At 37.7% G+C, this 72,089-nt stretch overlaps 2 protein-coding genes across 6 annotated transcripts in view; both read left to right on the top strand.

Moving 5' to 3' along the window:
- The first annotated feature begins 7,377 nt into the window (after positions 1-7,377).
- adcy2b (adenylate cyclase 2b (brain)) lies at positions 7,378-59,463 on the top strand. 3 transcript variants are annotated; one of them, XM_088405133.1, is made up of 26 exons: positions 7,378-7,565; positions 7,620-7,922; positions 17,664-17,861; positions 23,380-23,541; positions 24,568-24,717; positions 27,893-28,041; positions 29,060-29,171; positions 30,955-31,082; positions 31,674-31,832; positions 32,178-32,310; positions 34,172-34,348; positions 34,428-34,468; positions 35,377-35,457; positions 35,612-35,681; positions 38,140-38,237; positions 40,245-40,329; positions 42,784-42,924; positions 45,625-45,777; positions 46,223-46,407; positions 47,156-47,240; positions 50,152-50,310; positions 51,766-51,912; positions 52,054-52,161; positions 52,260-52,374; positions 52,441-52,565; positions 56,904-59,463. In XM_088405133.1, the coding sequence occupies exons 2-26, from the start codon at positions 7,653-7,655 to the stop codon at positions 57,054-57,056; spliced, it is 3,384 nt and encodes a 1,127-aa protein (XP_088261259.1). In that variant the 5' UTR covers positions 7,378-7,565; positions 7,620-7,652; the 3' UTR covers positions 57,057-59,463. The 3 variants fall into 3 exon arrangements, 2 of the variants coding, with proteins under 2 accessions (XP_088261259.1, XP_088261258.1); XM_088405132.1 differs by having other exon boundaries at positions 7,643-7,922; XR_015864010.1 differs by lacking the exons at positions 52,441-52,565; positions 56,904-59,463 and having other exon boundaries at positions 7,378-7,922; positions 50,169-50,310; positions 52,260-52,298.
- A 4,888-nt stretch (positions 59,464-64,351) lies between these two features.
- LOC148406636 (triple functional domain protein) overlaps positions 64,352-72,089 on the top strand; it is a 70,713-nt gene continuing 62,975 nt past the window's right edge. For 2 of the 3 annotated variants that reach the window (XM_088404259.1, XM_088404261.1), the window contains exon 1: positions 64,352-64,809. In XM_088404259.1, the coding sequence (XP_088260385.1) occupies positions 64,746-64,809 (64 nt within the window). In that variant the 5' untranslated portion in view covers positions 64,352-64,745. The remainder of the gene's footprint in view (positions 64,810-72,089) is intronic. The other variant, XM_088404260.1, reaches the window with a different exon arrangement.

Consider the following 72,089-nt stretch of genomic DNA (forward strand, 5'->3'; position numbering starts at 1 on the left):
ACAAACATATATATATATATATATATAGGTTGGACCCCTGTGTTACAGCGCCCCTGGCTTAGGTTTTTTTTCATGTTGCGATGTGGACTAAATATTTTTTTTCGTCCCCCCCCTTTGCGGTATTTTCCCAGCATGACAACTTTCATGACCCTAGGGGGTTGGCTGTATTTGTGTTCTTTTGTTGCCATCTGCAGGCGTTTTTAGGTAATTGCACTTATTTTCTGTTGCCGTCACATGACGGAGATGCTGGGCAGCTAATGGTCAGCCTCACTCGTTTCAAAATGGCAGAATGTTAAAGCTTTGTTGTTAAAGCTTGCTATCGCGAGGGGTTACAAAACTGTATTTCTAGTGCATTTTATTGCTTAATTCAAACTTGATAGGGTTAGCCATGGGTCCTAAGATTGCTAGTGATATTAGAGTAAGAAGATGATTTATACGGAAACGAAGCTGGAGATAGTCAAGAAATACGAAGCTAGCCTAGCCTAGGCAACCCTTACTAGGGAATCATGGGAATAAAAAGTGCCACTCAAAGGAAAATAAATCCTTTCTATCATTTTTATTTATAATGTTTTCTGATTATATACCTGTATATCAGTGGTCCCCAAACTTTTGATCACCATGAACCGGTCAATGCCTTAGATTTATGATGCAGAGCATTATGATGGTGGGGGGGGGTGTTGCTGGCTGCTCTAAAAACCACATCATCCTTCTCACTATGTATGTGATATCAACGTCGCAATCAAGTGGCCGAGACCGTGCTAAATATTGTGCTGACAATGCTGCGCTATTGTTAGCTTAGCACAGTAACTACGGTTTAGCAGCTGTTAAATGAACCAAACGCTGCACATGCCAGTTGTCCCAAGTTCTTGCTTCCGCCTTTCTACAAGCCAGGTGAGTGCTCTTGCTTGGCTCTGTTTCGTATTGAAAGCTCAGCTGGCATCGCTCCCGGCCGCAAAGCGGCCGCCATGATTCATTCCTGCCCCCTGCGTGAGCCGTTGAATGTTCCCGAAGTTGATTGGCTGTCGCGAAATGAGAAAAAAGTTACATGAACTTTTCACTTCACGCAAAAGGCGAAATTTCGCTTCTCGTGACTGCGCACGGCCATTCGCGTCGCTCCATTCGCGTTGCCCGACGCGCATTCGCGCGAGCTCCATTGACTACAATACAAAACTCTCCGCTTTTTTGCCTAGTGTGCGTTCGGTGTGCATGTAGCATTAAACTAAATCATCTCTAAAACATTATTTCGGGTGCAGCTCACGCGGCCCGGTACCAGTTGATCCGCGGACCTGCTGTATAATATATACAGTATACATATCACTTACTATACTATTTTTGCACCAATTTTTAATATGTATGATCAATTTTGATGTTTTTACCTGGGGTTCTAAACACATTAGCTATTTAACCTAGGGTTGGATTGCCTGCCATATGGTGAATCAGCCTTACGAGCCCAACCGCGGAACGGATTAATCTTGTAACAAGGGGGGCCACTCGGTGTCCATATATATATATATATATATATATATATATATATTGCAGACCAGCATTTTAGTGACAAAAGCAGTGATCTGTTTATAGACATATAAAAGCACATTGACCACCATGTTGTCGCGCACACTGATTGCCATGTTGGATGTGTCGTAAGGCAAAAGAAATGGTGTAAAAAGGCGACAAAATAATGCCGCGGGCCACGTAATGTGCAAAAATTAAAATAAAACGTAAGGCTGGGATATCGTAAACCGGGGGTCCACTGTATATACAGTATGTGTATATTGTATAAACATATACATTCATATAAACGTACTTCATGTGTGTGTATATAAAAGTTCCAACACCACTTGAAGGCCTCCTCCTTTCCTCCTCCCGCTAAACATGCGCTTGGCCGCCTTGTCCTTTATTCTGACACTGTGACTTTGTGTGGGAGGGTGTTTGATTCAGGATTAGTATGTTCAGGCCACTCTTCCTCCACGTGATCCCATTCTGTCACTGCTTTTATGTGTGTGTGTGTGTGTGTGTGTGTGTGTGTGTGTGTGTGTGTGTGTGTGTGTGTGTGCGTGTGTGTGTGCGTGTGTGTGTGTGTGTGTGTATGTGTGTTGCATAGGTGCGTGTGTGTTTTTATTTTTTATTTTTTGCTGCATTTGGTTGAAGTTATGGTAAGGGTTAGGATTAGGCATTCTATGACTATCATATGGTTAAGGTTAGGGTTAGAGGCTAGGAAATGCATTATGTCAATGGGATGTCCCCACTATGATGGAAAAAAATCCCATGTGCGTGTGTGCGTTGTGGTGGGGAAGGCGGGAGGAAATAAGGGTCAGCACCAGCACCGCAGCACCTGTTTGTGACATGGTTTACAAAGCTTATATAGTGTTCCCAGTTCTATTTATAGCAACATAACACTCGTTCAGTACGTAGGCGGAATGTGGTTTCAAAGCACATCGTTCATTGTTACCTCAACCAAGGAGGCCATGGGGAGGGGACAATTGCATTTAGGTCTGGCTCATTTAAGACAATGTGCTTGCAATGATTGTACTGGAAATGAGGTAGGTAATTCAGTGGCAAAAATTCCTGTATTTGCAGGAGGGCATTGGTTTGACTTCTTTTGCCTTGGTGGAGGTCTGTGCTCCGAGTTTGTTAGTCATGTATTCTGGAGACCATTTATCAGCTTTTAAAGGGGAAGTTACATAATAAAAAAATTGTGTTTGTGGAATATGAGAAGAACCACAGTTTGCATCCATATTTGGGGGTGGCCATTTTGCCATTTGCTGTCGCCTGAAAATGACATCACAGTCACTCAAAGCTCAGGTAAACACCAATAATAACTCGGCTTGCAAATGTCACATGATCTAACTCCGAAAACGGGTGCGCCGTGATTGGGCATTACCTGAGGCCAAGCAACTGTGATGTAAATTTTCAGCTGACAGCATGTGACACCAGAGATAGCTAAAAATGAATGGATTTTGCTGCTTAGTTCATATTCCACTAATGTCATTTTTAAACTAACGGAGCTGCATTAAATTATAATATATTATTGTAAAGCAAATTTTTGGCCGTGAGTCGAGATGTGTGCTTGTGTATGTGTTACTCTATATAACCGTAGATACGTGTTAAACTGTACAAATGTATGTGTGGGGGAATGTATGTATGTATGTGTTAAAATGTTTGTATATGTCTCATGAACATGTACGTGTGTGTGTATGTGCCCATGTGAGTCTATTCATTTCAGTAAAATGGCCCATGAAAAGCCCTTAACACAGCGAGACAAGGACACGTTGAATAAAGCAACATGAGTCACAGTTCAAACTGTCTCACACTTGCCGACACACTCACCCGTGAACGGGTGTTGTGTGTGTGTGCGTGTGTGTCAGCCAGTTCATTAACATGGTCTTTGCTGCATTAAGGCGGACCCAATTAGCTCAAACTGACATACGCTCATTCAAGAAAAGGCAGCAGGCAGTGGAAGATACACAATGTATGCAGATCGACCCATCCCATTGTTCTTGACGGAAGAACATGGGAGTAATAGCTACAGTCTAATAGATCACAGTTAAATACCATCAATGTGTCACAATTCCAGTGCAGACTGTCAAGAGAAGTTCCATTATGACTGTGCTTGACTCCATCCTTCTCCAGTGTGCTGCTCTATAATAAATACTAGCTAGCTTTATAGGGACAAAAGCAGAGTTGTACTCCGCCTTACAGAATAACCAAAAAGAATCAGAATTTTATTTATGAATTTTCAAAGTGTGATTGAGAGCGGTGTGATTCCGTCGCTCCACCACTGGGATTTAGGACAGCATCTGGCTCATCAGTCAAATCGGCGCTAATAGATTAGGGCTCGTTACAGTCATTACGGTGACCAGCTGGATGCTGAGTGTCCAGAAAACTTTTAGCTACAGATTGACTGATTTCCAGGAAGAGCATATCAAGCTCCTTATGAAATTGTGATTATTTATTGAGGATTATCAGCATTTGTTGTTTAACTGCTTTGGGAGTGGAGTTGAACTAAGGTGAAACATGAGTGCCCTAACCCTAACCCCATGATCCTGCAGACTTCTGTTAGCATCTGCTAGCCTTTGACATTTTGACCTTTGTTTTCAAGTTTTTCAACAAATGTTGAATGGGATTACCTTGGAATTGACTTCACGTATCCTCGTGTTTTCGAATACACACTTATGGATGGCTTCACTTTACATGTTACTAGTTTGGTGAAACGCTAATTGAAATCTATTAGCTGTACTAATAAACTTTGTATGAAGAATTATTGGAAAAGGAAAACTCTAGAGCAGTGGTTCTTAACCTGGGCTCGATCGAATCCCAGGGGTTTGCGGAGCCTCCGCTGCGGTAGTAATCAACGTGGTACTGTCGTGATAGTACGTCGTGTGATTTCTTTAATATTTTAATCCATATTCTAACTATGTTGAGCAAAAAAAAAACGAATACATACGAAATGGATTCACATGTATCACAGAATGTGATGGGAGTCAGTGTCCTATCTGTATGACTTGGAATGCTGAGTTGAGCAATTCTAGCCTTGCACTGGCAAAACTAAAAGAACACTGCTTGAAGCTACATGGAGATGGGGAATACAAGCACACAACGCTTGCTGAATTCAAGGTGAAGAGCCAGATTTGATTAAAATGCCACTCTGCCTGCTCTTGGACTCGTACCCATGAACAAACCGTTCCTCACAGCATCGTACAAAGTTGCTTAATGATCACAAAGCAGGGCAGGCCACACAAACATTGGTGAAACCATATGCATTAAAGACGGTGAATCGGATACTCGAAACAGCACCGGTAAAAAACTTCAATTTGAAAAAAAATCATATTTTTCACTAAAAAAGGGTTCGGTTAATACGCATATGAAAATAGTGGGGTTCGGTACTTCAAAAAAGGTTAAGAAGCACTGCTCAATATAAAGAATATACATCACCATATAAGACTGGGAATAGCAGGAAAAAAAATCAGACACTGTTTTTCTAAGTCATTCTACTAGTGTGCCGAATTGTTTGCCTGAGTAGAAAAAACAGCATATTAGTAGATAAACACTAAGATGGCTGTGAAATATATTGAAAAGAAAAAAATTGTACATTTTTCTTAAATCCATTTGAAGAATGTACTGCAAATAGTAAAGCAATAGTGAGATGCGAAAGGACGGTGTTATATAGGGGACTATATAATGAAAAGCAAGGGATTCTGAACACAGCTACTACTTCATTTATTTTTTTCTTTTTGTTAAAATTTGTTCGTCCCTGCCTCGGGTCTGCACTCTGAGGAATGCTATTCCAATTTTCGTCTGACACCGGCTATCATCACGCTTCAACTTTTTCCTCATTAGCAACATTTTCCCACCTTTTGAAGCGCTGCTCTTCTTCCTCCACCACACTCTCTCTCTCGCTCTTCCTGATGAGGATTTTTTTTTAACCTTCCTGACTTTGTTTCCCTTTCCTCTTCCTCTCCATTCTTTTTAGCCCCCTTTTCATCTTATAAGGTTGGCAGTTTGTCCCCCTTTTTCCCTGCCTTGTCACGCTATTCTTGATCCTGCAGTGGAAGTAAATCACAATGAATACGAGATGTCTGATGACTGTACTTAAAGGGACATTGTGTAAGATTCGACAGCTTTTCATGACAGCCAGCAGGAGGTGCTGCATTTACCATTGTTCGTAGTTATAACAAACATGGCAGCCTCCAGAGAAGTGCAGTATAAAAGTAATATATTATATATAATATATTATAATAGTAATATAATGTAATGATAACTCAACCTACAATTATATTTAAAACATACCTTTGGTCATTAAGAACACATTTATTTGCAAGTTTTTGAAATTTATAATCATCTAATTTTTTCCTTTTTAATGAAAAACGGTCTAAATCTTACACAATTTTCTGATAATGTTTGTGACCTCATTTAATGTCATTGAACTAAAAAAACAGAACTAAAAAAACAATCTACTGAATATCACAGTTGATGATTATGGATTTGCCCTATCGTCTTAATATTAGGTGTTTTGCCACCTTCTTGTGGCTTCTATATGCCAATACAATAGTATACAATCCATACAATGATGGCTATTTTGAGACGCCACACCTTCCCCTTACACTACCGAATGGAAAGAAAATAACAAAATAAGACGTCAAAATACATTCTTGGCATTGAATGAGTCACGGTGACCTTAAAAAAAAATGAAGCGTTTTTCAGTTCTTTGTGGCTGATTTGGCCTTTTTTTTTCAATTGAGTTCACAATGTGAGCTAAGCAATGGGTTGTAGTGTTTTGATAGATAAAAGCCTAAGGTAATACAAGCTAGCTTTTAGGTTTAGCGTAAAAGTCTTTGCTCACACTCTGCACTTGGGCAATCCAACTTGAAACATATCAAGCACAGCTGTTGATTGGTTTAGAACACAAGCTGCATTCGGAAATTAACTACATTTTGCAAACATCAAAGTGAATTTCCAAACGCGGAGTTCAGCTAACAAAAGTTTGCTTTTGAGTTGATCAAAACTGGTACTCTGTATACTTGACTACTTACCTGACTACATTTCATACGGTGTGTTTATTTTTCTCTTAAGCAAAGGAGTCAAAGCTGGATTTTTCAGCCATATAAGTGTACTTCTAACTTAACTCATTCCATCCCAAAGACATTTTGTTTAAAGAGTCCAGACAATCAATCCCAGGTATTTATTCATACTTTTTTTTTTCCTGGTGTTTGTCTAAAGAAAGGTCTAAAAACTAAATTATTTTAACAATAATGTGTTACTTTCGGCACTTTAGGTAGTCAGTTACTAAAGTAACTGGTCACTTCTGGCAATAAAGCACTAAAGTACTTTAGTACGATTGCTTTAGTACCTTAGTATCCAAAGTATTTAATTACTTGTCATACTCTAGTAATTAACTACTAACCTTAAAGTAATTTAATACTTTTGTAAAGTGTTAACTTGAGTACTTATTTACTCAAAGTAATCAATCACTCTTGTACTTAATTATCTTATGATTTCTTTCGTACATCATTTTTTAGTACCAGCTACGTTTAGAGGCTGCTTTGACAAAATACAAGAAAAACGGTAAAAATATAAATAAAGTACCTGGGATGGAATGTTTAGACACTTAAAAGAAAATTGTAAAAATATGTCTTTGCTATTAAATGAGTGGAGTACAGACTGTGAGTACTTTTCCCACCTTTGTACTTGAACACAGCTGGTACAACCAGCCTCACCCACTCATTGTCAAAGGGTTTTTTTTCCATAAATACACACACACACACACACACACTGTAATCTTCGTCCAGTTTCACACCATCGTCTATTCCTCCCCCTTCCTTACGTCTTTCAGGACTCCACTCGCACGTTCACAATCTCTCCCCCACCACATCCCCTCTCTCCCTTTCACACTCTTTATTTGTTCCCCTCCCTTGCAGCTCCACACAGTCGCTCCCTCCCAGTCCTCATCTGCACCTCGACCGAGTAGCACGCCTCAAGCCAGAGACGACGCCGAGCAGCGAGGGGCCAGGAGCCCACAAGAGGCTCGCTAATGCTGTCCTGAGAGGATGTGAGGGAATCCCCGGGGGGTGAGGAAGCGCCTGCGTCTCCATCCGCTCATCTGCACGCCAGTCCCATCCAAGCCAAACTTCTTTGCCCCCCGGAGGCGTGCACCCATGTGGGAAGAGGCTCTGTGGACCCGAGGACGCTACCTGCTGGAGAAGAGTGATGGGGCCGAGGGCGGCGAGGGGCCTGAAGCCCCGGGGGCCGAGGGCTGCCCGGGCTTCCAGGGAGGTGAGGCTTGCGCCCAGGGTGAGAAGCGGCAGGACTGGCTCTACGAGTCCTACTACAGGATGAGCCAGCAGCATCCGCTCATCGTCTTCCTGCTGCTCATCGTCATGGGAACCTGCTTGGCGCTCCTGGTGGTCTTCTTCGCTTCAGGGCTGGTGAGTGAGCACCGCTAAATGGGCTTTACATGCTTTCGGCTTGAAACTTTTCAACTTTTATTTGGCTGCGTCGCGCTCTCTCTTTAAATTAATGACGCCTTTAAAAAAATGATAGCGTGATTTGCATTTGTGTGGCTTTGTGGTTGCTCTTATACCTCCAGCTTTGATGTCTTTTATAGCTTATCACCTTTGATCCACTGCCTGTATTTTATGTGACGCTCTATTTATATCAATGCCGCCTAAGTTTAGCATTTTGAGAGTTTTCATTGTTTCTTTATTGCTTCTGTATAAAACATACCACTAGATGAAGCGTTATTAGCTCATTTAGGTGTCAATACATGCATATCAATTCTCCAAATCAACTCATTCCGTGCAAACCATTTTTTGACCCTACTTTACCCTCACACCTGAAAAAAAGATTAACAAATAAATACAATAAAGTACCCAAGATTGAATGTCTAGACTTTTGGAAGCTACATAAAAAAAAAATATATGTCTTCGGGATTGATTTAGTTCATATTTTACTCTTGTTCTGAGGTATATGTAGTAACAGGAGTGATAGTAATAGAGTGCCATTAACCAAGACTACACAAACGATAAAAATAAAAAGGCATAAAAATTAAAATCAGACTAAGATCAATAAAAGGTCAAAAGGAATGCATTTTATATTCATTATTGTGCTCATAATTATTATTGTGATAATGGTTACTATTACTACACAACAATGACGACGACAACAACAACAAAAATAATAATAATTAATAAGAAAATAGTTGTTATGATAGTTAGCTGCAGTAGCTGTAACCAAAATCACAATAATAATTATGGTCACTGTTATGAATATAAGTTCAAATTCCTGTATATTCCTGTATATTCCTGTATATTCCAAAATACTGTAATACTAATAATTTTTTATATATATATATATATATATATATATATATATATATATATATATATATATATATAGCATTGCTATGAACACAATCTTAAAAAGTGCTATGACAGGCAGGAAAGTATGCGTAAGAAAATCAAGGTAAAGATAGTTGTGTTTGTGTTTTCTTATATCTCTAAAAAAAAAAATTAAATATATATATATATATATATATATATATATATATATATATATATATATATATATATATATATATATATAATGAATAAATCTATGTACTTTTTTTCTGTCATTGTCATTGTAGTTTTTAACTCAATATGTATTTATTTTGTTAATTAGAATCATTACTATTTAGTAAAAATCAATATATATATATATATATATATATATATATATATATATATATATATATATATATATATATATATATATATATATATATATATATATATTGCATGGTAAAAAGATAAATAATTAATGTGGGGAGAAAATGATGAAAAGGTAAGCAATACTGTGGCTGCATTGAGTGGCATCGCTGTTTTTGTCTTGTACCATGAGCTTGTAAATCCCCATCATAATCCATAACGGAGCTGACCAGCTCGTATTAAACAGCTTTTGGCATCCATATCGTTCCATATTTGCATGTAAAATAGGCCAACTGCGTACTGTTAGGAATGAGTTTTCCCCTTGTGCTATCTACCAAGAAAATGAATCCCAGAGTCAGTCAGCAGCTCTCCTGATAACGCTAGCCTAAAGTTGAATGAACTTGTGCCGCTGCTGTCATTAGTGTGTTATGTTGGAGCAGAACGGAGCATGTTAGAGGATGTCATCTTGGGTGCAATGAAGGAAATGGATATGTGACTTAGCGTGGCGCTCGTCCGTGTTTAAGATGCTTTGGAACGCTTCGCAATTCTGTCAGATATTCACACATGCAGAAATCATTCTGCTCCCAGCCAGTGCTGCAGCACCTGTGCCTCGTTTTGTTGTTAATGTGAGTAGAGTGGAAAAGTTCACATGCTTGAACATGTGGTGGACGTATTGGACAGCAGGAAATTCTGCCAACTGCCAGCAGATGGCACTGTGCTTTACTCATTCAATGCCAGGGACGTGTTTTCACGTTTTTTTTTTTAAGAGTCTGGACATGAAATCCCAGATACTTTAAGTATTAAATCAATACTTAAGTACATTAAGGTCATTAAATCCCAGATCAATAAGTATTAAATCGATACTTAAGTATCTGGGATTGAATGTCTGGATTTTAAAAAAAACCTTGAAAATACAACCCTGGCATTAAATGAGTCAATTCATGCAATGCCAAAGACATGTTTTTGTGTTTGTTTGGTTTTTTTTCGGGTATTTATTCACGGGTGGATTTTGCTGCCTTAGTCATATTCCATAAACACAATACTAATCATAATACTGTGTTTAGACTTATTGGAGTTCAAGTCAAAGTCAAAGTCAGGTTTATTGTCAATATCTTCACATGTGCTTAACATACAAAGGAATCAAAATTGCGTTTCTCACTATCTTCTACGTTTTACATGTACAATAACAAAGCGCAGGTGCGCAAGACGAGACAATCCTAAAAACTAGATTCTTATCAATAGTAATGTGCTGTATGTTAGGGCTAATTTGCCTAGTGTTGCTAAACTAAAAACTAAAACTAAATACGAAAAATCAGGTATGGTAAGAGTACCCCAAGACAAGACATAAGTAGCAGCGTGTGACAAGACAATCCAACAGTACGAGACAAAGCAAGACAACTCTGATTGTGGTTGTCCCTGCTGTGTGCATTTGAGGTAGTTTTTATGGTTCTAAGTGTAATCGCTAGTGCAATAGAAGTATAATTATAAATAAATATGGCAGCAGCACGTCTGTGCAAATTTTGCAAGTGCATGAGCAAAGTTTGAGTTTAGGTGGGGGGGAGTCCAATGACCTAAACTTCGTCTGCCAGCTAGGTGTTTCTCCTGGCTGGGGTTGAGTGTGGGAGAGGGGAGGGGAGAGAGAGGTTGCATACAGTATATCACAGTCGATACTCATTTATCACGGGGCATTACGTTCCCCCAAAAAATCCGCTATGTAGGGATTGAACTTTTAATTTTCCCCTTTTTTTTAGTTAGTTTTTCTTGTTAAAAAAATTAATAAAAACAATATTTTTTTGTCTGATCTGACTTAAAATGACGAAAAATATGAAGAAAAATTGCGATCCAACCCTGCAATAGATAATGTCACGAATGAAATTCCGTGTACTGGGTTTTGAATTTTTTTATTTTAATTTCTTTTTTTTTTTCGTTTTTAATGAGTTGCTATTTTTTTGACAGGTCTGACTTAAAAGAAAGAAGAAATGTGACGTAATCCTGCAACAAAAAAGTTATGTTCATAAATGAGAAAGTGAAGCAATACACTGTATTGCAAAATAAAAACATTTGGGTGTACTTTCTAATAGCTTCTAACAACATTTCTCTTCATAACACTGTGGTGAATACGCTATTTTTTTAGCAAAAAAATAATTTAATGCTGTATACCATTTTTGGTTTTGCGGTTTGCATAAGAGATTAAAGCGTTTTCATTTTTCATTTTTTTTTCAAACAAACAAATAAAAAAACCTCACCACTACGGCCTAAAAATGTGAGAGTGAGAATTGATTATGTGCGACAAGCTGAGTGGATTGTGAAGTGCCACTTTAAAATGGCAAACACTGGCATCGCCAAGTGGATCAAGAGGCGGCGTGAGAGCGCAGTTCACGGCTACGCAGGCGTCGGTGCTTTTGTCAAGAGAACACTATTGTTTGGACGAAAAACAAGCTATTGTCTATGAAGTGATGCTATTTTTTAAAATGGGATTTCATACAAAGGCACACCTACTTGTTTTTTCTTTTTTTTTTTCTCGTTTTATCCCCTTTTGTGGTCTGTGCATCATGGCTGAGGTTCTCTTGTCACCTTCGTAATAGTCTTTTACCTGGGAGGGGGGGCAATCAATCTTCTTCTATTTGAACTGGATCAATAGGCAGCTATTGTATTCCCACATTGCACATGTACATGAATTTCCCTCATTACTTTTCCAATTTATCGCCATCGGACGCATGCATGTAGCCAGACGTGTTGTTATTAGTGCTGGTCAAGGACGAATGGCAGGATTGTAATTGCAGAGGGGGTCTGCAGTAGGGAAGGATATGTTTCTTTTTTTTGTACCAAAGTGAAATGAAGGAACAGCGTTCGATGGAATTCGGACTTCATGGTAATGTGGCGCACTCCACCCATTCTGTAAAAAGTTACAGTACGTGCTTGTTGTTTGGGTGTGTTTGTTCAAGGAAGTGTCTCATTTCCTTTCTTTGGCTTATCTATTACACTTTTCAGGGCAAAAATAAATCCCTTGAAATTGTTAGAGTTGCATTTGTCCACTTGTATTCCCAATATGGTGGCATGTTGATCGAATCGCAGCACAGTTTGACACATGGGAAGAAATCGATGCTCTAACTCAATAAAAAACTAAATCTAACATCATTTTCAGAACACTCATCATATATGGCTGTTTTATTTCGTTGACCACATGCTGATAAATGGAGCAGTTGGATTATGAGCAAACGCTTGGACGTTTAAAGATTTTATTAATATTGATCTCCTGCATCCACATGCAATGATTTCATCACATCATTAGGACCAGAGAGATTATGTCACTGGGATTTGATGATGATATATGACTGACATTTTCTGAAACCTGCCTCAATGTATAAATCAAGAGGTGCATTAATCATCAAATAATGTATTATGAAATCAAATGGTGGATCCCAGCATCCAAATCAATAATTAAAAATTAAAGAAAGATAATGCATTTTCTACATTGTAAGTTAGATTTTTTTTTTTTTTAAATAAACGGTTGAGAAGTAAAACATGCTTTTTTGTTTTTTTTTTAGTACAATTGATTGATTAATCAACAAGTAATCAAAATTAACCTCTAAATATTTGGGACAATCAATCATTTTGACCTAAAATTGTCTAAATGCTCAAATCGTACTTCATGAAAGCAGACTTATTACCATTGTGTGGAAAAAGACAAAAATATTTGCAAGCATCTGCTTCACACTGTAAAACAATAAAACATTTTCACACTTTTTTTTTTCCCTAATATGTTACGGACTAAACCAGCAACAAAATCAATACCCAGCGTGCCCCCGGTTTAAGTGATTAATCCGCTGTGCAAATTTGCTGTATTGGCAGGCAATCCAAACCTATGTTAATTAGCTAATGCATGTAAAATTCCAGGTAAAAACACCAAAATTGTACATACATATTAAAAATTGGTATAAAAAAATTATACTAAGTGCTACGTACATATAATTTAGAAAAACATATATTTAGAAAAAGTATATAGAAAAATCCACCAACAACTATCTAGTTTAGAAAAAAGAAAGCTAGCATTAGCTCAGATGTTTTTGCTATCTAAACAAGCTGCTCTCTGTTAAGATGCTAATGCTAACAAAATGCTAATGATGACAGAAGAAATACACGAATCTGATTTGAAATGTGTTACAACATTCCTTTCTATTTAACAAGTCAAATATAGAAGATGAATGTTTAAAAAAAATATCCCATATTTAATTGGGATTGGGGCACTGAAAGGAAATCGAACCAGTAAAATTAGTCATAGAATATCTCAAAGTTATTATATTAATGCATATTTGCCATATTCCATTGCTGCTCAGTCTCATTGTTCCGGCTTTTCTTTGCAATATAATAGCCAGATCAGCCAGAGTGAATTAAAGCGAGAGTTAATTGTCCTGTGTGCAAATGCTATGCATTATAATGCAAAGGCAATCTCATCCACTGTTGCCATATTGTAGAGGGAAATGGCTTTTTAAAAGCATCAGTTTGCAGAGTACGAAGTGCACGCGCTGGCACAAAAAGGTAGGCGCCATAATACTTTATTGGAGCGTCTCGTGTTAAAGCGGGGTCTCACTTCCATCCTCATCAGGACTCTATTGTGCACTTGAGCTGGAAAGAGAGCAATGGCGTCAGTAACCGAATCCCGCGAGACCCCACTGCCAGACCATGACTCATACTACCTTTACAGAAGCTACATTGCATTAATACACTTTGCAAGATTTCATCTCTGGAGCACTCTTTGCCTTTGGAGCCACTGCTATTCTCATCAAGTCAATACTTGTCAAATTAGTCACTGGAGGCACGACTGACAACTCTCCTTGACCAAAACTTTCTAATTGTGCCTTTGTCGGAAGGAACCTGCAGTATAAATACACTGGAACTTTGAGATATGAATGACCTGACTTAGGAGTTTTTCCAAATCTGATCTGTTGTTTAAATGGTTTGCTTTGACTGCCACAAACTTTGGCAGTTGCCTGATGTTATATTTTCCAAAAAGACACCACGTAGTTTATTGGTGCTCCCAGCTGAAGTATACCGTAAAACTCAATGTTAAGAATGAAATTGAAAAAAAAGATGATCATACAATAAAAATCGCATATCTTTGTCTGACTGTCTTCTAGGTAAAAATGTTGATGCTAACATAATGAAATGCTACTGTATTTGCAGGATAAAGCATCATTGTCACTGTTAGAACCTTCTAAGCAGTAGCCTAATTCATTTTATATTGTACAATAGAATGCCTTTATTATCATTAAATAGCTGGCATATAACAAAATTAGGAGTACTGCTCTGATTGGTGCACATCAAATAAATATTAACCAAAAATAAATTAGTTATTTTTAATGTGTACTTGTTTTGTTATGTATTTTATTTGATATTTTATACATTGCTGTTATATTGCACTTTAGTATGATATAGTATACATTTTGTATTATAAGTATATATAGTATATATACTATAGTATATATAGTGGATGGATGGATGGATGGATGGATGGATGGATGGATAGATAGATAGATAGATAGATAGATAGATAGATTTTGTACATCTGTATATATCTATATATGTATATATATATATATATATATATATATATATATATATATATATATATATATATATATATATATATATATATATATATATATATATATATATATATATATATATATTTTATTTATGACAAAAAATACCTAAAAAACTATTATGAATTAATGTATTTTTGTTTATGACTTTATCTATTACAGGGTTGCCTCACTACTTTTCTTGAATATTATAAATCATACCTGACAAAAAAAATAATTTTCATGGAGCTTTTTTTTTTAACAAAAGAAACAAAGAAACTTTAAAAAAAGGGAACAAAAACAACCCCAAAAAAAGTTCAATCTCTACGGATTTCGGTTATTGCGGTTATATTTGGTAATGTAATCCCCACGATAAATGAGGGAAGAGTGTATCGTAAAATATTTTATATTCTGCCCTTGTTTTAGAGGTTTATCTATTTTTCTTTTTCTGTTTTTTTTTTTGCTGTTCTCACTCTTTTTTTGTTTATATTAGCTGAGAGCAGGTTGTTGTTTTTTGAGTCAATGCTAGCTTGTTCATTTTTCATGGCTTGAGAGTTGATTAGAGGGAAAAAAAGTATTTTGGTAATTCCTGTGGCAAAGTTTTTTTTTTTTTTTTTTTTTTTACACAAAAATAATACGAGAGTATTCCTACTTAAGTACTGAGTAGGAGTACTTTTGCCACCTCTGCTGACATACAATTGCTTATTTGAACACAAAGAAGTTAATGGACGCTGCGAAAATTCTGCTTAGCCAAATGTTTCAAGTGCTTTAATTGGATGCTGTGTGCGTGTGTTGACTGTGTCAAAAATGCTGACTTTGACCGTGCGAGCGCAGAAGTGATGTTCTAGCACATTCTCCAGGCTCAGACCGTCTGTCTGTTCGCCGATCTGCGCGCAGTCTGTTCATCTGTTTGTGTCATATTGTGCCGGCCGCCCTCATTAGCATGCGAAAAGATAAGCCAGCGTGATATTTCAGCATTTGGCTGATGTTAACATGACATTAGTTGTCAGGTCAATGGTAAAAAAAAGTAACTGTGAGTGTTTATAATTACCTTCTATGATATTGTAGTGGATAGTGTGAAATTTTTGAAGCTTTTGTCGACATTTGTCTTTATATAATAACTTTATTCTGTGTACATGAACCTTTACTCACCCTCACAAGCTCTTGACCGAGAACAATCAATGTTCTTTTGTGTGTCTTCCACTTTAGAATAATGGCGCAATTCGTTGTCACCTTCTATCGAAGCCTTTTGCCGATACCGTTCCAGCCTTTTGCAGGTCTATAATCTTGTCAAAAGCATCTTTTGACAGCTCTTTCGCCTTGAATAAGAAGAAATTGCTTCTGAAAAAAGGGATACATAGCTGAAACCCGTTAAACTGGATTTGGCAAGTGATCTCATGAGTAGCCATGACTGACATTCAAAATTGAATCGATGGTAAAGGGCTCTTTCAACGTCTCAGGTGAAACAGCCAATCAAAAATGCATCCAGGCTTTCACTTACTACAAAATGTACATTTAGTTTCAAATGAAAAGCAGGCTGGCGTTAGTGGTGCAGTAATTAATCAACTAATCGACAACATATTGATTTTTTTTTAAATTGATTAACCATTAAAGGGACTGTGTAAGATTTTGACCATTTTTAAGTAAAAAAGAATAAATTAAATGATTATAATTTCCAAAAAAACATGCAAATAAATGTGTTCTTAATGACCAACACTATGTTTTAAATATATCATAGGTCTTGTTATCATTGAATTATATTACATGGGGGTAGCACTTCTCAGGGGGCTGCCATGTTTGTTATAGATATGATCAATGGTAAATGCAGCACCTGCAGCAACTCCTGCTGTGGGTAATGAAAAACAATCTAAATCTTACACATTGTCTCTTAAGAGACCTACAATTATCCAAATAATAAGAGAATCCTAATTGAAAACTGGCTGCTTATTGTTGTCCATCCATCCATCCATCCATTTTCTATAGCTGCTTATCCCCACAGGGGTCGCAGGCTTTGCTTATTGTTGTGTTAAATCAATGTAAGACAATTACAACTTTTACTTTTGGAAAACAATGATCAAACAGGTAATTGCATAAAAAAAAGAGATTAGATCCTATTTTTATGCAAAAAATAATCGCTCTTTGGAACCTTTTTAATATAATCTTATTGATTAATCGACAAACTAATATTGACAGATTCAGCAAATATTAATAGATTAAGTACTTGCAGCCCTAGTCTTTGTATAAATATTGAACTACTGTATTTAACTCTTTGCCATATGTAAATGTAGCTAGGAAGCAAGGCATGGAGAGTGTCTGTTGCCAAAATGGACATGGGTATCCTCAATTTGTAGCAAACCTTTTTCTCATTGACAATCATATTTAGTAGAGTTGACAACAAATCGATACTAAAAAGGTTCATAATTTTTCGAATAATCAAATTATTATTCATTCTTAGAATTTCACTCTCCAGACAGTAAATATTCTCAAATGCTACCTGATTATCATTGTTAAATCAAATAAAACATTAACTCCTTTTACTTTGGAGGAATTTTTTTTTAAATTTTTATATCATGTTTTTTTTATTTTCAGCATGGTCATTTTGAAAAAATGTTGAAAAATGTTTTTGAAAATATTGTTTTATGCATAAAATGATGGAACTTTAAAAAAAATAAAAACTATATATATATATATATATATATATATATATATATATATATATATATATATATATATATATATATATATATATATATATATATATATATATATATATGTGTGTATGTATATGTGTATATGTATATGTTTATGTATATGTATGTATGTAATGTATGTGTGTATTCTGTGTTGTACCAAAATAGCTAAATTGGTATTATTTTCTCAATTTGTTCTTCCTTCTCAGAATACCGAAGACCACCTGACCTTTCTGATCACGGTGCCGACGGCCCTTTTTCTCTTCCTGTCCATCTTCATCCTAGTCTGCATCGAGTCCATTTTCAAGCGTATGCTCCGCCTCTTCTCCCTCCTTATATGGGCATGTCTGGTCACCATGGGTTACCTGTTCATGTTTTCTGGAGGGATCCTCAGTCCCTGGGACCAGGTAAGAGCAATTTGTTTGTATCATAATATGTAAAAAATCGGGGGAAAAGTGTCAGCGGCAATCACATAAGGCTGATTATGCTTTTATTAGAGGCCTGCAGTCACACAAAGGTAAATACTGGGAGACAAATACTTTTGGGGTGGTTTTGAATGGTGCCAAATTGTTTTTACACATCAGCCTGACAGTGAGTTTTGTATGTACAACCACATGATGTGTGTGCACCCATGTGAGTCTAAATGAATTCCACATGTGACAAGTCTTAATTCGATCTGATGCTTGCAAAGGAGCAGTCAGACACATTGGTCCTCCGCGCCAGACTCCTCCTCGTTCCCTGTCTCAGGAATCTTATTTTCTCCATCTCGCACCTTGTCTCCACATATTCATCAAATCCCGTCCTCTACCCACCTGCCGCCAACACCACCCCCGACCTCCACCGGCGCTTTTCTGCTGACACACTCCCCCCCAACACACACAGACACACGCTCGGGCCCGAATTTCCTCTCCCCCCGGTGACAATTCTTTGCCTCCATGACAGGAGATATTTTTATCATCTGCCACCTGTGGGAGCATAATCAGTCTGAATTATTAATCACTCTATAGCTCATTCTCTCCATCTATCTCCCTGATATAAGCGAAAATATTGGGATACTTGGCATTAGATAAATGGCGAGAAATAAAGGGCAAAACATACAGAGCGGTGAATATCCCATGTAACAAAAACGGCTTTGACTTTCTATAAGAAAAACACAGGAAAGGGAGTGGGGAATGTAATGGGAAGAAGGAAAAAGAAAAAAAATAAATTGCAGCTCCTTCTCAGTGGGTAGGCTAGATGGTGATTACTGGAGCCCACGGAGCTAATGGCAAAGGTCTGAGAGAAGAAAGCATCATATAGACTTGCGCAAACAGACAAATACACAGCTGTCAAACAGACTGTGCGAGAGGAATGCCAGAGTCGCTGCTTTGCTTTTGTCCGCGTGCAGTACGCGCTCCCCATCGAGCATTAACCTTTTAGTCCGGCCTTTATTCAATTTCTGAGCAGGGCCCAACTCGCTGGGGAGTGGGGCCGCTCGGACACAGATGACTCCGCATCTTGTTACGGTAGCCTGAAAACATTTACGATGCAGCCTCTTTTCCAACAAGCATTCTGGGAGGCAAATACTTTTGGGGTGGGTTTGAATGGTACCAAATGGCGTGTTGATGACTACCATTCAACTTTTGGCAACCAGCTTGTCACTTAACTATGCAAAACTGAACCTGTGAAGAAGTAAGTGACTCCCTCTGACCTCAATTTAAATGATGATGACTGTTTGGTTTAAGTGGTTTGGTTGGTTTAAGGTTTGGTTTAGGGGTTTACGTGTTGTTCAGTTTCCCTCTTGAAGGGACAGCGTGTAAGATTTGGACCGTTTTTCATTAAAAAGGAATAAATTAAATGATTGTAAATTTGACCAAAATTGACCAACAGTGTGTTTTAATATGATCATGGGTCTAATTATCATTAAATTATATTGCATGGGGGGTGGCACTTCTCTGGAGGCGACCATGTTTGTTATAGCTACGGACAATGGTAAATGCAGCACCTACAGCGCCTCCTGCTGTCCGTAAAAAAAAAAAAAAAACGGTCTAAATCTTACACACTAGAATAAAAAAAAATCTCATTCTGAATTAGTGCAAAAAAAACTGTATTTTAGGATATAAATCACTCGCTGAATTATTTATATAAGCCAACAAGACCCACCTTTTTTTACTGAAAAAAATGCAAGACTATTCCTTTTTTTTTAGGGTTGGGGTTTTTAGAAAACAAACTTTTTTGTTTTGTTGGTTATTCTATTCGCCCACTTTTGAAGGGTTAAAGTAAATTATCCCTTTATTTGTACCTAAACTCTTTTTGAGTGTAGTAAATTTGCCCGGACGTTTAATTAAAATCTAATCTGTGAATGATTAAGGATTATTAAAATGGATATTTTACCCTTGAAATACCGTTTTTATATCAAAGAAATCTAAGTAAGAGATTTCCAACGGTCTGGTGAACGTCTGCGCCTTAGTTCGTCTCTCTGTGCCTTGAAAATGTGTGTGTGTGTGTGTGTGTGTGTGTGTGCGTGCGTGCGTGCGTGCCTTTGCTCTTGGGTACGCTTGATGACTGACACGAACGTGCCTGTGGCGCGGGAGTTGGGGCGAGAGTAGATTAAAACTCCACAGGCACACGCTGTATAACTCCGGCGCTGTACAGATTAGATTTTAATTCAATGTCTGGGCCGCTAACTAATATGACTGCAGGTGAGTGAGACTTCAAAAGAAAGGGCTTCACTATTTTCTTCTCCCGTTGGCATTTGGCAATCCAGATTGCTAAAGCAGCTTCCTTACAGACGATCGTTTTATTATGAGCCGTAAGAAGTTTCTTCGCAGAATTGTCAAAAGTGATGGCAGCCGTCTTCTAATGTTCATTCACTTCGTCCATAACGTGGCGAACAGTGGATTCGTTCACTCCAAATAGCGGGCCACGGCTGCGTAACTTCTCCCTTCTCAGCAATTGTCATCATTTTTTGTTGGTGTTTAGGCTCAGTACAAGCCTTCGTGGGAGCAGCACGCTTGGGAGCTATTGCAAAAGTTCAATAGGCCTATGCAATGAAAAAAAAAAAACCTTGAAGTCGTGAATCCGCAGTCGTGGAACCGCTAAGTAGCGAGAGTTCACTGTACTGCCATAAACCCAAAAAGTTGGATCATATTTTTGTGAAACAGTTTCTGCTAATTTTACCCAACTTTTTCAAAGTGGAGTACATTATTGTACACTGCCAGTACCCCAGAAAGACAGCTCTCTCCTTTTTGACCCAATTTGGGTTCTTTTTAAACAGTTTCTTTTAGTGTGTAATGCATTATTGTACATAGAAAATGACAATATAGTCAGTACCCTAAAATGTTGGGTCATCTCATTGTGACCGAATTTGGGTCATTCATTATTTTTGAATGAGCTCTTTTTCGAGTTGTACATTATTGTATATTTTAAGTAGTAAATGGTAGTAGTAAGTAAATGCTAATACTGTCAGTACCCCTAAAACTTGGGTCATATCTTCAAGGCCCAGTCTGGGTCCTTTTTTTTAACCCATCGGTTTTTAAGAGTATTATACATTGCACAAAAGGATAATACTGCCACTACCCCAAAAACGATGGCTCTTCCCTTTACAACCCTATTTGGGTTACTTTTGAACCAATGTTCTTTTTTTGTTTTGTTTTTTAAGTGTAGTACTTTAGTGTGAAAAGAATATGGTAATTCTGTCACCCCTTTTGACCCAATTTGTTTTTGACCCAACTTTTTTTTTTTTTTTAGTTTTTGAGTGTTGTACATAGATAGCAATAGGCTACTTGCCAGTACCCTAGAAAGTTGGGTTGAATAGTACATGGACTTTCACTTACTATATAGCGCTTTTCTACCTTTGGTACTCAAATTGAGTGATTTAGGATGAAAATGTTTTGCGAGTGTGTTTTTGTTTTGTGCAGAGAGATGGCACTACTGCGACTACTAAAAGTTCGGTCATCCCTATTCAACCCATTTTGGGCTATGTTTGATCCAACTAATCTTAACATTGTTAAACGGTGAAAATCTGGGCCACTGGACCACTTCTTGCTAACTCTCTGAGCTGGGAACCAGCCTGTAATACGGTTCGGAATGGAAATATCAGAAGAATTGCCTTACTTTGCTCAATTGAACCACCACACAAGACATTGAGTCTATAGTGAAGACTGGTGTCAAAGTAAAAGAGCAGAATATCACGCTGGTTTCTATGATCATACACTGACAAGGAAGTGGGAGGTAATCAAAGTAGCAAAAGCCAGGTGATGGCAGTCCCAGCTCCATCTGGACGTGTTGGCGGGTGTATTAGCATTCAGGCGGGAACGCGCCCGAGATGAAATACGCCGAGCTGGCTTCGGAGGGGGCGACGAGTGACGTGCCTGAAATTGGACTGCCAACGTCAATTCCACCAAAATTACTGGATCCCGCACCCTCCATCTACAGGAGGCTCCTCCGCCGCACCAATGTCAGCCTTCTAGGTTCCCACGGCAACATCAAAGCCTATATGTGAAATACCTTTCCCTTTCTCACTGTATGCGTTCAAGTCCTCTGGAAAGCTTTTTGTTTTGTGCTTGATGAATCCAATCCATTTAGCTGACACCCGCGGCAAACGCTGAAAGACACAGGAAGACAGCATAGAGCCAAAGCAGGAAGGTCAAAGTTCATCTGGTTGATAACTGACCTGTCTATGATGGTCACCATCACAACAGGAAAGGGTGGACTGACTACACGGGAAGTCTACGAGGACAATGTCACAAGTCACACTTTGATGAGAGCTGCCATTAATAGGTTACATACAATTGCTGGTCACTATTTTATGTACACGTGCACAATATGATGAGATCCGAGGTACTCTATTAGATATGCAGTGGCTGTATACCAGATGTGAATGTGCACCTAATATACTAAATTAACATCTACACATGATTGTGTGAAGTGTTATTTTATGATATTCAAGAGACATAGTTCACTTCTTCTCCAAAAGATCTTATTAAGTTAACTATTTCTCCGCCAAAAATAATTCCAATTAATTGTTTCTCAACTGCTGTTGAGACTGAAAGTTAACCTTTAACCCGCCAAAAAAAGTTACACGCTTTTTACAAAATAAACCCCAAATTAATGAAGACATTTTACAAATATGCAATAGAATTCAGTATTTGTTAACGAATTAAAAAAATACCCTTTTCCATGAATTCCATGTTCCATGGAAAAATGCTAAACTTAAATTCAAAACTAACCCTAACTTCGAAATGTTCACTATTGCAAAGAAAAAACCTAAATCATTTTGTATTGTATTGTATCCTCTGTTAATCTCCTTGGGTCCCCGATAAGATGCAATATAAAGTTGTGATTAATAGTATTAGTATTTATGTTGCAAAAAAAATCTATGGTGCCTATCCCAGCTGACTATGAGAAGTAGGTGGGGGTCACCCAATCACACTTAAGAACAATTTAGTATGTCCAAGATACCTGTCATGCATGAGTGTGGGAGGATGGTGGCGTGCCCAGACAAAAACCTACACAGGCTCGGGGAGAACATGCAAACTCCACACAGGAAGGCCGGAGCCAGGTGGATTTGAACTGTGAGTCGGATGTGCTAACCACTGCTCCTCCAAGCCGCACTGACTTATTTATTTCATTTAATTTTTTGATGTTTGTTTTATAAAGTGACCCAAGTGGCCAATTGTTCGTTTTTTTACTCATAGTTGGGTTTTGTCTTATCCAACTGTTTTTCAAGTGTAGGTTATATAGCTGCCCTAAAGTGCAAAAGTATTCTCTAAAAAAGTTTTTGTCAAATATAACCCAATTTGGGTCCCAAATTGTCCGACCTCGTTGTTTTGGATAAAACGACCCATTTTTTTTTACTTTAACTTTCTCAAAAATGTTTTTTCAGAGTCTTTAGGAAAGAAAACAAATGATATGGCACTTCCTTTTGGGTTATTCTGTTTTCAGGTCTCTTTCTTCCTGTTCATCGTGTTTGTCGTGTACACCATGCTGCCTTTTTCCATGAGAGGGGCCATCTTGGCCAGCGCCATCACCTGTTTGTCGCACACCGTCACCCTCAGCATCTGCTTGGCCTCTGTCGCCAAGGATTTGGAAGCTCTCGTCTGGCAGGTCAGACGTTAACTCAATTCTGGAGCATTGAAATGTCGTGAGTGAAATATGGCGACTATTTCAAAATACTTGACAATTATTCACTTTTCTTGGGTTTCTTTAACAAATTCACTGCCATTTACGATTATAGACATCAAGACATCAAGGATTAATTTTAACTGGATGGCAATATGTGAAAACCAATTTTAACTTTGTTAAGTGAATTAGTTAATTTGTGAGGATTAAATCCATTAAAATGGAACCGATTAACTCTTTCAGTGCCAAGCGTTATCGGATCACAACTTTCGTAGCTATCATGAGTAAAATGCCCATCGCACTTAATTACTACAGTGCTCAATAAATTAAAATTAAGAGGAGCGCTGGCCGCGAGTGTCATCACTCTATTCATAAAAGATGACAATTGTTGTCGCTGCCAACGAAAGCGTTAATGGCTTTGTATTCATTTCATTGTGGGTGGGAGGGGGGTATGTGACGCAAGTTAAAAAAAAGTTAGCTTGTTCATGAAACAAATGAAACTCAATGTCAAGGTACTGCTGTACTTACAAATAAAATCCAAAAATAGTCCAGCTTCGTGGTACTTAGAGTCTCTGGAACCAAATCGTAGTTACCATGAATTATGTCCACTTATCCAAATCAAACATTTTTTGAGATGTAAAGAGCGCAAGGGTAATTGCTGCGATTGTCTCCATAAATACACGAAATGCCATATGAAGCCCGGGGATGGAGGAAAATGTCACGGATGGCCAGACTTTCACAAAGTGATGCCGAAGTTGTGCACTCGCACACAATTAAACGTGTCCAAAGAAGCGGATTGCCCTTGGCGAGAAGACCAAAGGACAACCTATTGATATGCATGGCCACAGTTTAAAGAGCCTGAGGTTGACACAGTGGTGGAAAAGTGCGCTTGAAGTGCGTGCTCTTATCTGGTTTTCCAAGGTAATCGTGTAGGCGGGAGATAGTGGGAAAACATGCGTCACCTCGCTGTGCCTTTTTAAATGCCGTGTTCTTTGTACGTTACGTGTGCAGATCCTGGCCAACGTGATCATCTTCACCTGCGGAAACTTGGCGGGGGCGTACCACAAGCATCTGATGGACTTGGCTCTCAAGCAGACCTACCAAGACACCTGTAACTGTATTAAGTCCCCCATCAAGCTGGAGTTTGAGAAACACCAGCAGGTATAAACGCATGCACACCACTCATGGATCGGTACGCAACACAATTATTCAACTCAATTATTTTAGCTTTAAATACATAAACGAATACATTTGTACTTGTTGTCTAATGTAATAAATTACTTTTAGACTTAATTACCTAAACCCTGTTTTGTTTTTTGTTTTTTGTTTTTTTTTTAGTTTTAGGGACTTTGATGCACTTGTTTTTTTCTTTTCCTGTTTTAGACTAAGCTATAACCCGTATAAACGCTATAAAAGACAATGAACAGTTGTTGAAAGTTGGTTTATATTGCTTTTTTTTCTTTTGTTTATATTAAAAAGGATACAGGTTTAGGTATACTTATACAATTTTTTTATAAATAATAATCTTATTTATAGTCAGCGCGTTGAGTGTGGGTGTGTCTGTGTGTGTGTGTGTGTGTGTGGGGGGGGGGGGGGGTCTCTGTCCTAGGTGAGGCTTGTCAAAATATACTTGAGAAGTACTGACCTAAACTAAGTCTTCTGTGCTTAATTCATTCAGTACCAGCCATTTTAGACTTTCCTTTATAAAAGTGAAAGAAAGAAATACATGGGATTGTGTCTGGACTCATTAAAAAAAAAAAAAAAAAAACATTTCTTTGTGGTTTAATGGGTTAAAATCATCACATCGCCCCCTTCTTTTTACTTGTAATATTCTACAAAGATTCAACATGAGCTGAAGTGAGTGAATGTAAATACTCATTAGTTTATTAGGTATGGATGGATGGATTGTGATTTAAGGCAAATATTTTCAATCAAACTATTTTTAGGCAACTTATTTTCCCAGCCCTACTGCCAGACCAGTTAAAATGCATTTTTGACTGATATATACGTAGCTGTCAATGCTAGTGAGTGAGTTTCGACTTATTCAGTGCTTTTCATCTTTGTGGTCACTAGAGCGCTTCGTTGTCTGCCATATTTTTGTATTTGTACCTCTTCTACGTTTTGTGTAAAATATCTCACAATTCCGTTTTTTTTTCGACTCAGATTGAGAAAACTATTGATCCCCATGGTGCAATTAACTTTAGCTAAGGTTAGTTTTGTTATTTCACAAAACATACCATATGGAAAGAGGCATTATTCAGTGACATTTGCTTGACATTAAAATCTTGACATTCACTGTTTGTTGAGAAATGAGAAATGGCACATAGAGCTCAAATTAATAATTGAGAGTACAGCCAATTGAGACTAGCCTTTCATTTTCTAGCCCTCAAAGGGGGTCAGGGGTCAGCTGGAGCTTATCCCAGCTGACTACACCCTGAAGTAGCAGCCAATTGTATACCTTGGAATATTTGCTCTAAAATATTTATATTTATTACCTTTGTGTGTGTTTATCTGTCTACAAACATGACCGTGTGAGTGTTACAAGTCAATGAAAACGTTGGAAAAATGTGTAATACTGTATTTAGATTCATCCGTCCACAGGAAACAAATTCCAGTGCAAAAGCAAACCGGCACATCATCCCATTCGTTACCTACCACTGACTAAACATTACTTTTGTCCATTTATCAAACATGCTGGTATCGTAATAACAGTGGAGTGCAATGAAGCGGGTGGTAAAGTTGTCTATTTTTGGTGCAGCCCAGCACCCCGCAACCTCTCAATCTTGTTAATTTTCTGCTGTGTTTTAGGAAATGAGTCCGTGCTGTGAGTGAACAGTGTAATGACTCTCCGCGCTCTGAGCTGCATTTATGAGTCACACCCCCTAAGGCAGCTACTCTCTGTAGCATACCCGAGCTCCCACACCTACATGCACACACACACGTGTTTGAAAAATCATCCTGAAACACCTAATGTGCATTTTACCAAATGAAGGATCCCAATAAAGTAGCACTTTTCCTGGTTACACAACAGTCATAGTCATCTTAAGTCCCCATTAAAAAGTGACCACATTGCAGGATGCACTGCATTTCAGATAATAAAATTATAAACGTATGTGCATGTATTGTTGGTGTCAGGCAAAAACTTCGTCTCATTTTGTTTTTTTATTGTTATGTTTTTTTTTTTCTTTCAAAAATCAATACCATTGGTCAGTCCATATGTGGGTGTGACTTTTATAAAACATCTAATCTTTTTAGCCACTAGTTTAAGGAACCTGTCATTTTTGGGGTCTCCATGTGCAAAATGTATTTTATTTTTCATAAGACATTTCTCAATTTTCTAAGTCTTGCATCAAAACAGAGTTCAAGAAGGCGCACAAAACCGCTGAAAGCATAACAAAACAAAAGTAGTTTTATGAATTATCAGCCATTTTTAGACCCTCTTATTGCAACACATTTAATGAAGAAAAATATATAAATAAGTGCCTGGAGTTGAATGTATGAACTCTTAAAAAAAGAAATAGAACTATGTCTTTAGGGTTACTGAATGAGTTCAATAACTCAATTAGTTTTTTTCACCCTCACAAAAATCATTCATCCATACATTTTATATAGCTGCTTATCCTCAATTCACTCAAAATTCTAATATTGGGTTCCTATGTTGATCATAGTCCTTCCAAATCCTTGAAGGAAATCTTTTGCCTACTTATGTTGTGGTATCAGGCAGTGCAGACCTTGTTTAAGTGCAGCCAAGGTATGTATGCTGTCTAGTGGTGAATGGTTATATTACAACTTAAAACTACATTTGATACGTAGTTGCCCGTTTATTTTCCTCAATATTTTTAAATGTTTAGGTTTTCTTACATTTTTTTCTGTAGATAACATACAATACATTATTAAATTTACTGTATTTACATTACAGTGTTCCCTCGCTACTTTGTACTTTATCTTTATTTTGGTGATGTTTTTTTTTTTTTTTTTTTCCAAAAGACCGTCACCTCACAGCAGCGCATATGCATTGTGGGCAAATAGAACAAAGTTGTCTTGCAGAATGCCGAGTGACCTGACATGCAAAAATGGCAGGGGGAGGGGTAGTTTCACTGAAAGCACTCTGCTATGTGTTGAAAAAGATAAAGAAAGTTTGTGCTCCAAAAGAGACAGGTAAACCTCCATACTATGGTTCGAAAGAAAGGTACGGAGGGTTATACTAAACATATCTCACACACTTTATTTATGCATGTCTAATGCCCCAAGTTTGGTGGTTTGTATGAAATAAATACTTTGGGGGACTGCATGTGTGACCAAGTGTAACTTTTGCATCCGTCCTCTCTCTCTGTAGGAACGTTTACTCTTGTCCCTGTTGCCGTCTCACATCGCCAGAGTGATGAAAGCCGAGATCATCCAACGGCTTCAGGGCCCAAAGTTTGGTTGCACTGAGAGCGCCAACAACTTCCACAACCTGTACGTGCAGAGACATACCAATGTCAGGTGACTTGATTTTTTGTTTTGTTTTTTATCTTACCAATACTGAAACATTATGTCCTCTCTCATTTGTTCTTCATCGGTCTTCTTTCGCACGCTACTCTCACCTTCCATCAACTGCTTTTATTTTCTTACCGCCGCCTCTGTCTTCCTACCCCCACTTCATCCAATCTTCTTATTCCTATTGTTGCCATGGACAATATCAAATCAGAGTTAATCCGCCTTCATTGTACGCTGAGGTCACTTCACCCCTCCCACAGCCTTTTCATGTATGAAACCGAGGCGAATATAATCATTTTGGCTTATCGTAAGAGGCTTTCCAAGGAATGTCCTCTGGAAACCTGATGTCCGAAACAAGGAAACAATATGACAATGGCCTTAAGATGTCTTCCAATGTGTGTGTGCGTGTGTGTGTGCGTGTGCGATAGTCTGCATCTATATATACATACATATATACATACATACATACATACATACACACACACACACACACACACACACACACACACACACACACACACACACACACACACATACATACATAAATAAAATTTTATTTGTATAGCCCTGAATCACCGACGTCTCAAAGGGCTTCACAGATGAAAAGAGGTCATATCAAGACTTCTTTCGAAAAAATAAGTCATACAAAGACATCTTTTTGGTGTAAGGTACACAATAGCATCCCCTGTCAAAGCTCCCAGATGAGGAAGGAAAAACTCAAAAACCCCAATTTGGGGAAAATGTATAAATAAATAAATATTATATATATATATATATATATATATATATATATATATATATATATATATATATATATATATATATATATATGTAAACATACTCTTGTAAATTGACCAGCCCCATATTTACTTGAATAATTACTTCCCGTAGGCATAACAATGCTATTGTTCATCCAGTATCATGTTCTTATATGGAAAGCTAGCGTAAGTAGCAGTTAATGCCAAGAGGATGAGGATTAATGATGCAATGTGTGAAGATTGCCATTTGTTGCTGATTCCCGCAGTATTCTTTATGCTGACATCGTGGGCTTCACCAGGCTGGCCAGTGATTGCGCACCAGGGGAGCTCGTGCATATGCTCAACGAACTTTTTGGAAAGTTTGACCAGATTGCAAAGGTATAGTTATGATTTATCATGAACGAGCCTTGGAAAATGTTTGAAGAAAAATTTTTGTAAAGATTTGGCACCACACAATCTCCTTTGAGAACCATCTGCTTAATTATGAACGACATGGAACGTGAAGGTCAATCAATACATCACTGTCCCTGTCCTGGGGCCACTCATGACCCTCCAAGAAACGTGGGTTGATGACTTTCAACAGTGAGGGTCGATCTGGCGCTTCTGAGCGCTTGAGTCAGACTCTTCTGCCCGCCGGTGGACCGAGCCACTGTTATATAAGAGCGGTCCATTCCACAAGTTGCTCTGCATCCCACATGTGAAATGTAGACTCATCGTTTGTGAGTTGGCCCTGTCCAAAGGCAGGATTTTCAAAGTGTGAACTATATGTTTACAACATGAAGTTCAATTAAAGAAAATATTACAAATTATGTCATATGACTTCATGACAATATAATATCAGTCAAAAGGTTGGAAAGATTTTCAAATTCTCATGCGCTCAAATACATTAAGTGGTCAAGAAATAAATAACTTGAAAAACACAGCTGTGAATTCTAATTCATTCAAGGTTATAAAGCATCGTCCATATCATAAATATGACAGAGAAAATACCAGGGTGCGCAAAATAGAGGTATGCAACAAATAACAATAATTATTTTTATAATCTATCATTCAGAGACCTTTGATTTGACAAATTTTCAGAATTTCAAAATAAAATGTTTTACCTTGGAAAACAGTTGTCAAGATAACCCTTGCGCTAACCACCCCTAGGGAAAAGGCTTTGTTTTTACCACGTGAAGTGTAATTGCAATAAAATAAATTTTCATCATTTGTTTTTTTAGTTTTAGGCACTTTGATTTACTAGGTTATTTTTTTCTGTTTTAGACTGTAAACCGTATAAACACTGTAAAAAATAATTAACATTTGTTGAACGTTGATTTATATTGCTTTTTTGTGAATGTTTAAAAGGATACAGGTTTAGGTAAACGTACTTATACAATTTTTATAGATAATCTTATTGTCAGCGTGTCGAGTGGGGGCGCATGAAAAGTAGGATTGGCATTTCAGGTACTTTTATGCACTTGTTTTTTTTTCAGTTTTAGACTAAAACTGTAATCTGTCAAAACGCTGTAAAAAAGTAATTAACACTTGTTGGAGATTTATTTTTATTGCTTCTTTCTTTTGTTAATGTGAAAAAAGAAAACAAATAGGTATACTTAAACTTTTTTTAAGCTAAATAGTTGATTTATAGATGGCACGAAGAATGGGTGGGGCGCGAAACGTTTACTCTTTCCTTGGGGAGACTTTGCAAAATATAATCGAGAAGCACTGGGCTAAGGGAAAGTCTAAAAATGACTGGTACAAAATGAATCAAGCACTAAAGTAATCAAATGCTTTTATTCACACTGATACTTTCAATTATATCAACCTTTTTTCGCTGATAAAGACCCTGTGAAATATTTATTTCTAGCAGAGTGCCCTTTTATCATTATTTGAAACTAAATTTGCAGTGATAAATCATGTGACAGCATTTGTTTTATTTCTGGCCTGTCCACTGGAAAAATGCATGTCTAATATTAGACTAATGAAGGCCGCATTTTTTTGCAAATAAGTCTAGGTAATGCAATTTAGCAATAGGTTGTTTCATGTTCCAATTGATTTGGTCTTATTTGAAAAGAAAGCTATAATGTTCCTGTCATGGCATTAAAAAAAAAAAAAAAATACCCAGATTGATATTTATAACACGTCTTTCTTCCATATACTCCATTTTTACTTTTGATAGGAAAACGAATGCATGCGAATCAAGATCCTGGGGGACTGTTATTATTGCGTGTCTGGCCTGCCGGAATCTCTGCCTCACCATGCCAGGAATTGTGTGAAGATGGGCTTGGATATGTGTGAGGCCATCAAGTAAAATACCTAATCGCTCTCTCTCTCTCTTTCTCTCTCTGTCTCTGTCTCTCTCTCTCTCTCTCTCTCTCTCTCTCTCTCTCTCTCTCTCTCTCTCTCTCTCTCTCTCTCTCTCGCTCACTCTCTCACTGTTTGGCCCTCTTGCTTTATCCTCCACACACACACACACACACACACACACACACAAACACACACACACACAAACACAAACAGCCTTCAGAGCGGGAAGAAAGCCAGAGTTGGTTTTAGCTTTGTTTGAACTCTCAAGTAAACAAAATGTGAACGCATTACGATAAGCCTCGGCCTGGTCCAAGCAAATATTAATTACTTCAAACTAATGGAAAAAAATGGCATAATAAATCTGATTATGCTAATGGCTTAGCTGATGGATGAATGGCTTTTTTTTCCTAAGAAGTTTCTGTTGGTCACTTGTTGCAAGGCAGAATTCATCAGGCACAATTATTTGTATTCCAAAGCATCCTTTTGGAAGGAGTTTTATCTTAGCTGACTCCATGTGACTCTTCAATTTTGAGTCCTCAACAAACCTAACATGTTTGAATTTTCTAATGTTTCTGTTGCATTGCTCTGCAGGAAGGTTCGAGATGCCACCAGGGTCGACATCAACATGCGTGTCGGCGTTCACTCCGGGAATGTCCTGTGCGGTGTGATCGGCCTCCGCAAGTGGCAGTACGACGTGTGGTCACATGACGTGACCCTCGCCAATCACATGGAGGCGGGAGGTGTGCCAGGGTATGACACATGCAAACAAGTCACACTACATTAGGCACTGGAGGCATGCAAAACTCAGGAGATATGACAGGTGTTTGAATCCATGCATTTTGACAGTCCAAGGGTGAATTCGGCTTTTTTTTTCCTGGGATTTTATTCTGTTGTTCTTCTGTTGTACAACCAGTGCCAGCCAACTCACATTTTGTTCCCCATGGAGCCTTCTGACAGGAGTCTGAAAAATAACACTACTGTCATCATCCATTTTTTAATTTGACAAATAACTGTATTGACTTTTTAGGGTTATTACAAAAGCTACCATAAAAGCCAAACTGCCAGAGATGCCAAATATAAGCTTGTCATCTACAGGAGGGTGCACATCTCGTCGGTCACTCTGGAGTACCTGAAGGGTTCCTACAAGGTGGAGCCAGGTGATGGACAGAGTCGTGACTCTTATCTGAAGGAACACGGGGTGGTCACCTTCCTGGTCATCAACCCCAAGGTGGGGAGAACATGGGCAAAGTCTGTCAATTGTTTATGATGTGTTTTCACAAAACAAGGCTTATGTCAGGGAGTTTAGTTTTGAGTTAATGACAAAAATACACATTTTTGACACAGATTTCTACAAAAACAACCACTTTTTTCATTTCACAGAAGCCAGAAGATTTAAATTGTAATTGAAGTTTATGATAAGACCATACGCAGTGTTGATAAATGAATGTGCTAATACTTTAAACATGTTTTACTTGAAACTATTGTATTTAGCGCTATTCTAACTATAAAACTTTTTAATTTACTTTAGGGAGCCTATTACTTGTTTTATTTTTATTCCAAGGCTTGCGCTTGTTTGTCCAAAAAAAAAAAAAAAATCCTTTTTCTGAAAATGAATATTGGCTTGGCATATCCGTCCTGGAAATTATAAAGACAGAAAATGATGCAAATAAAGTCTGACATGGATTAAGTCCGTCTCAACAGTAGTTTGCATTATATCAGATCAGCAAATCATCAGTTAGACTTCAAGGTTTTTGTTTTCATTTTTTTTTTTTTTTATTGTGTATAATGAAATTTTAAAACCACTAGAGGTATAGGTCTGAAAAAAAGTGGGATCGAACATCCCTAATATACACTTTATATGTATATATTTCTCTATATAATATACTTTTATTGTGCATAATGGACGGTTTGGTCATGGGCTACACGAACAAGTAGCACAAAGCATGCAAAATCAATACTGTATCTCTCTGACCACTTCTTCTTCCGCGTTATTTTTTTTCAAACATGCTCGTTACTCTACCACAGGTAGTCATCTTCGCATTCGTCCAATTTGTTTGAAATTGAGGTCTTTGGAGATGATTTGCTATCCCAAGCTTTCTTTACCCAAGTGACAACTTTTGTGAGATCAGAGCATGCCCTTTGCTGTTTCTTCCTCCCACGTGCCGACGTCCATGCTGACTTGCTCAAGCGCATATCCAAGGGCTGAAAGAGACAAGTCAAGCCATCTTTTCCTTTTCATAATGCATCAATATCCGCCGAAAACAAATTATCAACACAGCCTCGTTGTTGGTACGAGGCAATTAGGTGGTGCTTCACAAAAGTGCATTTTTGCAATGTTCTGTCCAAACACTCTGAAACGAATGCATACTATATGGAGGTTTATATAATAATTTTAAGCCCTGTAAATTACTTACTACAAATTCAAATCAACGTTATTTAAACACAGATATGTGGAAAAAAGTTATGTGACTATAAGTGCAATCCCCCCCCCCCCCCCCCCCCCCCCCCCCCCAATATGGAGACTTAAAAATGAGATGGAAAAATACTACTTAGAGAATAATGGTATTTTCTGATTCCTTTACAACATATGACAGGACTTCCACTTTGCACCCTTTTCATTCACATTTATGAGCTTTTTAATATCCTGTCAGATATTGGAAAAAGGAGGCAGGACTTTGACATTTTCAAGAAGCTCTGAATGGATAAGGCTGTTGAAGGGTCAGGGGCTGACGGGATGTGTCTTCACTGCAGTCATTGTTATTGAATGTCACTGTCAGTGCAACCGCGCTGGCATTAACACAACCATTAAGGCTTGTGTCGCGTTCAATTCCTGCGGGGATCGCTTCGAGAGTTGGCCTGTTACACCCCCCACTTAACTTCAGTCAATGGAAATCACAAGGGACCATCCTGTGAGTTTTCAAGTTATACTCAGAAATAGTCCTCCAAAGTTTCAGGGAAGAGACCAGATAAAGACGAAATAGAATTGTAGGTGTAACGACACCGTTTTAAAGTTTTCCATAAAAATAGTTAACGAGATTATAAGACATTTTATACTTTCACCAAATGTGATATATTTTTTTCGTTGTCAGACTGACAAGCACAGCCCTCTGCTGGGCTTGCGCTCTCGTCCGTCTCTGGATGGCGGCAAGATGAGGGCGTCGGTCCGCATGACCCGCTACCTGGAGTCGTGGGGCGCCGCCAAACCATTTGCCAACCTCCACCATCGTGACAGCATGACCACGGACACTGGCAAGATTAACACCACGGTCCGTGCAGTCATACTTTTGCTACATGTAATTGAGGAATTTTTTAAATGGTTATGACGTGTCAAAATGTTTTTGCTAGGATGTTCCCATGGGGCAGTACCACTTCCAGCGACGGGAGAGGTGAGCTGGAATCATCATGTTGGGCTTCGTTTTCACCATAGAACTGTTGAATGTTTTTAAAATGGGTCATCCTATCGATTTGCCCTTCGAATAATAGAGTAATAGCTGACCCCTTCAAATCCTTTTTTTTGATCATCTTCCAAGGTTAAATGTGAGTTGATTTTGTAGAGTAGAACTACTCATTATTTATTATCTTCTATACATAGAATTTTTTAGACACAGAGAAAATGTGCCTTTGCTAACCGTTATCACTTGCGATTAGCATTAGCATGCTAGCTATCACATTTAAGGCCAACAAGCAATAACTACCATTTATTTCACACATACAACATATTATATTGACAATACACGTGTAATAATGTTCTTTAAGTCACATAAAGACAATGCTTCAACAATATCCCATGAGAAAACTAACTATAAGTGTTTTAAGCTCACAAATACCATCAGCCATTCAGCTACTAGGTGGTGCACAGACAAGCTATGGTGCCAGATTTCAAGGAAGTTTGTGCGTAAATGATTTTGTTTGTATTACTGCTGTTGTATGTAATAATTGAAAATTATTTCATTTTTGTCATTCTTTTTTTCAATTGGAAAGAGGCCCAAATGAATACATATATCCTGTTTTTGGGAGGAGTCTCTCCATTTCCACCATTGCAACACTGCATACAGCTGTAATAAAGGTTCATGCAGATAACGTTGGTGAATGCATTGTTCAGGCAGTGCTTCTGGGGGATCTTTTCAGTCAACCTATTTTTCAATCAATAAACCTGACTTGGTCAACTTTCTTCCCCAGCACTACTTTAAATGTGAGACTCATCCACTGCCAGCCCAGTAAAAATGAATCTTTGACATCTAAAGCCATCAGTGACAGTGAATACAAATATTTAACCCTCCTTCTGCTCTTTAAGGTCTAAGTCCCAGAGGAAGAGGTTCGAGGAGGAACTCAACGAGCGAATGATTCGTACCATTGACGGCATCAACTCACAAAAGTAATTGAGTCCTTTCAGCGTCATTTGTCACCTGCTATTCTAGTTTGTGTTTAAAAATGATAAATAAATAAATAAATAAATAAGCTTCAAACATGACTATAGCAGGTGGAGCGGGTTGACTACCTTATAAATACGGTGCTCCTGTGCTCTCCAGACAGTGGCTGAAGTCAGAGGACATTCAGAGGATCTCATTGTTCTTTCACAACAAAGCCCTGGAGGCAGAGGTAAAGCCAATGCATATAAAACACCACCAGTCACGATTGCTCTCAGAGTCAATCAATTGCTATGAATTGCTCTTTGTGTAACTGAGGTCATTAAAGGGAGTGTTGCTGTTGCCAACATCATGCAGGACCTCCTCTTGTATGCCCCGTAACCCTTGAGCAAGGAATTCAATTTAAAAGTCTTTTTTTCGTGCTTAGGTAATTGTCAAGGGTTCAATGAGTGCCCTCAATGTAGCGATTGTTGATAAGGAAGCAAAAGCCGACACTCCCGTTTAGCGTGGACTAACGAATGCAACAGCTGTGCAGCCAATTAAAAATAAAATAACAAATTGATGTTGAATCTGTTTTTAGAGAGGTATGGCAGATGTGGCCTGTTGTAATTAAATATGTGTTTTTGTGGGTAAGTGCTCCCAAGTGGTGTGATTCGCGACATCGCAATCCAGTTTTTTAATGACCACTCCAAGCAGTTGACAATTACTGTATAGACCCAAGATGGCATAGAAATGCTAATTTTGATTATTTTGTTTGTCTGTTGATCACTTTTTATGAAAAGGACCCTGATACAAAACTATGCTTTTCTAATCAAATCATGAAGGGGCTGGAACAGATGATTAATATTTCAATTTATTGATTGAAGTATTGATTTGACATACTATATCAGTGCTTATTTGCCTATTTTCATTGATGTACCCCCTGTGAAATATTTTTTTTTACACCAAGTCCTCCATAAAGCGCACAAGATAATCTTAGATGAAAAAAAATGACTTCAAAGAGTGATATGCTGATTTATTATTGATTTATTATTATTGGAATTACATTTGTTACATTCAGAAACTCCAGTAGTTCTTTTCACGACATCTATTTTTTTTTACCTTCTGGGAGCTTTGACAGAGGATGCTGTTGTGTACCTTACACCGAAAAGACTGACTCTGTATTGTATGACTTTTTTTTTTCGAAAGTCTCGAGATGACATCTTTTCATCTGTGAAGCCCTTTGAGACTTCGGTGATATAGGGCTATACAAATAAAATTTGATTGATTGATTGATTGATTGATAGCTCATCTACCAAAAAATTGCATCACTAATGACAGTACAAATCTAAATAAAATTTAACAAAATAAAAGCATTTTGCAAAGGAGTCACTAATACAATTTAGCAATATGTTGCTCCATGTTCCAATTAATTTGCGCTTAACTTGAAAAGATACCCTGTTCATGTCACTGCATCAAAAAGCATTCATTTAGATTTGCTGACACCTTTAGAAACCCTGTTAAAATTTCATGTACCGTCAGAAGTACTCCCTTAACGTATTTTGAGAACCACTGCTATTGGGCAGTGGTTCTCAAATGGGGGTACTGGTGCCCCTGGAGGTACTTGAAGGAACTCCTGGGGATATTCGAGATTTTAAAGAAAGCAAAAAAGCATGCAAAATTACTTTAAAAATAATCATTGAAATAATTAAATGTTTCAGAAAACTATAAGTTCATAAAACAAATGTTATGTTCAATTGGCTATTCAATTTCCTTATTTTAAAAAACTTAAAAGATTCAACACAATTTGTCATATGCCACCTCTCGTTACCTGTCAAGGTAATGATTTATTTTTGTGGACACATCTCTACTATGATCCCAAAAGAGGACACTTTAAAGTTGAATATTTTATATATTTTTCTGTGGGCAAATATTTATTCATAATTATTTCTTATAATTTTTGTATGTTCATTATTTTTGTGGTTATATACATATATATATATATATATATATATATATATATATATATATATATATATATATATATATATATATATATGAATATATGAATAATAAGGTTAATTACTTATTTTTGCGAACAGATCTCTATTGTAATCCCAAAAGAGGATGATTTGTGTTTTAATGTTTTTCTGTGGACATATTTACTTATAATTATTTCTTTTTGGGAGGAGGTCTGACACTTTATTATTGATTATATGTTGATTATTTTTGAGAACCAATATTCATTAATATTTAAAATACTTCTTATTATTTTTGTATGTTCATTATTTTTGTGGTTATAAATAAATAAATAATAAGGTTAATTACTTATTTTTGTGAACAGATCTCTACTGTAATCCCAAAAGAGAAGGCTTTGTTAGTATTATTCTGTGGACAAATAATGATTTATAATTTCTTTTGAGAACATTTTATTTTGATTATTTTTCTGTGGACAAACACTTTTTAATAATTAATGTAGTTCTTAATAAATCACACACTGATGGCATGTTTTAAGTCTCTTTTTTTTTTTTTTTTTTTGACCCAAAAATGCTTTCTAATGGTTATGGGGTACTTGGTTGAAAACTTATTTCAAAGGGGGTACGTCACTGAAAAAAAGGTTCAGCTGTCGGGCATCAAGCATAAATTGCCAAAGAAATAGAACCTTATTTTATTGGGTCCTGAACTGACAAAATGTCCTCCTCTCTCAACAGTACAGATCCACAACTTTACCAGCATTCAAGTACTACATCACATGCGCTTGCCTCATCTTCTCCTGCATATTCATCGTGCAAGTCCTCGTCCTGCCCAAGTGAGTTCACTATGCTCCGATCGGCGGGCCAGAGACGTCACCGCACTGTAGCCAAAGCTCCAGCTGTGTCGGCAGATTGATGTTAGAAAAGCTATTTGACGCCAGTTGAGTCATTAAGGAGGCCTGGGGGGAGGGCAGCGGTAGGCAGGATGCTGAAATACAGACGGGGATGAAATGATGCCGTGCTGTTGGTGATTACAGAGCAGGTAAATCAAAGTGTGGCGGCGAGGAGGGCGATTCATGCTAATTTAGTGCCGGGGCGGGCCAAAAGGGTTATTCAGCATCTTGAACGGCTATTGATTTTCTAATTTGGGCCTTGTTGGCTGTCTCTTTTTTTAACCTTTGGTCTGTTTGGGGCAGGGATGCGGAATGACATCATCAACTTTATGACGATGAGTTTAAGTAACCCCATTATGAAAACACATAGTTCTTCATTACAATCTGGCAAATGCTTACCTCTGATAAATGGATTGCAGGGTGGAATACATTAAAAAGCTTCATTACTTTTATTGGGTGCCCTGTGAGTAAGAGTATATGGGAAGCTCAATTTATTTGATGTGTCTGAACAAGTATGCTCGATCTCACTGCTAGGATAATTCCGCACATTAGTAGACTTAGTGCACTAGTAGAACTGTCTTACTTGTAATGAGAGCCTGACCAATATGATTTTTTTCAACACTAAATATTTTGTTTAAAGAAAAAAAAAAACGTTTAATGTCATCGCATTTTGTGGCACAATTAATGATGTTGTATGTAACTTTATTATTATCATGTATAGGTTTGTGTTACTAGCAGTTGAAAGAGTTTCATTAATTAAATAGTGATTAATTGTTGTTTCATTATGTATTTTATGTCTTTTTGTTTTTTTAAATATGCTGTAGGTTGTGTGTAAAGTCCAGTGACATCCAGGTCAATTTTTGCACAACTTCCTTGCATTGCTCACCTAATCATTGCTAGAAAAATTCAGATTTGCTTTGTTTTGAATGACAGGTCTGCAGAATGAGCTAATTAATACATTTCATTAAATAGTGAAGGGTACAATAGGTTTTATGTTTGATAAATAATGGCACAATTGTGACTTGTATATAACTGCTGTAAATGGTCAGAGAGCATAAGGGTAAGAAGTTAAAATACTGTACTTGACAAATATTGGCCATTTGTCCTATTCTTTTTGGGGCCATTCTTAGGGGTCATAATTAGCCAATTCATCATTGGAGCAAAACTAAAAATCTTTTACTGCATTCCTATATTGCGTGACATTTCTGGACACTAGTGGCACAGCTTTGGAATACTGTTCTAGTAGTAGTAGTAGAACTAAATGTTCCTAATGAAGCAAAAGTGGGCATTAGTTTACATATTCTAAAAGTTCTACGACCACGGGTAAGATATCAACTTGTAAGTTAGTGTCACTGCTAGTAGTGACATTAAATTAATGTCACTGCTAGTAGTAACATACGTTTGTCAAATCAACAGACAAGGTGTGGCGGTCATGCAGTGGAAAACGTATGACTAACGAAAACAGCCTATACTAGTACAATGGTTTTCACTTTTTTCAATATGAAGACAAGACAAAACAAGGTGCTGTGTTATGTCTAATTTATTTAACTTTGGAACTACACTTGTAGTGGTAGTGGTATTTCTTCATGTATTTTGATCAACAAATCTTGCAGAGAGATTGTGTAATGTCATCTCTTTTTTTAACTCCAACTCGTCTGCTGTATATTAGCATCACTAACAATATAAAATAATGGAATACAACCCTCTTGTAAATGAGTCACTAATACACCATTTAGCAATAAGTTGCTTCATGTTCCAATTAATTTGGTCTTAATTTGAAAAGAAAAATGTTCTATCCGGTGACTGCATTCACAAACAAATTAGATGAGACAGAGCCTGCCGAAACCATGTTAAATCTCTTGTACTCTACGAGTACATGGACCTTAAAATGGATGCCAAGAATAAGGACGAAATGCTCACCCGGCTTTTCCTCATGCGTATTTGTCCTAGAACTGCAGTGCTCGGGATTTCCTTTGGCCTGGCCTTTTTGCTGTTGGCATTGATCCTGGTTCTTTGCTTTGCCGGTCACGTTCTGGTGGGTATGCATGCACTTCTTTATTCACTGCACTTTTCTAGATTTTTGTCATTAACCAAAATAGGTTGAACTCAGTTTTTTGTTTGAAATCCAATCGCACCACAAAGGCAGCAAAAATATTTCTAAATAAGGTCTAGCAATATGATGCTGTGCCATTTCAAACCACAACAATCAACATATTGCAAAGTTAATTTTTTGCTGAGTGTGCCAATCTATACATGGATTATAGCTGGCAGAATATAAAACTGTATTAGATCATTTTAGACTTTGTGAGTGTAACCCAATTTGGAAATTTGGAAGGTGACTATTCATTGTATCGATCAGTGGTTCTCAACCTGTTTTCAGTGATGTACCCCCTGTGAAATATCTTTTCGGCCAAGTACACCAGTGCAAAGAGTTTTGTGGTTTAAAGAAAAAACAAAACAAAAAACAAAAAAATTTAAAATTTAAAAATTAAAACATGCCATCAGTGTCTGATTCATTAAACTTTAGAACCTTTCAAACTTCATTTGTATTAGTGCACACAAAAAATAATCAACCAAATGTGTTATTAAAATGAAATAATTTAAATATAAATACTGGTAGGTCTACATATTTTTCCACAAAAAAATTAATACAAAGTATCAGCCTTGTTCTCAATAAAAAATAATTACAAATAAATATTTGCCCACGGAAAAATATTAAAGGTAAAGTGTCCTGTTTTGGAATTACAGTAGAGATCTGTTTACAAAAAAAAATCAACTTAATTATTAATAAATATTTGTTCACCAAAAAATAATCAACATAAAGTGTCAGACTTGTTCTGAAAAAAAATAATTATAAATAAATATTTGTTCACAGAAAAATACCAAGCATAACATTTTTGGCATTATAGTAGAGAACTCTTCACAAAAATAATTAATGTATTTAATTATGAATAAATATTTGTCCCACCAAAAAATATACAACATAGTGCCAGACCTGTTCTAAAAAAAAAAAAAAAAAAAAAAAAAAAAAAAACTTCAAATATATACTTGTCCACAGAAAAATATTCAACTTAACATGTCCTCTTTTGGGATCATGGTAGAGATATGTTCACAAAAATAAGACATTAAGAGGTGGCGCATAACAAGCTGGGTTGAACCATTCTCGTATGTGGGAGAATCTGACTTTTAAGAATAATGAAATTGAAAAACCTCCTGAACATAAAATTTGTTCTATGAAGTTATATTTTTCTGAAAGAATTAATTCAATAATTATTTATAAAGGATTTTTTTTGCGTGTTTGTTTCTTTGTTTGTTTGTTTTATTTAAAATCTCTTGTACTTGTACCCCCAATTGAGAACCATTGTAGATTCACTTGTTTTCACTCAACTAAAGAGCTCATCAATCCTTGTCTTACCAAAGTCTAATTCAATCCTTATAATTAGGACTATTATTGACATCTTTAATTTGTTCAATTTTGTTGAAGGTCAATATGCTGAAATTTGTTCTTAGTATCACACTATAGTAGAAGCAAATGTTATTGGTGGTCACGCTGAGCTGATGTTTACCACCAAATGTAATACAAGTGCAACACATAATACAATCTGGTCTGCTCTCGTGTTCCGCTCCTCCATTTTCTTGCTTTCCACCTCAAAGTCATTTTTATTTCCAAGCTCCAACCTGAACAATCTTGACATACCATCCTTCCCCCTCAAGACCTTATCACTCTCCCACTTGTAGTTCTCTCTCTGGAGAGCATTTCGTCCACCTGCAAATGTGTTGCATCTATTCCATCAATGCTTATCAATAACCTTGACGTCTGACCCAAATGTCACTTGGAAAGGGATCGTTTTTAATGGCTTTCAAAGGTCATTATTTCAGCCCGTTTTGAAATAAAAGCTTAAAAGGTGTACACTGGAATACTCAATTAGGTTGTCATAGAAATGTGAACTCTTTTGTCTATTGTTAAAGAGGGACTTGATAAAAGGCTCGTAAAGCAGGGACACAAAGGGATTGAGATTACAAAAAAAAAAAGTCATTTGCTTTCTTGTTTTTCCCTCTGGGTTGGTAGCGACAAGAGAACACCGTTTCAAAGTAATTTCTTTCTAGATGGAGAAATGTCAGCCATGGTAAATAACAAGGTATTATGCACTTGAATTACTTCCTGGACTGCCTGCTCACCCATCAAGCATGAAATTACGCAACCAACCAAACCTTTTCTCTTCCTGAAAATGTGTCTGTGAACAAGTTGTTCTGAATTTCACCTGATTATGTCTGAACACAGATAACAGGACAGCATATCTTGTTTAGGGCTTCCATCTACAATTGAGAACATACATACATACATACATACATACATACATACATATACATATATATATATATATATATATATATATATATATATATATATATATATATATATTATGATAGCTATTATTTGTATTAAAAAAATAAAAATAAAATATTCTGTGTTTGTGTGTCTCCCTAGCAAGGAAGGAAGGGATCGAGGTGCTCATTTCCCTGGTTGAACACTTCTTCCCGCATCATCGTCACCGACAACCCTTGGCTGCGATTAGTCCTTACCATAACGACCACGGCCCTTATCCTCGTGATGGCCGTCTTCAACATGGTCAGAACACACCGAAACTTGCATGTTTACAGTGTTCATGATCACATTTTCCTTTTAATTGCCATTGCTAATTAGAATGTAGTTCTACAACATATGATGGCCATCAGTGCGTTACACTTTAGTCACGCATAACAACCACGCATCACAATCAATATTGCCATTGATTGACATTAATATGGTAAAAGAAAAAAATTCTGATGCTTCAAAACATGACTTTTATTTAATTATTCATCATTATTGATTCCAGGGCTGCAACTCTTTAACTTGTTTACTGCCAACACAGTAAAAATATATCTTTGAAGTAAATAGCTGGCAATGGTAGTGAATAGGGCCGTCACTATCGAATCTTTTTAAAATTGATTATCTTATCGATTATTCCATTTTTAATAATCTACTAATGTTGAACGTGAGTTGAAGTGAGAGGATTTAACTTCTCCTTTACTATCATGTAAACCAGGGATGTCCAAAGTCCGGCCCGGGGGCCAAAATGCGACCTTTGGTCAATTTCCTTCCGGTCCGCAGCCTCCGTCATAAAATCAATAACGTCTGGCCCGCATGGAGAATTAATACATTGGGCAGCAGCGCTGTTACGTGCATGTGCACGTCCAATTAGAAACAGCAAATTATTATACATATGAGTATGGTAATTGACTGTATGAGCCCCTAACTTTCTAAAATGGCGACAATCAACAAAAGGAGGAAAGTTGACTGCGAGGGCCGACGGTTCAAGGATGAGTGGAAATTGACCACTTCTTCACTTAAATACGGAACAACTGTGTCTGCTTCGTTTGTAAAGAGACAGTGGGTGTTTTTAAAGAGTTCAATGTGAAGCGACATTACCAAACAAAACATGCTGACATATATGGCAAGAACACATGTAATGAACGCAGCGAGAAACTGAAACATCTTGAAGCTAGTTTGATCTCACGGCAGCAATATTTCACAACTTTTACCGACAGCTGGATAAGGACAAGTTCCGAGAGATTCGAGCATTTGGTAAGAAAATGCTAAGCTTGTTCGGGTCGACGTACTGTATTTGTGTGAGAAGACATTCTCGGTTATGAACTTTAATTAGAGCCGTGTGAGGACACGGCTATCGAAATCTCACTTACAAGACTTCACGCGCATCCATACTACTGCCATAGAGCCACAACTGGCCTTTGTCCCTGCACTCCAGATCTCAGTTTCACCCATCACACTCATGCTGACAAGTCATTTTGGCAAAATGACTTTTTTAAGTTTTCACTTCAGAATAAAAACCATTTAAATATCCAATCAACATTTACAGTTACTAATGTCATTTTTTAAATTAGCCCTGCACTTGTTGATATGACTATTACTTGTTCATTTCTCTGTTATTGTGTTTACATTTTTTATAAATATTAAACTGCCATGGTGAGAATTTTTTTTTTATGTTTCAAATGTAATTTGCACCCAAGAGCACAATTACTTCTGTTCAACTGTTACAAAAAGTTAATTAAAGTGCTAAAAAAAGTGAAGTGAATATTCAATTTCAATATTTAATGTCAATTCAATTTTGAAATGCACGTTTCAATTTAACCAAAACACATGCTTAAGATAGCTGAAATTAAAATAAAAAACCAAATGTGAAACACAGAACGGCTCGCTTAAATGTATTTAAATTAATTGCTGTTATATGTAAAGAACGCCCACCAAGGTTGGCCCCCCCTAAATTTTTAACGCACCAAATCTGCCCCCCTTTGCAAAAAGTTTGGACACTCCTGATGTAAACCTATGAATTTTTAGCGAACAAAATAAAATTGCTTATGCTAACGGGGTTAGCAATCGTGATTAGCATCAGCACGCTAGCAATAACTATATGAGGTCAATGAGAACTACCTACTGTTAACACATGCATACACAACGTTATACACTACATACATAGTAGGGTCCTTAAGGTCACTTTCAGACAATGCTTCAACAATATTCTATGCGTAAACTTGAGAGCGAAGCTGTCATTTAGCTACAATGAAGTCAATAACTTCCTTTTCTTCTTCTCTTCCGCCTTTTCCTTCTTCATCTCCTCCTCCTTCTTCTTCTCTTTTTCCTCCTCCTCTTCCTTCTTCTTTTTCCCTTACCACCATTGCAACGCTGCGCAGGTCTGCAAGAAAGGCCCGCGTAGAAAACAAAGGTGCAAAAATTGTTCCGGCAGAGCTTTGAGGCGGATATTTTTCAACCTATTTTAAAGCTGAAACCCGACTTGTTCTACTTTTTTGCCAGCCCTTATGGTGAATGAGTTAACAATCAATTTATCTGTCGATTGTTTTGTCATTTAATCAATGAATCGGATAAATAAAAGCATGTCTTCATTTATATTCTTTTAAATTGTAGAAAATGCACAAATTAACCCATTAGTTGTTTAGGCCATAACATGTCGGAAAATAGCCAACAATATTGATCATTGTTTCTCAAAGAAAAAGTAAATGTTTATTTTGATTGAACAAAACTCTACTCTCATGGAAGACGACAGAATAAGGAGAATATTTACTACTGATCATTTTTTGGGCCAGTTTTCAATTGAAAAAAAAGATATCCAAGCGATTAATCAATTATCAAGTAAGTTCTAATCGTTTTGTTGTCAGTTATTCATTGCATCTCTAGTTGATAAATTTTTTGTCGTGTGCACGTGGTTATGGTTTAAGCCCGATTTCACTAGTTTTCTCCTGAAATTGCTTTTAGTTCTTTGTTGAGGATCCTGAAAGATCCATGCAAGAAGCCACGGAATTGACTTCCCCTAAAGTGATCACAACCGGTCCCCCTGTGAATCGAACAAATGGCACTCTGCTGGATTTCCAGGCTCCATCACCAGGAGAAAGCCGGTTTTATCTGCCAGTAAGTATTCTACGAAAGACAACAGAAAGTTTGTTGATTTTCAGCAAGCAAGAAAAAGGAATCCCTCATGCTAGAGATGTTGATCCGAGTCACTGGAGGCCCCCATACTGTATGTCTCACATGCAAGGGGAATTCATATAGATCAAAAGCTTCCATTTCTGTGACTGATTAATTCTTAATGTGCACACGAGAGCCTTATCCCATGTTCCACATAATGATTATTTTCTGCATACTTGAATGTCACATAAAGCAGGATTCCTACATGTGAAAGTCAACGGGGATTCTGGCGGTTTAAAGCAAAAAAGTGCTTTTAATGACTACCACTGTGAATTGAGTTAATTGTAGATTGTGAGAGTTGTCATTAAATTACTACCTGCTTGAATGTCAATCAGATTTAAAAAAAGGGAATGAATACACAATATGTACTTCTGCCTCTCCCGTGCAGTACTTCATTTACTGCTGTATTTTGGGCATGGTGTCGTGCTCGGTATTCCTGAGGATTAACTACGAGCTAAAGATGGTGGTGATGCTGGTCGCCTTGGTGATCTACAACATTATCATCCTCCAGACGCACGCCTCACTCCTCGACGCCTTTAGCAAAGCTCTGTATGCCACTGAGGCGCTGGACAGGTAACTCTCTTGAGTTCTCACTTTTGATTGACAGTTTGAATTGTCACAGCTGAGACAGATAATGGGTGTTTCTCTTCCCTTACCTCACCTTATGTCTTTTTGAATGGAAGTTTACACTTGGGCTGTATGTGGGTAAAAACTCTGAATAAAAAGCAGGGATTCGTATGCTAGTTTTGCATATGCATTGTCTCCCGTATATTTGCAGTTCGCTACTTGCGGCTCTAGTTGCACAATTTTTTCTGAAAGTTTTCCTAAAACCTACTTGAACAAACATTGTGGGGACTCATGGATGGCATTATAGGAGGGTGCGCACACTTGTGCAACACAGTCATTTAGATTATTATTAATTATTTATTATTATTTAGATAGCAGTAATTCTCTGAAAAATATTTATTTTTCTTTATTTTGAGATAGATGGACAAACAAACATGGATGGACACACGTATGGATAGATAGATGAAGATTAATAGATCGGTAGATAGATAATCGAGCTAGAATGATGAATAGCAAGCTAGCTAGCTAGATTGATAGCAAGCAAGCTAGATAGTTGGATCATGAGCTAGCTGGAAGGATATTGTGCGAGCAAAATTGCTGGCCGAATAAATAAATTGATTGCTAGCTTGGTTATTCATTAACTGCCTCAGATAGATGATAAATGCATTTTAATGGAATTTGAAATGTCTGAAGACTGATTTAAATGATGTTCAAAGATACTCAGCTTTTTTATTCATTTATTTTTTCTGACTAGACCAGGAATCCTGAAGGACCTCAAGACAATGGGCTCGGTGTCCCTCTTCATCTTCTTCATCACACTGCTAGTGTTGGCCAGACAAGTCAGTGATTGTTCTTAAACTTCTTCCTGAATGTGTTTGACCCAATTTGGTGTCAGAGCTCTCAATGTATTATACCCTAAATGCCAAAGTAGGAAAGCAGGGGTGTAGCTATCCAAGTGTGGCAAAAAATGTGATGTGATTTTTTTAGCCAAATTTTACATACGTGCACTGAAGGCTACACCCGATGTGTTTTCTGACTGCATATTTATTTGAATTATTGAGCCAAGGCATATTTTATTTTTTTACATTAAAACAGCCAGATGGCACACCACCATTCAAAATGTGACAAAAAACAAATTTTTTACTTTTAATTTAGTCGAAAATTAGGCTTTCATACTATTTACTCGTACCTTTAGCCTTTTAGTAGATGAGCAATTAATTAAGATTTGCGCCTCAAATGTTTGTTCATGAAGTGTAAATTATGAGGTCATACAGCATTGCTTGGCCTACAATTTAGAAAAATCCTCTGAAACACTGGTGTAGATTTAGAGCTGCTTGTGTGACCCGCTTTCCTTCACATCACAAAATTGAGTGAGACATAAAAAGCTCTGCCGACACACTTTCATTGGCATATTTTATCTTTATTTTGGCAATGCTATTCATCAGCGCTTACCCTAGAGCAGATGTTCTAGATGGGAGGGCACCCTCCAGAGTATCAGAGTACCAAGAAGGCACGCACTGTCCCTAAGGAGCCACAGTTGGTCCAGACAGCTCAGCACGTCCTCATTCTGTGTCGCTGTCAACAGATGGGAGGAGGACATTCTGTCTTGGAAACAAAATGTTTAGTGTGACTATCCTATAATTAGGTTTGTCTTACCTGCATGCTGGTTGAAGTTGAACCTCCTTCGCCAATCTCAAGACAATATCAGATTGTGAAGGTGTGATGGGGGTAGCATTTTTTCCCACATTGGAGATTACTGAACCATCTAGACTGTTGAAAATGTACACTACAAGGATTTTGCCTTTTTCCTGGCTATTCAGCATTAAGTCAATGAACAGAAACCTGAAAAGAAAAAAAAATCCTGTCTGGTGTCTAGCACTTGAACACCGCCCACATAATTGTCAATGTTATGCAAACAAGGAAAAAAAAATCAATATGGCGTCGCCGAGTCGTGCATAAACTAATCTTGGATATTGTGGCCGCGGCGCATCCATTTTAATCGGCAACTTTAGATCATTTGCATTGCAAAATTCCACCGTCAGCTCAAATGAGCCCTTTTCAATCCATTTAGAGCAAAGCTTGTTTACAACCATGTTAGGTACTCTCCAAACTCTATCTAAAATGAGACGTTTTTTTTCTTCATTTCCCCCTTCAACTGGCCCACTTTTCTGCTCCCCTTGGACAAGACACATGCTGTATGTTGATATAGATAGATTTCAGTGCTTAAACTCTCCCTGTTTGCTAAATTGGCGCATACTCAAATCACAAGGGGGAAAAAGCTTCCCTGTTCACATATATCATGTGGACTGCTCATAACTCTCGCATTCGCTGCGGGGGCCGGCCCACAGGTAGCCTGGAGCTCCCGGATATGTGAGTGTAATGGCGGCAGGAGCCGTGGACCCCTGGCTCCAACTCAAACACAGACTGGGGAAGCTTTGACCTGAATAGGTGACACTTGCTAAAAAAACAAAACAAATGTAGACATAAGTCCCTGAACCGAGAAGAATGAGGCAATATTGGTCTGTCTCTTATGCAAAGTAGTCCTGCTTGCTGTTTTGTGAGCAATGAGAGCAGAGCATCTGCATCGTTTCTTACTGAGAGCTTCATTTACAATGTTTCACTCATTTGGGTGTTTCATTCAGGACCCATCAATTTTCTAGAACAGTGGTTTTCAAATGAGGGTATGTGAAGGCACTTCGGGGGGGATTTTAACAGGGTTTCTACAAGTACCAGCAGATCTAATTTCATTCTTTACATTTCAATTGATTTCTCTTTCAATTTAAGAGCAAATTAATTGGAACATACAGCAACTAATTGATAATTTGTGTCATAGCAACCCCTCTGCAAAACGTATGCCTCTATTTATCAGGTTTCATATGGATGCACTTTTTCATGAGTGATGCGATTTCCAGTAGAAGAGTCAGAAATCAAACAGATGATGTTACACAATCTAATCTTAACGCAATCTTAACACAGTACAAAAATTAAGTGTCGGACTCCAGTCCTTGAGGACCAGCATCCCGCACACACCTGAGTCAAATGATTAGCTTATTTAGTGAGCTCTACAGGAGCTTGAAAATGATCCTAATCATTTGAATTAGGTGTTTTTGAAAGAGAAGGTTTGATTACATGAAGGATAAAGGCCCTCAATTACTGGAGTCCGACACCTAAGATCTAGAGCATATGTCTTCACTAAGGTTGAAAGTGGAAAAAGAAAGTTGAAAATATGTATAAAACACAAAGTTAATCCACAAAAGCACGTAAATATGTTTTTCTGCGTGTTCATTTTTTTTTTTTTTTGCTCTGGATCATCGGTGTTTATAGCCCAGAGTTGAGTGCTTAAACACCTTTAAATTTAACAGAGCATTGGTTTTTTTGATTTGTACTTTTTTAACAAGCTAGAGAACTATTGTATTAACACACAATATGACGCTAAATGCCAGGAAAAGCCTTACCGAAGCATCTGATGGGGGTTGATCATTTTAACAAGGCAGAGTCCATTTATCATTGGTTTGAATGTGATTTTTCTTTAACTTAAGAACTCAACCACATCCCGAGGTATGCGATGACGTGCTCGCTTGAGCAACCACATTATGTCATTTGAAAAGAATTAGTCATGAAGAAAATTAATACAACCTTTTGATGCAGAAAGCCGATTCATCTTTTTTTTTTGATGGTACGGTGATCCATGGCCGAGTGCTGTCTGTCAATGACGCAGGTATCTCTTTACTCTGTGTCCTCCTGTAACAGAATGAATATTACTGTAGGTTGGACTTCCTGTGGAGAGACAAGTTCAAGCGGGAGTGCGAGGAGATCGAAACCATGGAGAATCTCAACCGGGTCCTGCTGGAGAACGTCCTGCCCGCTCACGTGGCCGAACACTTCCTGGGACGCAACTGGAAGAACGAGGTCAGCTCGGAGCTTAGTTGTCTTTATTTCGATACTACATCAGCGGTACCAGGTACCGGCCTCAGAAATTCTGAGTTCATAAAGACCAACATTAAAATACAGGCATTTCGTTGGCCAAAGTAGACGGTTGACCCGATCAACTTCAAATTTGGTGTGGTCCCCTGTCAGACTTGGGGTCACAACTGGGACGAGTTCTGACACCATATATGATGGGGGCGAGTAGCATTGAGACATGGAACATAGAGGTTCTGAAGTTATACACCTTTTCGATAATGGCCGAGGCCTGTACTCCACCTCAAAGTCTGACGTTTTGCCATAACAGTAAAAGTTGCTGTAATTGAACCCAGATAATCCTATTTTCTTAAAATTTCCCCAATGTGATATAATACCTGTTCTCGAGACATCTACGAACTTTATTCTATCACAAAGAGAGCCCCGCCTACTGGTAAGCAAAAGATGTACATTTCTCACATTTTTAACTACTGAGCACAGTATTTAAGACATTCAAGAATGAAGGGCTTTATCCCTTTTATCATTCCTTTTATTTTCTTAAAAATCAAAGAAAAGAACAATTATACAAGGGCTGCAAAAAATATGAGTTTGGGTCATCTATTTTGTCAATTTAATAATAAATAAGACAAAAAAATATTTTAAATTATCATCCCTCCTTTCAAACAGGACATTATTTTTCATTCATCGTAGAAAATGCACAACCAAAAATCAATCATAATTCAATTAGTAGTTTGGCTTTTGTCAGAAAATATGCAAAAACGTTGAGTACTGTACTATATGAACTGGATACGTTTTAAAGCTGACATCTCTTTTGACAATTTTAAAAAAGTAAACGGTTATCAAACAATTATTGACATTTGGTTATTGATTAGTTGCTGATTAATGTAACTCTAAACTACTACTACTGAAATGATACCTTGTACTTTATTTTTTTTTTAAACTGTTCAAAAGTACATGCTAATTACTTGAAAAGTACAACATTTACTGTATTGAAAAGTTTACATATCAACGGTATTTGAGGTTTAAATATTATACAGTATGCCGTTAGTATTCGCAGCTACAAACTTCTTTCTAATACGTTTTAAATATGCGTCAAATGCGGTCCACCGGTCGATCAAAATACTAGTATTATCGACTGCATGACATCCTACGGTAAGAAAAAAAAAAAAGAATAAAATGCAAACAACTGGGCTGAAAAATAACTGCAGATGCATATATGTAACAGATTACATAATTTCACCAAAAGCACACAGAGACATGGGAACCCCCCAGAGTTCAGGAAAAACTAAAAATATCGAGGGAGGTGGAGGTGTAACTAGAAAAGTATGCTCTTGCCCCCATATTGTGGCATTGTAAGCAGTGCTGAACTTTTTAAGGGTGCATCAATCATTTTAACAATGTGCTTCAGTATAAATATTTCTTAATGACTTTTTGCATCTTCAGGACCTTTACCATCAGTCGTACGACTCTGTGTGCGTCATGTTCGCTTCCATCCCGGATTTCAAGGAGTTTTACACCGAGTCAGATGTCAACAAGGAAGGACTGGAATGCCTCCGTCTTCTCAATGAGATCATTGCAGATTTTGATGAGGTAACCTGTTTTGCCACTATATGGGGTAAATTAGCTTCTGGAGAGCGAATATGAAACATGATGGTGTAATGAGACTTCCTGTTTGCGATCACACCTGGGGACTTGCTTTGACCTCGTTTGCGCCACCTCCTGTGTCCTCAGCTGCTTTCAAAACCAAAGTTCAGTGGGGTGGAGAAGATTAAGACCATCGGGAGTACCTACATGGCGGCCACCGGTCTCAACTTGACGCCAGGACCAGAATGTGCACAGGCACGCTTTTACATTCCATTTGGCTATTTTTTTCTTGTCCTAAGAGCTAAAAACACAATTTCCCCAAGAAATAAATGTGATGGGTTTTTTTCTGATAGGAACATGATAGACAGTACATGCACATCGGCACTATGGTGGAATTTGCCTTCGCTCTGGTTGGGAAGCTCGACGTCATCAATAAACATTCCTTCAATGACTTCAGACTTAGAATCGGTGAGAAAAAAAGTGTAATTTGTCTCCAATTCACATATTGATTCGTGTGAATTTTTTTGTGTCAAGGGATAAATCACGGACCGGTCATTGCGGGGGTCATCGGTGCCCAGAAGCCGCAATACGACATCTGGGGAAACAGCGTCAATGTGGCCAGTAGGATGGAGACCACAGGGGTTCTGGGAAAAATTCAGGTGGATTGGAAAGGATACTTGTAGCACAACAGTGTATGCTCATACTAGTATGCTGTTTGTCCTCAATAGTAACACAACTGATATTTATTTCCAATATTGCCTTCCACTATTGTATGATACTTATGCATTGAATTAGAATGACACGAGTAAAGCCAAATACTGCACTAGTTGACAACTGTGTGCTATCGGTGAGATAAAATTCACCAGTTAACAACAAGCGCTTTACTAGTAGAAAAAATTGAACACAGTTGTCTGCTTAGAGCATAGGTGTTCTCACTAGTAAACTGTTGTTATTCTATGAGTACACATAAATGCCTTTACCGTAATGAAAATTATGTTACTACTGCACCTAATTCAACACAGAAGCTGAGTAATTGTCATAAATAAGGCAGTCTTTGTCAGGTTTTAACATGGTGGGTGAAATGATGGAAGGTTGAGAGCCCAAATGCAGGGAGCCCAGAGGCAAGGTGCGCTCAAAACTTGTAATTTAATGTGAGGTCGTGATGTTACGCTCGAAGCAGATGCTCGACTCCTGCCTAGCGCTCGCGTGGAAAGTATCACGATACGTCATTCCGATCCCGTGTTGTAACCGTTGGAAGATCACATGACGGCGGAAAGGAGGAGTTGTTACGTCCCACACCTGCGGCCGGTAACTGTCGACGTGTCAACGCCAGGTAGCTTAGGGCGGGGCTAGGGTGTGTCAATTGGACTCAGTCAATCTCACAGTGTCCGTAAACGGGTATGCAAGATCCTTTAATATGTTGTGAGTTTTGAGAGGAAAAGCGCATTTGCACGCATATTTGAAAATGAGGGAACCTGAGGTGAAGATTACATTAAGCATTAGATTCATTTGCAACAGCACATAGTTTAAGCGTTCATCCACACACTATATTTTGGCATCCATCCATCAATTCATCCATACACATACATACTGTATGGCTCGGCGGTAGAGTGGTCATCTCCCAGCTGAGAGGCTGTGGGTTTGATCCCCTGACCATCAAGACCATGTTGAAGTGTCCTTGAGCAAGACACTGAACCCCCATTTGCTCCTGATGCTGCATCAACAGTAGGTAAATGACCAGTTAGTGTAAAGCGCTTTGAGTGCCTAATGTAGAAAAGCACTATGTAAGTGAAAGCCCATTTACCATTTTACCATTTACAAAGACCCATTGCAGTGTTTCAAGCAGTTTATATAACTATCCATCCATTGGTCCATCCATTTTCTATCGCCTCTTATCCCTACAAGGGTCACAAGCTTGCTGGTGCCTATCCCAGCTTACTTCAGGCAGTAGACAGGGGACACCCTGAACTGGTTGCCAACCAATTGCAATTTTATATAACTACCATCACAGTATCTTCACTTTTTTGTTTTGTAAGAATGATACAATAATGTCTTACATTTTTACTATACATTGCCCAAATGTTAAACGGAAATGCAATATGATTTTATCCAAAATATGTCACCATACTGAATTTTGTCAAATGCTTTGAAACCGACCCATTTCGACACAATTGTCCCATTGATGCAGTGTTTCAGGAAACAGTGTTGTGATGCTCAACATGGATTCATATGAATGCTTCGCAATACTGACCCATTTCAACACAATTGCTTCAGACTGATTCAGTGGATCAAAAAGCTTTGATTTCTCTATCACTAATGGGAGGAAAGAAAACAAGGTTGACGACTGCGTACAACGTAACAAACAAAAACTCCAAAATACATTTACTTCGAAATACTTGAATAAAATACTCGGAGGAAAACGAACGGAGACTAACGCTACATGAACAGAGCAACAACACTTCAACAAGAATTTAAAGGAAACAGCAAACTAAATACACCCAAAACTGACGACACAAACAAGGAACACCTGGGAATGACATGACACAATAAGAGCAGGGACTTGATTGGCAGACAAGGGATGCAGGTTAACAAGGACAGGTGGAGGCAATCACACTGACGAGTCACTGACACGAGGGGACCAAAAATACTTAACAACTAACAACACAATCTCAAACCAAAGACAAGAAAGGAACTCAAAAACCAACACAAACCCAAGACGGGAAAGAAACGTAGAACACTAACGACCTCAGAAACATTTCAATACAAATGTCAATTAGATGCAAATGAGTACTTATCAATGCAAAATATTTGCATATGCTAACGTGTACTAAAAGGAAATACCTGGCAGAAACAAAAATGCTCACAAGCTAAACTCGTACAAGGCAGCACTATATACTTGCTGATGTCATGTTTCTGTTGTGGGTTTGGGTTGGGTTTTTTGTTTTGGGGGATTTTGGTATTCTCAAGTTGTAGGTTTCTTTTTAGTTCTTTTGTCTTTTTCTCATTTGTTTTCTCTTACGTCGATCTTCGCTAGTGTGATTTGATTCCACCTGTCTGAGTAACTGCCTCCTTGTGACATCCAATCAACTTCCTATGCCTTTCGTTTCTCCCCAGCTGTTTCGTGTTTCCTTGTTGAGTCTGTAATCTATTTAAGTCAGAGTTTGCATTCAGTTAGTGTTGGGTCATTGTCTCTGTCACACATCGTCGTTTTGCTCTTTGTCCGAGTCCATGCCCAAGTTGGTTGACATTGCTAAGTTAAGTCTTTTTGTCTCTGTTTGTTTCAGTTCCGTGTTTCCCCTTCGAGCCTTCCCCCGTCTGCTGCGTTTGTTATTAATGTCCTTTAGGTTGTTACTTTACTGTTTGCTACCCTGAATTTTGGCCCTCTCTTTTCATTAAACATCTTTTTTTTTTTAGTTCAACTCGCTTTCCACTTTCCTGCCTTTGAGTCCACCTCTGCTCAACATGATGCCAAACCATGACAGCTGAAGATAAGAACTAACATTAGCTAGCATGTTATCGACAGTCACAAGTTGTTGGATCAACAATCACATTTTTGGGCACATTTTCATAAATGACACCATTCTTACAACTTGTAGACACTCGTGATCCAGATTTCACAGAGAGACAGAACAACATGACAGTGACTGCTCTCAACGGAAGCAGCATCATCTTTCCTCACTACAAAATGTAATCTCAACAGCGGCCAGTGGTGGCGCCAAGAACAAAAATCAAGTCAAACAAAGCACAAATGAATGAACTGTTAAAGGATAAACTGAATCAGTTCCACAACATCATTATTTCAGTAGGGCCCATGCGACCCGGTACCAGTTGATCGATGGACCGACAGAAGTAAAATTATCTTTATACTAGTGTTCCCTTCTCGTTTTAATACTGCACAGAACTGTCTTGCAGTAGCGAAAATACATACATCACAAATAAGACAGTCATTCTAATAGCGTGCAAGAAATGTAATACAGAAATCAAAATTCATATCTGTTTACTCGTGCACCTTAGTCGGTAGCGAAAGGTACTTGTGCATTTTGGTCATTTCACAAGTGAAAAAATGTGAGTAAATCGCTCTTTTGAACTGTCATGCAGTTGTGGAAAATACATCTCTAGAAAGACAGTCATTCAACTAGTGCACTTGAATCGTTTAACTAGTGAAAAATGTTTTTTACTTTGCCCTGCTCATTTTACTAGTGTATGGAAATGTCATGTAGCAATAGAAAATAGTAAGACAGTTATTTTACCTTGGCACAGTCATTCTGCTTGTGCGCAGAAATGTATTTTAGAAGTTGAAACGCATTTTTTCGAGTGCACTCCATTCTGTAATGAGAATAACATCACTCGTTTATAGTGAGCCTCACTCATTTACTTGTGAAAAAATGGCACTAGCAAAACCGTGTTTTTCCTTGTCAGCTCTGCTCGATTTACTAATGCCAAAAACTGTCACGTAGTAGAGGAAAAAAAGTCACTATTTATTGTAGTAGTGCACCCTAGTCATTTTTCTACTGAACAATAATGTATTTCATAAGTTGAAATACATTTTACTAATGCACTCATCACTAGTGGAAGACGGAATTGGAAAATAACTTAACTACACTCTCCTAGTGTCCCTTATACAAGTGGAAAAAAATGTTACAACTTGTAAAACCATTTTTTACTAGCACAGAAATGTTGTGCAGTAGTGGAAGATGTAAAGAAAAAATCATGAGTAATACATAGTCACTAGATCCCTATTAACTTTGGCGTTCTACTAGTGCACAGAAATCTCATAGAAGTGAAAAAAAAAATGTTACTTAGACATTGTTCAAGCAGTGCACCCCAGTCCATTTATATTTTTATAAGTACTAATTTTCTTGTGAGGACAAAGTCTACTAGTACGTGGAAAATACAATGCATTTGTAGTACAGTATATCAAACAAATGACTTGCAAAAAAAATTTACCATTAATTACCATATTTATTTCTTTGTGTTCTTTTTGGTTGTCCCTGCAGGTGACGGAGGAAACAAGTGAGATCTTATCCACACTGGGCTACATGTGCTCGTGTCGAGGCATCATCAACGTGAAGGGCAAAGGAGAACTGAAAACCTACTTTGTCCACACTGAGATGACCCGATCCCTGTCACAAGGCACCGTCATGCCTTGAGCGCTTGAGCGCTCGCTCGCTGGCTCAGGGCAGAGGGGAGGAAAAAAAAAAAAAAGACTCAACACACTAAGTGGCATTAGCGAGCATTGGTTATGCTATGGATGTACAAGTCATTAACCGAGGCCCCCCGGTGTCAAATTGGACAAACAACTGTGACGACAGTGCTATTATCCGACATTGGGTGTAGAAGACAGCTCTCAGAAGGGTGGAGAGATGTTTGCTAGCATTGTCAAGGAGTGCATTCATCCGTTGATAGCCAAGTTGTGTGCAGCTAATTAGCCATGCCAGTCTTGGGAGCAGTGTGCTTGAGAGCCTTATGCTTCAGCAAAGGCGACTATAAATAGTTTACACTCCATGGACAAAAGCAGACACACCAATTAATTTGGGAGTTGTGAATGGAACCAGACTAGAGGCCGACTTACTGTTCGCCAATTGCCAATTTTAGGACTAGAGACTTGCTTGGCTAAAATGTGTGAAAAGCTAGAATTGACTTTCACTTGGTAAGGGAATGTCAACTTTTGGATAGTAACTGCCATTGTGGATGATTATCAATTATATTAGTGCAGACCCAGATGTTTGTTCTCCCATATGTATTCATTTTCCCCCTTCTTTATGATACTATGGTGCATACCCCAAATTAAAGTTTTAAAATTTGCTCATTCAAAACCAGAAAAATTATATATACAGGGTGTTCCAAAATGGTTGAGCCCATTCTAAATCTCCATATCTCGGAAACTACTTGATGGATCTCAATGAAACTAAATGCACTATGTTGAAGGTCATATGTTTTATTAGTTAAATTTACAAAGAAAAGTACAAATATTTGTTGGTTCTATGACAGATTTTCATAAATGTTCAAAATGAGAGCCGCCTGTGACTCTGCACACGTTGATTGCCGTCCTGGCGATTTAGGTATGCATAAGCAGCCCTTTTCTTGAACTGTATGGTGCCAACTCCTAATTTGTTTTGTAGTTGGTGCCTTCTTTGCAAAATTTGTGGAGAAGGAACGCTGCACTGTCTTCAGTGACTGAGTCCGAGCATACTCTTAACACGCAAAATGCCTTTCTTTTGAAGTGAACGGCATTTCTTAACCTGAAAAGATACAACGGCCAAGTGTTACACACAAAAACATGAAACATTTCTACACAAGCTGTGAAAATCTTAGGTCATTCCAACCAAAATTGTCTAAATTATTGGCTTACAAAATGGGGTCAAACATTTTACAACACCCTGTAAATGTGTATGTGTGTGTGTGCGTGTGTGTGTGTATATGTATATTATAATTTGTTTTTTGATGAAGGACCTAGATCAGTGGTTCTCAACCGTTTTTCAGTGACGTACTCCCTGTGAAATACATTTTCAGCGAAGTACCTCTGAACCAGCACAAAGCTGTGTTGAAAATATTTAAAAAAAATAAGATTTCCAACATGCTATCAGTGTTTGATTGACTAAACCTTAGAACCCTTCAAACTTCATTTGTATTGGTCCACAAAAATATAATCAACATAAGGTGTTCTCTTTTTGATCATAGAAGAGATCTGTTATCAAAAATAAATCTTAAAAAAAATATTTTAAGAACTAAATTATTAATAAAAATGTGTCCACAAAACAACAATCAACATAAAGTGTCAAATGTCATCTTTTGGGATTACAGTAGAAATTTGTTCACAAAAATAAATCACTAATTTGTTTATTAATACATATTTGCCCACAAAAAATAATCAATATAAAGTGTCAGATCTGTGCTGAAAAAGAAATAATTATTAGTAGATAATGGTCCATAGAAAAATATTCACCTTAAAGAGTCCTCTTTTCGGATCATATTAGAGATCTGTTTATAAAAATAAATCATTAACTTAACAGCTAACAAGAGGTGGCACGTGGCAAGTTAGGTCGAACCATTCTAGTATGTAGGAGAATGGGTTAAAAAAAAATTAAACTGAATAATCTAGTGAACATAAAAAGTTTACTCAATTATTTTTAAAGGTTTGTCGCATATTTGTTGCATATTTGTTAGCCTCTGAGTTCCTTCAAGTACCCCCATTTGAGAACCACTGATTTAGATAATTATTTACCAATAATATATTACTTTAGTAGTCATTGCTAAAGTACTCCATTACTTTAGTTACTTTAGTCATGTAAGCACTAAAGTAATCGTTTAGCTGATTACGAACAAAAATCATTGATTATTTTAATCAGTTGAGGTAATGAATTTCTAAAATCATAATCCCTTTTGGTAATAATGTACTGAAGTAATCAATTACTGTGACATATATATATATATATATATATATATATATATATATATATATATATATATATATATATATATACAAAGTAATTGATTACCATGGGTACTAAACCCCGCAATTATTCAAAACTAAATTAATCAAATACTAAAGTAGTAAAATGCATGTACTAAAATGTATAATTAATGTGACAATTAAGTACTAAAGTAATCACTTTAGTACTTAATTGTTACATTAATTATACATTTTTAGACCCTCCTTCAGCCATACACTTGAAAAAAAATCTAAAAAATACAAGGAAGTAACTGGGATTAAATGAATATTCCAAAGATATAAAAATCTTTCTTTGGGATTGAATGAGTGAAGTTACAGTAAATTCAAATGTATATTGAAGTATTTTTTTCCAATGTATATTTAAGACAAGCCTTCTCAGTGAGCCACTCGCTCACCACTATTCCAGCTGAATGTTCAACTAGTCTATTGTCCCGATGCCAACAAATTCCCACCTCGGCACGTAGTTTGAATGTGAATTAGTGATAATTGTATAAAGGCATGTTGGAAGAGTCGCTGGCTCGAGAAGAAAATGGATTGTTGCTTTTTATGAATTTCCCCTGAAAGCAAACCAGCTGCACTGTGTGTTTAAATGTCTCTATGCTGCCGCCCTTTTGTTATCCATTAAATATTTGTATATAATGTATCATGTCCCGGATTTGTTCCTTCTTTTTAAAGTCCAAATCTTTGATGTTCTCTTGAGACCCACCTTATTCATGTCCACTGATGTGTCCATTTTGTCTCAGCAAAGTTAATTGCATTTCAGGATGTCCACTACTGAGGACTTTGTAGCAAAGCTCCGAGAAAACATATAGACCAAAAACAAATGTCCACTACAGTGGACACAAAAGAATAAATTGGGTCTCAGAAGTATCAACTTTATACAGCACATTTTGATTTAGTGATACACCACTTATCAAATAAGTCGAGATATAAGGATACTGCTGGTAATGTGAATTTCCCTACGGGGATGAATAAAGTATCTATCTATCTATCTATCTATCAGTAGATATTACAAATCTACACACCCCTGCTCAAATGACAATTTTTGTGATATAAAAACAGCAAATACCGTTCCTCTTTTTTTTTTTTTTGCTTTCTTTATGCTTTTGTACATGTTTTCTGCCATTTTGAACGGGCCATAACTCCCGCAATCATTTACACAATTCCAGTTAAAAGAAAAACAGCCCTAATACATCGAAAACACTAAGTGTATTCTCATCAAGCTCCCGAATAGAATACAAGCTACCGAACAGAATAATTACCAATTTAGTGACTAGAATGACCTCATGTGGCGCATGCAAACTCTTCCCAACTTCACATTAAACATTTGAGTTTGGGCTGGTTATCAGAAGCTCTATTTAAGCTTTTACATTTTTTACAGTACATGATTATGCATCTGTCTAGTCAGTTGGCCAGACTCCAGCTGGGACTTGAGTGTGGCTCTGGATCTTCACCTACCGTAGCTACCAAGTCATGAGCAGGAAAAACTCATTGCAGTGTTTTGTTTTGTTTTTTAACACTTGATTTATTTTACTTTTAATCCATGGCAAGCCGTTGAATTTTCTACTATATATCCATTTTAATCTTTCTTGTCTGAGCAAGGGCACGCCAGACTGTAAAGAATGTTTCATTCAAGATGCATTAAAAGAACTAAATGAAAACCACATGAGTAGTTGAACAAGAACAGAGTATTGTTCGACCTTGACAAGGGAAAAAGTATTAACTGGAAGAATTAGCAATGCTATGTCATACATCGGCCACACAATGACTCGATAGATAATTGCAGATAAATGATGTGTATATTGTTCAGCTCACATGGAACAATATTGGATGCTCATTATTACAGTAAGGCAAGCAGCTACACATGCTTCTATTTGCTTATTTCAATAGCCAGTTTCTTTTCTTCCCCAACAGTTGTGTTTGTGCATTTCCAACTGGGAACCTGTTGCATTCAAACGTCTCAAATGAACTATGGAATAATGCCTGTTGTTTGTTAGAGCCACAGCAGAACACACTGTGCCTGTGCCTCGCAGTGACTGATTCACAGGTGGCTTTATTTTCCAGGAACATAAATAACGCAGTGTGGCGTCATCCTGCGTGTTGACACTTACATGTGACACAAAGCACTTAGTAGTGGTTCAATGTGCACACAGACATCCTCGTGTAGCTGTTTGTGAACCAGAAGCTTGAGCACTACTAAAATTAAGTTTTCGTGTACAGTATTTACATTTTGTGACTTTATTTTTTTATTACACGTGAAAATGTTTCAAGACCATTGTTAAGGGTCTGGCTAGACATGTGGGTGGAGCCTAATGTTTAATTCCTCCCACAGAGTCCAAAGCACTTTTTTTTTTTTTTTTTTTTTTCCCGTGCGTCCAACTATTCCTCTGGTTTTTAAACATGTGTCGCCAGGGATTTTTTACTAGCCTGGCCTTATTATCACCCAATTTAGGCTGACTTTGAAAGGGTCATAACATCATCAAATATAAATACATATGAACTTTCAAACCCTCACAATGTTCAGTGGCATCAGCCCTATCCACACATACACCCCCTTTACTATGTACAAAAAGGTACAAATGTGATAAGAGCAAAAGTAACTATGCTCTATATTTATATATTTATGGAATTGAAATTAGAATATTTATTTTGTCATACTTAGAGTATTATGACTTTTGCATTACGGGAGTCTAGGCTAAGACAATCATCGAAGTCATCGAAAGGCTTGCAAATGTCATAAATTGGCCGCTAGCGCTGCCCATAGGTTTTGGGGTGTCAACACAAAAAAATTCTATTGCGCTCTGTTAGCAAGTTGCCATTGAAATGATTAATGCTAAACATTATGAGAAATGCATAATAGAATATGCATTTTCAATATGTCCAAAATTGACATTATTTCCAATATTGAATGGCAGTAAATGAGCCCAACATGGGCTAAATTTGAACCCTATAGGGTGTACCTCTCAACCCACTTGCAAGCATTTAGAAGGAACAGCAGCATGGCATAATAAAAGTCATCATGTTTTGACAATCGATGCAATTTTTTAGCCTCCTAGTGTTTTTTGTATGCTTTTCCATTGATATCACCCGTCATAAACATCCAAAAGCCTGAGCTAGGTCAAAATTTATCCCAAGGTTTAAAAAGTTGCTAAAAGGTTGAGAATCCATGCTAGTTGGGTCACATGTTTATTTCCACTCCACATTGCTTATCACAAATGTTAGACTCCGCCCCTGGTCACCGTGGTAATAAAAGCCAGGTTTGCCTGCCCTCCTTGGAAAAAGAAAACCTTTCACCCTTACTCACCACACCAACTATAAATAGGGTTATTATCTATAAAATTGTATTGTATACCTAAAACTACTTTTTTTTAAACCATTAACAAAAGAAAATCTATACAGATTACAGGTTAGTCTAAAACTGAAAAATAAAATAAGTGCATCAAATTGTCCGGAAATAAAATTATGCCAAAACCTTCTATTATTGCAATTACACATCACAAAAACAAAGCTTTTTTTTTTATTTTATTTTTTTTGCTGGGGACATCTTTACCCTGTCGTCACCTCGTGCCCCACCCAGGGGGGCCACCCCACTATTTGAAGGACTCGTAACAGAGTACGCCAACTGGCTTATGAAGACTAGCCCAATAGAAAATGGATGAATTAAGTCTACCCCCCCCCAAAAAAAAATAATCTAATAAAATAACGCACATAAACAGTCGTGTTTATAACAAATTTAATTGAGTATACAGTATTGCAATTAAAGAGTAGAATAAAGAGTCCCTTGTGTCGTTCTGACGTCTGTGCAACCCTCGACTCTGACAATGATATCAATTTAGAACACAAGACAGAGTGCCTGCCGAGAAGCAAGTGAAGAATAGTATGTGCTGCAGTAATGGGTGACATGGAAGTCCAATTGCTTCTGCTCTGGGATATAAATAACTCCCCAGTCCGTCACTGACTAAAACCGTTGCAAGCCTTAGTCTCTTCAAATTGAGTCCAATAGGGAGAATGGAACCGGAAGAATAAAACGTTCAGCATCACCGGCACAGAAACCAGAGAGCTCAATCTAATGACAAAATGAGAATCAACACGCAGGAGAAGAGTTGAGTCTTCCATCCATTTTCTTTAGTGCTTGTTCCCATTTTAGGGTCACAGTGAGTCTTGAAATCGTCGAAATGTGTCTTAGTGAAAAGTAAAAAAAAAAAAAAAGTGCAATTTATTTTCTCCAACAAAATGTAGACGAGTATTTTATTTATTTATTTGTTTGTTTGTTTGTTTGTTTGTTTGTTTAACAACATTGAGAGATGCTTTGTTTAATGCTACCATGATCCGGGTGGCAAAAGGCAAATAATCGAATTTGGTGTTTTTGGGTACGAATGAATTTTTTGTTTGCCACAGTTGAGATGAGATAAAACCGGAGAGGTTAAGTACAGTTCAGAGGGTGATGTGTGTAATCGTAGCCTGCTCTCTAGTGGGGATTTAGTGAAGTGCATAGTCGAAGTACGATGATCTTTTACAACGTACAAGATCCGATGCATAACGAACGACGTAATGTACGTCATTTGTAATGCTCCCGACGATGATTAATCGTTACTAACCCAGTGGTAGTGCCATTATTACAGTAAATATTATATTTAAAAAAAAAATCATTACAGGTTGTAAATACAACAGAAGCGGTAATTGGGTGTAGTAAACCGAGGACATGTTTTACAACAATAAACAGGAGCGATACACAGCATTTTTAAAATAATTCGTATATTCGTAATGAAACCCTAACACTTTTGTTGATCGTGTACGTTATCAAATACAGCGTGATTTTTAAATGCATTTTTGTAGTTCCAAAGAATTACTGCAGAGGACAGCAGTAGCTCACAGTTGACAAAATTGGAGCGAGTAAGACGTGCCACAGGCGAAATGTAAATCAAAGCAGTTGACCTTTTTTTCTTGTCGTCATAGTTTTCCGAATGACGTTTTTAAGTTGTACAAATGCATCGACTTTTGCATTTTTAATCGTTTCTTTTCATGTACTCGTTACTATAGCTGTGACACGCTGTGGATCGCGGATGAGCCACCAACCAGCGGCCCCTCCCGCCCCCTTTCTTCCGTGCGAGTGACTCTCCCCTCGGCTTCACTCTCGAAGAGGAACCCGGTGCACCCTGTTCATCGTTTCTTTTCTTTTCTTTTTTCTTTCTTTTTTCCTTACAACTATCCCTAAGATGGAGGCTTGCAGATGGCAAGATTAGCGTTTAGAATACAACCACACCACCCACGTGTCTTTAATGACGCCTTGGTTGGCAGCAGACGGGATTTTCTCAAATATTTTTACCCATTTTGGGGGGATCTAATCGGGAGATACTGAGGTCCGGGGGTTTCGATTGTGGCAGCCATGAGCTCCGGGGAAGGAGCGGAAGAGACGACAAAAGACACGGGGGACGTAGAGTTCAGAACAGGTAAGCCCAATAATGTTGACCTCCACCGGATATATGGATGGACATGCACCGGGGACCGTGGTGACTGTTTTAGGGGTGCCAAAGAGTGGGAGACTAAGGTCGGAGCATGGAGGTCACCTAGCACAACCATAAATGTCACTCCTGTCGCAAATAGGCACAAAACAAGCCACTGTTGTTATTTAATTGCATAAATGTTAACGTATCTGACTTTAATTAACTTACAGTACGTTAACACAGCCACACTGTGCAGCTAAGCATTAGCTTGGGTGCTAATATACCGAGCCCATCTTTTTCCAAGATGTGGCACCTTTTATCGACCAGCGATTAAAAGCAGACACTAACCGATCATTTTGACGTCACTTTAGCCACACTTGTAACCATTACACATGTAAAATAGATAATGGGCAATGTGAGTTTTAAACCAAGTAAAGTTGGAAGGCGTACAGTAACCGCGTGCAGTGCACCTTCCAACACCACAATCGGTGTGGAAACCGAACATCTGCCATTAATATTAAGTCGCCCGTTTAGCGTGTGCTTGACACTTGCTTTGAACTTAAACCCTGTGAACTTTGACGCTAAAAGCGACGTTAAGGCGAATGGGAAGTGCAGAACGAGTATGCACTTCTATGCTGAGCTTTTTAGCTTGGAGTTAGCCTACTCAAAGCCACCCAAAGCCTGTTTGGCTACCAAAGGCTAATGTAGCATCGCTAGCTCGCCAGTGAGTTGACAAAGCCGGCGTGTCGTTTGGCCGACTTCCTCTATGCGATGAAAAAAAGCAGATACGATATGATTCGTGTGAATCCAACAACCCCCTGGGTGGATTTCTGCTTTTTGCGTTACCATAACTGAACCACAGTGCGAGCTATGTAAACAATACTTGGCGTGGCTCATCCAGCATTCTGGGTGTGTTAGGCTAAGCTAAGTGTGGCACATTTTATGCACATTAAAGCTAATAAACAGGATTTTGAATCTGTATCACGGTCTGTCACTTGTGAGGGAGAAGCACAGGAAATCCGGAGCCACAGATTAGCTGTGGCAGAGCATCACTCTTGCTTTGTATTGTGCAGAATGGGAAGATTTTGCAACTGTAACAACAGTAGAGTGACAGGCCTGGAGTGATGGAAAAGACAACAACAATGGGCCATAAACTGTAAATTCCAGGGGGTTTAATGTGCCTTGGTGAGGGTCTATGAAAGGATTTCGTAACATTTTTCATTGCCAACACAGGCATGAGTGGTTTATTTTGGTAGCTTCTCAGGTTATTCCACTGCTCCACCTATGCTCAACATACATTTTAAGTGTTCACACATTATAGAATTATATGGTGGATCTGGATAAGCTTGTGGGCTTGGCTACGCTTGTACATCCATGCCAAGTCACCCCCCCCCCCCCCCCCCCCCCCAGCTCAGTTCACTCTTTGCAGGCACTGAACCGCTTCCAGCGCCTGATGTCATGTCTGCTTGTGTCATCATGCTTGAGCTTCGCAGCTTAAATGCATTTCAAATCAATTGCTATGTAGTCAAAAGTCTCTTAGTAGATGAGTTGTTTTGAGTTATGTTCTCATGTATCTGTGAGTGAATATTGTAGCCTCCAAAATAGTGTAAATTTTCTTCCATTAATTAAACACACAAAAAAAAAACAATCCCAGGACACTGAAATATAATTTCAAACTCGTCCTTACATTACACTTTGAATATGGACAAACTTAGTGTTATGTTTATATGTATGTTGTTGCCGCTTTGCAACACCACTTTCATATTACTCATGAGTCATTTTTAAAAAAAATACTAGGGAGTCTGTGTCAAATTATGCCTTATCTTTGGTCATTAACAGCAGATCAGATGCTACCAAAAAAAGAAAAGAGGCAACGTCAGCGGCTTATGGTTATCAAGGTTTACAAACAGAAAATTAAATTACTGCCATACTTTCCAAGTTGGTGTAGGGATGTTCGACACCACTCCTTTTTTAGACCGATACCGTTCGATTACTCTTATTGATACAGATAGAAGTACTTTTCATACACAAAATGCCCCCCCCCCCCCAACGATGTATTTATAGCCAAGAATTGTTAAATGTAATTGTAACATTACTATAGCACTGCAAAGGCTAGTTATGTTTTAGAATATGGTGCACAAATTCATACAAATTCACATTGCTGTGGAATTTGTTCAAAACCTGCCTATCATTTATGTACTGGGTGATGTAGAGGGGCAACAATTAATTCTAAGATTTAATTCTCTATGAAAACAGACAATACAGTACTTGTGCTGTTTGACTCAAAATAAAATTCTTTTCAAATATGTTTTTACTTTTGAAATCAATCATCAATACATAGTTTAGGCAATCTTCTGGCATGTTATCTGAAAAAAAAACAGCAAATGCATCATGAAAAAAAATCTGTATTTTCTGCAGTCAATTAAAAAAAGTCCTGTTTTTGAATGAAGAGAGAAAATGTAAAACATTTTTAAAAATCGAATTCCTCCATTAATCGATAACTAATGGCTAATCAAATGAATGATGTTGATAATAATTGATGAATTGAGATCTCCAATTGTCTAGGTCAAAATCCTTGCAATAGTAAATATTATTAGATTGATTTAATTCTCTATGAAAACTGATTGATTATCATTGTGTGCTTGAAATCAATATCACAAATATCTGCTAATACTTTGGAAATCAATTATCAATAGTTAAGGCAGTTTTGTGTCACGTTATCAGAAAAAAAAGTTAACTGCGTCATAAGTTTGTGTTTTTTTGCTTTCTCAGCTTTTTAAAATTGTCCTGTTTTGGAACTACAAAAAAAAAGATTAACAAAATAATGAATAGATTGATCTATTGATATAATTGTTAGTTGCAGCTCAGAGTGAAGTTTTACCAAATAGGAGTTGAGCACACGAATACAGTACAGCTAAATCATAGCTTAGTTTGCAGTGATCATTTTTCCACACGGAATATGATTACTGCTGACTCATGCAGCATTCTGTAGAAATAAAATGGGCATAGTGGTGTGCTGGCAGGTAATGTGCAGAGCAAAGCTAACATCCACAAGAGCATGCTAGCTCAATTAAAAATGGCTTTCCACCACTTGTTAAAATGTGTTGTTGGTTTAAATAAAGGTGTGTTCAAATGTTCAAAAACCCCGTCCAAGTCTACTCCACATGTTTTGAGTGATCTAAGCTAGTAGCAGAATCAATCTTAACTGTAGATCTTGTACATTTTCATTTGGACATTTACTGTAGCACAAGAGCTAACGCTGGAGTGTCTCGTACAGGCTCTTGTTTTGCACTCGGAGCTTCTTCTATCTCGGAAATCTTGTTCAGACTTGCACAATTTTGCATGGCTCGCCACAGGCTCACGCACCCTCCTTACACATCTTCATCCTTGTCATCCTTTTCCCTTTGCATCACTAATTTCAATCCACTGTTGTCTGTTTTTGCGCGTTTCCTTCCCTTGTCATTCTTATCGGGGCAATTCACGCGTATGCACACTGACAATTAGACAAAAAAAAAACAAAAAAACTCCAGACTGGAATTTATGTCTTGGCTTTGCTACACAGCAATGAGGAGGTTTGTTGTGGCATTTTGTCAATCATCAATCTGTTCCATGCCACAAACGTCGTTCTTTGCTGATGACTTTGATATTGACTCTGACATACAAGTTGGTAATGCTGGGTTTTATTGTATAATTGTCTCAAAGAATTGTATCCATATCAGCTAGACTTCATGAATGAACGTTTTGGGGCAACATGGCGGCTGTTCACCAGTATGAATGAGCGCCAGCCGGTGTGTGTTTTTGTGTGTTTAGCAAGCCGACAGCCCAGGGATGGAAATTGGATCCTAAGCTTACATTTATGACCCAGGCCAATTCACCCAGGAAGAGGTTTGCTCCACGAGACGCGCACACACTCTCTACACTAATGGATATTGATCCGGGGATGGAGACAGACTGAAGTTTCCCTTCAGGCTCAAAGCAACCACGTCAGAAAAAAAGAAAAACAAAAACATGGAATTGCACGCTTAGTTTAGCTTCCTCGTGTACATTTTGCTTAACTAGGTCTGCAGCCGTTTACTGCCTGTTCTTATCACAAGGTGATATGACACAATGACTGTTCATCCGGGTCAGGTTTACTTCGGCTTTCCTATGACGTCTTTCAACGTCTGCGGTTGTTTGCGCAGTTTTGGTAATGCTCACCTTGGAGAGGAGAGTTTGATGTTCAACTTGCTTTATCTGGCCATCCTAGTCCAGTATGTTAATCATGTAGTTGGTTAGCTCAGTGGCTCTCAACCACTTTTTTTTCCCAATGATATACAGTACCTCCTGCAGAGTCATCTTTTCAGCCAAGTACCCCATAGCCCACAACCCATATCTCTAAGCATATTTTATTCAGCATCTCCAGAAGCCAGTCTGTCTCATCTACGGGAAAATTGTCACTAATGACAATGTACGTCTGTATAAAACACAACGCAGTAATAGCACACATTTTGCAAAAGGGTCACTATAACACAATTTGGCAATAGGTTGCTCCAAGTTCTAATGTATTTGCTCTTAATTTGCAACTATGTACTTTTTCTTTCATGGCATAAAAACATTAAATTAGACTTGATAGCAGAAAAAGAGGCCATGACTATTGAATCACTTTTGAATAATAACCCCCCCTGTTTTAATCTTCTAAGATTAAACACGGGTTAAAGTGAGTCCATATAACTACACATTGTCTTCTATACATATGAATTTTTAGATGCCTACAACATTTGCCTATGTTAACTGATTAGCAATTGTGACTAGCATTAGCGCACTAGTGATACTTCACACATACTTCGTGCCCATAAAGTCTCTTCCAGATGATGCTTCAACAATATTCCATGTTGCCTGTTAGCTATAATGAAGTGAGTAACATCATGTTCTTCTTCTGTGTCTTCTTCGTGATGAGCACACTGGGCATGTTTCATCCTTGACTGCCCCCTCAATAGTTAAAGTTTGAAAATTATAATAATTTCTTCCTTGATGCCAAACATTGGTGGTTTGCTAAGGTCTACAAGAAAGTGCATAAAATGATGGTGCAAACATGGGTCCGACAGAGTTTTGAACCGGATAATTTTATTCGGCCTATTTATAAAGTCGACCGACCCGACATAGTCGACTTTTTGTTTCCCAGCCCTAATAAAACGTCTTTTCTAAAATATCTCTACCCTCTCAAGTGCCTTGACGTACCCTTATTTGACAACCGCTGGGTTCGCTAGACAACTTGGTTCTCTCTCAATATTAGCTCTCTGGCTCATGAAGATGTTTTTGGACCATTCGAAACCCCCAACTTTGTAGGAACGGTTTGGGGAAGGCCCTTTTCTGTTCCAGCAGTTCCAGTATGAATCTGCCAACATCTTGTAGCAGTATCACCAGCATACCAAAAGCTTCTATCTGTAGAGTGGATGTCATAAGGTAAACTAAGAGAGGCTTTTCTAATAGGTGCCCTGAATTAGTTTCCTGTGTGAAGATTTTAGTGGTGGGAGCCAATATAGCAGGAAATTGTATCAAGTCTGATCAGCACTCTCTGACCAATGACTTTTGGTTCATTGCAGATCTGTAAATGGGAACATTGTTGTCGTAGACACATAAAGATGTAAGCGCTGACTCAAAGATTTTGGACACTGTCATGGTAACGAACGAGCAAAGACGAGGGAAAATGTTGTGACCTCACAGATTGGGTTCCATAGCACAAAAAAGAAAAAAAAAACTGTTGGAAAAAGTCGTTCCAAATGCCTGGCTGCTCTGCACACTGTAATTATTCAATGAGAACACGATGAGCAAAGCCACGCAGCCAAGTGAATGGCAGCGCTGCAGTCGCTTATGAGCCTCAAGCACGGATGATGTCAGTGTGAACCTTTTGGTGCTCTTCAACAATACAAGCCCAAACTAGAGCAAAGCGCTGCAGATTGAATTACAAAGCTCGGTGTAAACGATGTGGTCTTCACCGGATGTGTTGTACATCCCAATGTGAAGAATGGCACTCATGTCAGGTGGTGTAAGCTTATGTAGTGACTTGTCCAATGATTCAGAATGATTGATTTAGTACGGTTGGCATTGTCTTTAACATTCTTAAGCGGAGCAGTGGAGTACGACCTCTGGCCTGTTGAGTTCATTGGATTACACACTGACCTGATCCTGACTGTCTGTACTGTGTGTTTTTGTGTGGCCAGCAGGAAGTACGGTGCTGTTTGCAGAAGTTTTGGTAATGACACAAACAAAACGAGCCACTGAGTCACTGCCTCTCAAAAACATTTCAGAGTAAAAAAAAAGAATATTCTTAGGCAGTGCACAAATTAAAAAAAATATTGCTTTGGCGTCATTTTGGTGATACCGAACTATGTTGAGGTAAGAGGAGGAGCTTCATCCTGTCAGGCCATAGCTTTGTCTAGTACACAGGTGTCGAAGTCCAGTCCTCTAGGGCTGGTATCCTGCATGTTTTCAAACCCTGTCTCTCAAACACACCTGATTCAAATGATTAGGACAATTTTCAAGCTCCTGCAGAGCTTTCAGTCCTTTGAATCTGGTGTTTGGGGGAGAGAAAACCGTGGTTCTCAACTTTGTTTCAACTCTGTTAAATATGTTAATTAGCCAAGTACCCTCAAAACATTTTTGAACCAAAAATAGGTTCTTTAACAGTTCTATGCCATTACATTTTTAATTTCTGGCGTGTATGTTGGGACATTTTGTCACTAATGACAATGTGCATGCAAATGAAACAACAAAATAATAGTGTATGACATTTCTCAAAGGAGTGATGAACACAATTTACCCCTAAGTTGCTTCATGTTCCATCCAATTTGCTCTTAATTTGAAAAAACCTTGTACGCCATTTGACAAATGCATTAGTGTTTGGTCTTCATCTTGTAGCATCTATAGCCTAAAGACTGAGCTTTAAATCATGTAAATTCAATTAATTAGTCATTTTAAAAATTGAAGATTGAAGAATTTGCCATATCGTGACATCCATGTTTTGCGAAAGTGGCATGTTTACAATAGTTAACTAATTAATTAGGTGTGTTGTATTTAATACTTAAATTAAAATGTATTAAAATCACAATCATCTAAAATGACTTGAAAAGATTTAGATTTTTTTTTTTTTTTTTTTAGGGTTAGGGTTTTTTTTAGACTGTATCGCCCAGTCTACAATAGCCAGTTATAAAATTTTAAGTAGGGGATGTTCAGTTACGTAAGTAATTTCACTTTTTTTATGAACATTTGTTTACATTTTCTTGGTTAATTATGGTGAAAATGAATCA

The sequence above is a fragment of the Hippichthys cyanospilos genome, chromosome 21, assembly GCF_059441005.1.
Source record: "Hippichthys cyanospilos isolate Australia breed blue-spotted pipefish chromosome 21, RoL_Hcya_1.0, whole genome shotgun sequence".
Lineage (NCBI taxonomy): Eukaryota > Metazoa > Chordata > Actinopteri > Syngnathiformes > Syngnathidae > Hippichthys > Hippichthys cyanospilos.

Bases quoted from the DNA above. Each gene is read 5' to 3' on its own strand.
- adcy2b (XM_088405133.1), top strand. From the start codon at position 7,653: ATGTGGGAAGAGGCTCTGTGGACCCGAGGACGCTACCTGCTGGAGAAG. The intron at 31,083-31,673 runs GTAAAATACCTA...ATTGCTCTGCAG, and splicing joins GATATGTGTGAGGCCATCAA to GAAGGTTCGAGATGCCACCA. The intron at 34,469-35,376 runs GTGAGCTGGAAT...CTGCTCTTTAAG, and splicing joins CACTTCCAGCGACGGGAGAG to GTCTAAGTCCCAGAGGAAGA.